This window comes from Mya arenaria, chromosome 8 (assembly GCF_026914265.1).
Source record: "Mya arenaria isolate MELC-2E11 chromosome 8, ASM2691426v1".
NCBI classification, from domain to species: Eukaryota; Metazoa; Mollusca; class Bivalvia; order Myida; family Myidae; genus Mya; species Mya arenaria.
The window spans coordinates 73160272-73232360 of NC_069129.1; the positions used below are offsets into that span (position 1 = coordinate 73160272).

General features: G+C 34.6%; 3 protein-coding genes across 8 annotated transcripts in view; 2 read left to right on the top strand and 1 right to left on the bottom strand.

The window, feature by feature from the left end:
- Positions 1–1571: 1571 nt before the first annotated feature.
- Positions 1572–31105, bottom strand: LOC128243351 (nuclear pore complex protein Nup93-like). Of its 5 annotated transcripts, XM_052961076.1 has the most exons (26): positions 31041–31061; positions 29261–29466; positions 28609–28681; positions 23514–23611; positions 22789–22897; positions 21352–21469; positions 20757–20819; positions 20264–20392; positions 19490–19564; positions 19025–19120; positions 18070–18191; positions 16542–16674; positions 15243–15340; positions 14700–14837; positions 13612–13784; positions 9844–10035; positions 8568–8694; positions 7955–8027; positions 7332–7376; positions 6629–6745; positions 5972–6090; positions 4970–5090; positions 4523–4606; positions 4212–4282; positions 3178–3238; positions 1572–2929 (listed from the first exon to the last, which is right to left on the bottom strand). In XM_052961076.1, exons 4-26 carry the CDS (start codon positions 23581–23583, stop codon positions 2810–2812), a joined length of 2454 nt encoding a protein of 817 aa, XP_052817036.1. In that variant the 5' UTR covers positions 23584–23611; positions 28609–28681; positions 29261–29466; positions 31041–31061; the 3' UTR covers positions 1572–2809. The 5 variants fall into 5 exon arrangements, with proteins under 5 accessions (XP_052817036.1, XP_052817035.1, XP_052817034.1 ...); XM_052961075.1 differs by lacking the exon at positions 29261–29466 and having other exon boundaries at positions 31041–31090; XM_052961074.1 differs by lacking the exons at positions 28609–28681; positions 29261–29466 and having other exon boundaries at positions 31041–31105.
- A 32-nt stretch (positions 31106–31137) lies between these two features.
- Positions 31138–59814, top strand: LOC128243354 (alanine--glyoxylate aminotransferase 2, mitochondrial-like). Its single transcript, XM_052961084.1, has 14 exons — positions 31138–31271; positions 33091–33164; positions 36485–36669; positions 39357–39480; positions 40487–40581; positions 40841–40934; positions 41262–41327; positions 43679–43810; positions 46884–46976; positions 48063–48135; positions 49909–50057; positions 54331–54480; positions 54771–54869; positions 55616–59814. Exons 1-14 carry the CDS (start codon positions 31226–31228, stop codon positions 55706–55708), a joined length of 1473 nt encoding a protein of 490 aa, XP_052817044.1. The 5' UTR covers positions 31138–31225; the 3' UTR covers positions 55709–59814.
- A 9632-nt stretch (positions 59815–69446) lies between these two features.
- The window catches only part of LOC128243353 (uncharacterized), a 14183-nt gene continuing 11540 nt past the window's right edge, over positions 69447–72089 (top strand). The window contains exon 1 of one of the 2 annotated variants that reach the window (XM_052961083.1): positions 69447–70899. In XM_052961083.1, the coding sequence (XP_052817043.1) occupies positions 70003–70899 (897 nt within the window). In that variant the 5' untranslated portion in view covers positions 69447–70002. The remainder of the gene's footprint in view (positions 70900–72089) is intronic. The other variant, XM_052961082.1, reaches the window with a different exon arrangement.

The following is a 72089-nucleotide window of genomic DNA, read 5'->3' on the forward strand; positions in this document are numbered from 1 at the left end:
TGGAAAGAAGTAAACCAATTATTATAAACTTAAATTTTGAAGTAATCACTATTACAGGACAGTTGTGGGCATGTTCAAAACGACTATACACCAGATTGGCACCAAAAAAAGTTTTTTTCTTTAAAGAATCTCAGGACAACTATTTAATAAAATGTTTTTTCTCTTTGATAACTATCATAATTGTAAAAAAAAAATACGAAAATGTAAAAAAAAATGGAGTCGGAGACCGGGTTTGGGCCGGTGTCGGTCTAGTGTTGTATCCACTGTGCTACGAAGGCTTACCCTGAACGGTTGGATTATTTAAGCTATATACCTAACTTTGTAATATCACGTGATAACATCGACTAGCCAATCACGCATAAGGAATGAATTAGGTATACATACCTAGTAATCTTTTTTAATGAAAAAAAAATGTGAAAATAAATTAATTGTAAACTATTTGGAACTTCAGTTAGTTAGTTTCAATGCATTGTACACATCAATACCTAGTTTATGTCAGTTTACGACAATTGCTTAAATTCAAATGACTTTGACTTATAAACCGAACGGCTTTTTACCTAACTGCAGTCAACATTTCATTCAGATAAAGAGTTTTCTTCTTACTTAGTATTTCAGAAAAAAAAGGGAAAATTGTCAGTGTTGGGTAAAAAGATGATCCCATAGATGGCTTAAGGAATATAAAACGGGGCAATATATATGTAATATACCAATTACATTAATCTCACAATTAAAAGACGTGTTGTATGAAAATAATGTTCAAAGAACTTAAAAGCTGTCGCAGCTGTTTCACCATTAAAAATGTATTGGCTTGTTTTCCCCCGCTGAAATGAAGGTTTCGGGAGGGTGAAATCATTTTGGCGTTACCAGTCCGTCTGTCTGCCCCGTCACATGTCTGGAACCATATTGTGCTGATGATTTTTAAGCTTGGTTAGAATGTTCCTCTTCATAATATCTAGACCACATGTACATGTGGGTTAAAAAAGATCTCTAGGTGAAATCTTAGAAACACACTAGAGATATGTTATATGTTCCAATATTTATGAAACTTCATCAGCATGGGTTTTTTTTTTTATGAACACTGACTAGTTTGAAAAAAGGTCGTGTGGTGTAAAAATATAGGTCACTTAGTCTAATCTTTTATTGTTTTTTTTGTCTTAAACCATATCAGAACCATATCTTGTTAAATATTGAAATGATACATCACTATGAATTTTTTTATATAGGATAATGTCTTCAACTGTTTTTATATAGGATGATGTCTTCAACTGTTTTTATATAGGATAATGTCTTCAACTGTTTTTATATAGGATAATATCTTCAACTGTTTCTATATAGGATGATGTCTTCAACTGTTTTTATATAGGATAATGTCTTCAACTGTTTTTATATGTTTTTATATAGGATAATGTCTTCAACTGTTTTTATATATGATGATGTCTTCAACTGTTTTTATATAGGATGATGTCTTCAACTGTTTTTATATAGGATAATGTCTTCAACTGTTTTTATATAGGATAATATCTTCAACTGTTTTTATATATTTTATTTACAATTTCATTGGAGGATATTTATATCGTCACCACTCCAAACTTACTTTCTTATTTTTCTAACCAATCCTTACCTTAACGCCGACGTTACATGTTCCTTCTGAACCATTCAGTTTATAATATAACTGAGTGCAAATAAAATAAGCATACTGTTTCATATCCTTGTGAATTGTTTTATGTCATTTCATAGTTTACTATTAGTGTTTTGTATAAATATATCTAAATAATTTCACCAGTAACAAGTGTTGATATCAAGTGTTCATTGTAGCAAAACAAAGCAGATGGTCTTAATCCAATGGTTGTGATCTTGTCAAAATACCGTATGTTGAATATTATTGATTCTGACTCTATTCTTTCTGAATTTCTTATAGCCACGCTAATATAATAGAGGCCCCAATTTCCTGGTCTTATAATCGGGGAAATGATGAGCAAAAATAATTATTCATATAGTCACATATTTTAAATCAAAATCGGTATCTTAAGAAAAGAAAGTCGGTATTCACACATGATAATAAAGCATGGGTGGATCCAGTATTTTTTGTTAGTGTGGGTCGAAAAAATAATAGTGGTCATCATCTGGTCACACCCATAACCTTTATTTCAGGTTTAAGGGTCATGTGTTATCCATTGGTCAAGCTTTTCACTTTCAAGGTCACTATAACCTCCTGATGTTCTGAAAATCATTAGGGTCATCTACTGGTCATGCCCAACCTTTATGTGAAGTTTGAGGACCAAAGGTCAAGCCATTGTTAGTAATCACAGACAAGCATTGGTCTACCCACATATCAACCAGCCGACAGACAGATGTTCAAAGCAATATACCCTCTTTTTTGAAGAAGGCCATAAACATATTATTTTCATAAATCTTGCTTTTATTTATTTTATCAGACTGACAATGACAATACCACTGGAAACATTATGAACACATGAGTGTGTACAGTAACATCTAAAGAGAATCTCGATACATTACTACACACTCTAAATTACCAAAGAAATTTTAAATTCCCTATAGCACAAGTTTAAGTATTGCATATTTGACATGTCAGATAAAACAAATTCGCAATTTATAAGTCCTGTTGAAGAATCGAGCACTAGCAGGATCAGAATTAGATATTTTGAAAACATGATCACTTTAATATAGTCACATCAGCACTGTTTCATCAAGTCAAGTGTGTTTTTTTGGGACCTATTTGAGTAGCACAATCTACTTCATGAAGTATTGAGTGACACGGTCTATTTCATGAATATTTGAGTGTCAAAGCCTAGTTCATGAGGACTTCCACCTGAACCAGTCTTGTGTAGGTGTCCCCAGGTAGTCGGTATGGTAACATTCCAGCAAACATTATCAACGCCTTAGCTTGGCTTCGTAGGTAGTTCAGGTACTGAAAATATCAAAATCAATTTTTTTTAACAATGTTCAATTAAAGGAAAAAACACAATTATTACAAAGTTACCGTTTGTTTCAAAATTTTGAAACAAGCTTCAATCTACAATGCCATCAATCGAAGAAATATACAAATGAAATGTTCAGCATGTTTTCAACTACAACATAAACTGACAAATATGGAGCAGGTGAAATTTTTATGCCACTTTCCACGTTCACCCATTGACCCTTCGAAAAAACACTTACTGTTTCTTTCCCTCCATCCTCGTTCCTGCCCCGGACCAGCGGGCTCTGGGGAGCGGTGTTTCTGGAAAGTGACAACAGTATTATTCAATTGGAACTCTTTTGAAAGAATTTATTTTCTCAACATGTGTTGGATGTACATGAAAGATCATCATGAGTCATACTTCAATAAAGAACTTGGGTCTACCCAAAAGATTTACACGATAACCAGGAGAATCACTCTTTTATCATACAACTAGTAAAAATATCATGGTCCTTATCTTAAATCCTTGTTTTGATCACTACATATGTACCAAAGGATCACAATATAACTATAACAAATGCATAAAATTCACAGAGTTCTTTTCCCAACAATTCTGTGCTATGACCAGTTCTGCAACGTTTAAATTGTGTGACACTATGGTAATGTGAGTAGCCGCCATGTCCATGATTGGGCTTGCATTCATTGCTAATTAAGGTTTTTATTTGGACTTTTAAGGATACAATTTAATTTGCAAAAATACAAACATTATTATTTTCAAAAACACTTTCTACTCTCTTTGTGACATAATTTACAGCATACATCAACTGCGACAGACATAGTTTTTAACATGCATAGCGGTTGGTTTTCTATCCATGATGTTTCAGGGTAACTTATAGTGACACTCATATTCAAAATCAATATATACAGTGCATAACAAACATAAATTTTGAATCATTAACCTTAAACTACTTACTAAATAATTCATTTATGGAAACTATTTATTACTAACAACAAGATTGTACCTGTGTTTTTAATAGCTGAAAACGCAAAAATTATTCAATGCTAAAAATGCTTAAAGATTTACTGCGATCTACTTTCGTCTCATAAGGTAGAAATACCGTGTTTTCTGCACCTACTTTTAAATCGAACTTTATATCCTTCATAAGAACCATTGATTTCGATATTTACCAGGGTATTCATTCTTTTTGGCATATTAAAACAATTGTATTAATTGTGGTAAATCTTGTTTGTGAGTGCATCTTTAAAAGGTACATAGTTTAATGTAGGAACAAACCTGGCAGCTTTGAATTGGTGATGTAAGACATTCATTGTGGCCAGTAAAACATCAGGCAAGCACCTCCGCACCTGGAACCCATCACAACTCCATCATTATGATGTTACAAAGTTAAATCTGATAATAAATGAATATTTTTTCCCATAATTATCATTAAATTATGGATAACATAAAACGGATAACTACAGTGTCACATAATTTTTTCATATTGTTTTGGTTATGAAATCACTGATATCCTTGCCTCCACTTATCTTCGCTGACAGCTTCACATATATATATTGTACTAGTCGTAATATTGCTTATAGACTTACCTCCTCTGTGTAGTTTCTGAATGTGTTTACTTTGTGCTCTACAGCGTCTGTTGTCAGTGGTAGTAGATGGAGTTGTCGGATTATCTGAAACAGGAATAGGAAAAATTGTTTGTATGTTCAAGAACATGTACATCAAAACAAGCACACTGTAAAGATGCATATCTTATTCAGTTTTCTTACTTGGTCAAGTTATTGTTTAGTCAGGAGAACATGGTGGACTTGTGTATGAGAAAATCTTACTATGTGTCTGCCAAGTGACTACACGAAGACGATCATAATCATAAGTTGTTACCAGCACTAAGTTTATGCTATAAAGGTAAACTTTCATTTCATGTATCAGAAGTACCGGTAAGCCTAATTATTTTAAAATTACATTTGATATTGGAATAATTTCCTTTATCAATATCATGCTCAAGAAAGCTTCATGAATACTAAGACTATACTTACTTCCAGAGCGTCTTCCATCTGGCCAGAATGGTAGAGGTCAAAGAAGGTGACAAGGTCAAGGATGAGGTAAAAACTATTGGAGCTTGACCTTACACTCTCAGCTACCCCTCCACTCCGGTACCTGGGGACAAGGTGAAGGTCATGATTATGTAAGATGATATACATATATATATAATATATAATTACCTCTGAGGTCAAGGTTGAGGTAGAGCATACTCTTACACTCTCAACACGCCTTCCTTGGTACAAGGTCAAAGTCGAATATGTACAAATACCAGGAAATGATGAAGTAACGTGAAAATGATGAGCAAGATAGCAAGAGGAATTGCTGACATATGTCAAGAATTTATATCAAAGAAAACAAACTTTATGCATGGTCTATTGATAATTGAACAAAATTAACTATTTGAATTACGATCAATGACAACGATGTTGATTTCACATTACTATTACACTTTAAGAATTACCAATTCATTTTTAAAGTGACAAGTTACATATTCACTACAACCCATCTCATCTCAGAATAAATAATAAAATCATAATAAAAGTTATATATAAGGATTGATCACATTTTTTCTTGTCTTTATGCTGTATAAACGCAGTGGGGCACGCAAGCAAATTCCATGAAGCTTGCTAGCCCTTCTTGGCCATTTGCTCACTTGCCTTACTGCATTAATACAGCATAAACGCAAGAAAAAATGCATGACCATTACTTTTATTCACATTTTAAAGAAGTATTTATTACGATTAAAAATTAATAGTATCTTCTGTAAATTAGTATTTGTTCTTAAAGAAATGTAATGGACAACATTTGTATAAAAGAAAAGCTGATATTTGTATCGTTGTATATCATTGGTGTATTGACAGCGCGCTTATCCAATAGGAGCGCACTATTGAAATAAAACAACAACCTCATAACTCCTGGAGTATTAAGCAATATAAATGTAAAGCTTGATTGTTAAAATTGACTACGTGAATGTAAATATTAAGCTGTTAACTGACCTTTCAGCAACCCCAACAGCAAGGTTTTTAAGCCTGTCTCTGCTGGACTGGTTACTAGGTGTCTGTGAGACCACCTGACTCAGCAGCTTGTTCAGTAGCTCTAGAACCTTCTCTGGTTTCTAAAACGCATGTAGCAAAATTTACATGCATCCTACATTATATCCTACATACATAAAAGGACTGAGATATGGTCTGGATAAGGCATCAATCCTTTTCTAGGTTTGTTTGCTTTTAATTTCCATCACTGATAATTCAAAGTGAGAAGTAAATCCAGGGGCATGTGATGGAACTTGCTTCATTTGAATATCATTATTTTAAACATTTGGTTCATATTAACATCTTGAAAGGTTTCAAAGTTAAAGTCAACAATAATTTTCTTGCTTGACTTTGACGACAACCACACCATGCTATAAGACTATACTTACACTAGTCTTCGAAACCTAGACGAGATAAAAAATAGCTTTAGTATAACCTTGATCAAGCAACTTGAAAAATAGCCACATATTTATTTGGCTACAGAAAGCATTTATCAAATCACACTGTCAGTGAGTTTGATCAGTTGTACATACATGAAGGCACCTCTGACAAAATGCTTCAAAACAACATTCTAGTAATTTTGCATCATACATGATGTATGTTCAAATTGACTGCACTGACCTTGGCGAGGTCATAGAGTTTGACAGCATCCTCAAATGACCCCTTGTTCTCCGTATCATTGGCAACCTTCTCTATGATTCTCTGAGTCTCAACTTGGAACTTGTCAATTGCACCAGGCTGAAAGGGGTAATAAACACAACTTTAATCATTCATCAAAATTTTATTTTTTATACTAAGCCATAATTCTTATATCACAATGTACTACTACATTTAAATTTCTACAGCCCTGGGTCTGTATTACAGAAACGTCTTAAGAAATTTTTAACATATTTAAACTTAAGTGTAAAATTGGGAAGTGTTATACTTCTTTAAAAACAAGTTCTTTAAAATTTAGTGTCCATATTTTAATGGTAGGATATACAATTAGATAAAATAAAATTACATAAATCAGTAAAAGAATTAGTTGAATTTAAGAAAAAGGTAAAATTTCAACTTAATACGCTTCTGTAATATGGCCCCTGCTTTTTAACATTTAATTTCTGGTCAGCAAACCTTTAACCAGAGCAGGGTCTACAGGGTTCCATTCATTTCCACACACTGTTTACTTCCACATTTTCACTGTCTAAGAGTTTAAGTCAGATAATGACATTCACATTTACATATTCATGTGTAGTTTAAAATTTGATGTACCATTAACAGTAATTTATTCAAACAGTTGACCTACAATAATATATTGGCCTTAGTACCATACTGGCTTTCTTACCTTTCTGGATCCATCCTTTAAAAGCTGACCAAGAAGCATTTCATACTGAAAAGACAAAATAATAATTCAAGTCACTTGTGTTTCACCCATTGTTTTGTTTGTAGGGAGTGAGCTTAATGTGAATATATCTAAATCCTAACAATACCCTGTCTCTGTATGAAAAAGCATAAATGTTTTCATCGACTTATAAGGCAGTACCACGATATTTATTAATAGACCGCTTGCTTTTTTCATATTTAGTTTGTTCTTTTGTCTTTAGTACTTTATAGCTGACAACTCGTAATGTTAATACTTTTTTATTAGTATAGGGACAAGTGTGAGGTTAAGGCCATTTAAACTAGTTCAAGACTTGTGTGCCAGTCAAGTGTTGTTTCATTGACAGGACCAAGGTGGTAATCCCATCATATATGGGTATAAATATTCATATGCATTTGTGGTCTGTTTGTGGAGTGTTGTGCATGTGGTGTTAATATATTTGTGTCTCTAGTTCATTGCTGTATAGACCCTTGCATTATGCCTCTATAAACAGTATTTATTTTTGTATCCACTACAGTCCCAAATATCACAGTAGTTTTAATTGTATTATTGTGATAAAAACAGAAAAATACCATACTTATACCCACCTCCTTGGTTTCCTGCACGAGCTCGCTGACACACGTCATAAACAGATTCTCGTTCTGGCTTGTCCTCAGCTCTCTGTAACAGACATAACATGCATGTACAAGATAGTCTTATTCAGTATAATAGACCAAAAATTCATATCATGTCAAGTTGGTTTAAGTATGAGGGAACCAGGCCAAAAGCAAGGTAAAGTGGTCTAGACATGGTAATTTTCAAAGCCATTAATATCCATCTGAAGGTACTTAGCATTTTGTAATGCAAATATCCAGCAAAAAAAACACACCTAAATGTTAGATAGTCTGAAGTGGAGAGCTCTTGATCCTGAATTCAGGATTAGTACAGTATGTTATCATCCCGGATTAAGATATCATACTGCATTTTATCTGAGACTTGTCCATTTTCTATCACAAATTATTTTTTTGGACTCAGTATGAATTCCAATAATTATCTGCCAAACCCTACATTCAGAAAATCCTTAAAAAACAACCAGGAGAAAAGGTTACTACTTGTATTGCAACTGTCCAAGTGGTTCTATTTGTCTGACCAAAATTTCCATTATTTGTAAAACACTTGTATTAAATTGTGAAGATAAATTGAATGTTCAGGTAGAAATACCTGAGGAAGTAGAAGTACTGCAGAGCCTCCCTGGGGTCTGTCTCCTCAAACTTGCGGGTGTACATCATGATCAGCCGGGCAAAGTTCAGTCTCCGCTGGGGGATTGGGTCACCCGGGTCTTTACTCACTGTTGTTGTTGTTGTGAGTAAATACATTTTGGGTTAGTTCTCAATTCTGTGATATTTATATTATTGCTATGAATTGCACTTTAGTCTATTTGAATGTTTCTATGTTTTGTCATTTATCTTATTCAATGGTCACACATATGTCAAATGAGATAAGTACATTCTAAAAGGTGGCATTTACAAAGTAAGTGAGGTTATAAAAATAAACTTTGTGGAAAATTTGTACATAGTATTAAAAGAAAACTAATAATGCTTGTACACCAAAATCATTAAACAAGACAATGGCTGAATAACAAATGCATTTTGATAATGAATATATTAAAATGAAAAGTAGAATATTTACAATTATTGTCATAAATAAGGACATTTCTACTTAGTTTAAATTTTTCACATGATGCTTCATGAATAATGCCCATGAAGACTTACTTTGTGATAGTAAAGTATGCTGTCTGTCCAACACTCTTCGACCATCTTTAACTTGTGAACTCCACAAAGTTATAAATGTATCAACTGATTATAACAACTTACTTTCATGTTGCTTTTGATGACTATCAGATTCAAATAAAGACTAACATGTACATTCATGTTCTTCATTTGTATTCATTTTACAAATTATATTGCCTTATAATGAAATAGCATCGCGATCTTGAAAAAAGTCATTCCACATGTGTTATATATAAAGTTCTACATATGTAGTGTAAATATAATAAAAAAAAGGGATAATAATTATGTCCTTAATAAAAAAGTTTTAAAATGGCCACGCTTTAAAGCAACTTTTTATGTATCAAGCGCAGTTTTATGATAAAAATAGAATCTCATATTTGTTGTCATTCAAAACAAAATTTATTGAACTCATTTACTATAATTGTAAAAAACTTGCCAGAACTTGTTTTGCTTTTTTAATATCAATTTCAGAAAACTTGTTTCGTATTAAATGGCCAGTCATGTGAGATTCTCTATCTATCGAATTGTTCCTTAATAAGACATTAAACTCAACATGGAAAAAAACACGTGTAAACATAATTTATGTATTAATTTATGTATACCGGTAGCTTTTAACCAACAGAGGAATTTTCATCAAAGCTGTGCCTGTGTGAATGAAGAAGAAAACGTTGAAGATCTACCAGTAACTGAATTAATGATATACTTACATAGCTGAGCCTGTGTGTTTTGCGAGCACTGGAGCAGATTCAGTGAGTACAGCACGATAGCCACGTGCACAGCATGACATCTGAGCCTCTCGATACGTGACATAAACTCTATGGCAGCCTCAAACTGGGCAGTTAACAGGAGCACTTGGAAGTACAGGAATGGCTGCTGGTACCCATTGAAATGGCTCTCACCTAGGGGTGAACCAGGTTTTGTCATAAATATTTGTCAAATTTCTAACAAGTGTCAAATATTTTCATTTCTGATTAAAATTCTTGAAATTATCATGGCTTGCAAAATGACATGCCTTCTTTTTCATACCAGGACAGTAGCATAAACATTGTTCTACTATGTTGCACAATTGAAGACAACCAAAACATGAAAATACACAATGTACTTTCTATTAACCTTAATTAAGTAAAGACCTGAAACAATCTGAAAGCAGATGCAGCAAGGCTATCTCAGAAAAGAAGTGCACTCTCTTAAAGTTTATTTAGAATGAACAAATTAGAGTACTGTGCCACACACAATGTTCATGGCAGATTTATAGTACGCAAGTTTAATATACAGTGGTTTCATTCTGACCAATCTGAGGCCTAGATTCTGCCCTAATTCCAAATGCTAAAACATTCACTTTTTTCCCAATGTTAATTGGATGTTGTGAAAAATTAATATTATTGATATCACAGGGCTTTTTCACCTTCTTTGCTAGGGGCCGAAATCAGGCTACTTCACAATTGGGAAAAATGGCATATTTTCCCAATTTCCAGATATTTTTTTCACAATTCCCAGATATTTTTCTCAAAAAGGTAGATCTTACTTCAAAAATTTACAATAAAAATTTATTCTGTTTGAGCAAATTATTCTTTTTATCTTTTAAGTTGACATAAGAAGAATACTGTATAATTTAAACGTTATTCGAGGACCAATTAGTCCATAAAATTATATTGTTATCAATTCTTTCCCTCAATTTAGAATCAACTCTATGAAGCTTAAAACTAATCTCTCTCCCTCTCTTGTCATTGCCTCATGTTAAAAAAGCAAAGTCAAAGACATGTGGAGTTTCCCATATTGAGGGACGTTTATGCATTTAAATTTCCCAATTTGCAGAAATTCACGCATTTAAATTTCCCAAAATGAAAAGGCTAGGCCTCTTCACAATTTTTGGTGAAAAATCCCTGTATCATTTTTTATAACCTTTTTTTGTATTAAAGAGTTTGTGTATTCATAAAGAACAAACTTAGTATTCAATGTTTTCTGTCTGTTTTAAGGGAAATTGGAATTCCAAATTTTAATAAACAAGAGGGCCATGATGGCCCTGTATCACTCACCTGTAGCTTTGCTAAATAAAGTGAACATTCTGACCTATTATCATAAAGATCCAATGAAAAGTATGGCCCCTAGAGGCCACTCTTTTATTTGTCCCACTGACCTAGTTTTTTACCCCACATGACCGCGAATGACCCAATATCGAACTTGACCTATATTTTTCTAGAGATGATCATTCTGACCAAGTTGAATTGAGTTAAGCCTAAAATTGTGACCTCTATTGTGTTCACAAGGTTTTTCTACTAATTGACCTAGAGACCTAGTTTTTGACCTGGGTTGACCCAATATGAAACTTGACCTAGCTTATGTTAAGATGATCATTCTGACCAAGTTTCATTAAGATAAGGCTAAAATTGTGACCTCTATTTTGTTCACAAGGTTTTTCTAATAATTGACCTAGTGACCTAGTTATTGACTGCGTATGACCCAAAATCGAACTTGACCCAGATTTTATAGAGATGATCATTCTGACCAAGTTGCATTAAGATTAGCCTAAAATTGTGACCTCTATTGTGTTCACAAGGTTTTTGTACTAATTGACCTAGTGACCTAGTTATTGACCGCGGATGACCCAATATCGAACTTGACCTAGATTTTATAGAGATGATCATTCTGACCAAGTTGCATTGAGATTAGGCTAAAATTGTGACCTCTATTGTGTTCACAAGGTTTTTGTACTAATTGACCTAGTGACCTAGTTATTGACCGTGAATGACCCAATATCAAACTTGACCTACATTTTACAGCGATGATCATTCTGACCAATTTGCATTGAGATTAGGCTAAAATTGTGACCTCTATTGTGTTCACAAGGTTTTTCTACTAATTGACCTAGTGACCTAGTTATTGACCGCGGATGACCCAATATCGAACTTGACCTAGATTTTATAGAGATGATCATTCTGACCAAGTTGCATTGAGATTAGGCTAAAATTGTGACCTCTAATGTGTTCACAAGGTATTTCTACTAATTGACCTACTGACCTAGTTTTTGACCCCAGATGACCCAATATCGAACTTGACCTAGATTTCATAGAGATGATCAGTCTGACCAAGTTCATAAAGATTAGGTCAAAATTGTGACCTCTGTTGTGTTCACAAGGTTTTTCTAATAATTGACCTAGTGACCTAGTTATTGACTGCGGATGACCCAATATCGAACTTGACCTAGATTTTATAGAGATGATTATTCTGACCAAGTTGCATTGAGATTAGGCTAAAATTGTGACCTCTATTGTGTTCACAAGGTTTTTCTACTAATTGACCTAGTGACCTAATTATTGACCGCGGATGACCCAATATCTAACTTGACCTAGATTTTATAGAGATGACCATTCTGACCAAGTTGCATTGAGATTAGGCTAAAATTGTGACCTCTATTGTGTTCACAAGGTTTTTCTACTAATTGACCTAGTGACCTAGTTTTTGACCCCAGATGACCCAATATCGAACTTGACCTAGATTTTATAGAGATGATCAGTCTGACCAAGTTTCATAAAGATTAGGTCAAAATTGTGACCTCTATTGTGTTCACAAGCAATTGTGAACGGACGGACGGACGGACGACGGACGAAGAGTGATCACAAAAGCTCACCTTGTCACTACGTGACAGGTGAGCTAAAAATGAAAATGATGCATTTTCCCAAATCTATAAGGCGCTCGCTCCATTCCAAATATGGTGTGGGTAAAAACCCTGATATAGTGAAAAGCCTTTTCTTTAAATCTTTCAGAGAGAGGAGTCACTGAGCAGACATAAGGCTGACCGTTGACCCCTTTAGCTTTCATGGTGGGTAGCCTTAAAATGAGCTATGCAAGTGGGCCCAACTTGTGAACATTTGTGCCAAGTGTTTTCAAATTCATTGATTGAAGACATATCAAGCAGACATGAAAAATGAGTATCTGACCTTTTTCCCCTACGTGCAACTTCATCTTGAAGGTACAATGATGTAACATGTAGTTGCACGTCATCTCAATGTTGTGAACATTTGTGCCAAGATATTTAAAAGTACTCAATTGTAAGAGTTAATGAGGGACATGAAATGGAGAAAGACAGAGGGAAAGACAAAACTGCAACTACTTGTATGAAAAATTAACATTAAAGTCCCAGAATGTCTTGGGGTCAAATAATTAGAGAAAAAATAATGCGTATATATGATAGAGTCTCAGATAATGTCTAACGAAACCCTGAGGTCCACACAATGCTTTATTAAAGAGAAATGTATGAGAATGTCACTAACTGAACTACTCACTAGCTACATACAAGGGCACTCAATTTAGAATATAATTTCGGTTCTGTTGCATGTTTGTTATTGAGATAAATGCATTTTTATCATCCTGGGGGTTAAACAATGTCAAAAAGGTTAAAAGAAGTCATTTGGATATACAAAAACTTTGATATGTCTACATAACTGAATAATAATGGGACTTGAACCCAAACCTACCGTAGTCCTCATACAGCATAGTCTGTAGTTTCTGGAGTGTGAGTGTGTCGGCCTTGTCCTCCCCGTCAGCCTGTATCTGGCAGAGTTTCAGCCACAGGTAGTCGTCAATCTTGTCAGCAATGTCAGTGTGATCTTCCTGGTAGTCACACTGCCCGATGATGCAGAATACCGCTCTGAAATGGGGCAAAATGTAGAAGTAAGATGGACTTGTGTGGATAACAGGGATACATATTAACCAGCGAAGGTAACAATAGTGCCACACAGCGAATGCAGACAGTCATCTGCGGTTGTTTATCCAGCTGAACAATGTGCAAAACTGTATGAATATCATAAACATTTTTCTGTCAAGGCTTAGGTTACGGTTGCTGCTGACAATGTCACCAAGGATATCACAATTTTATTGCTTGATAAATAGACAAGAATTAGACTTAACATAGACTGGTGCATGAAAGTGTCACATTTAATCAGCTTACAATATGAAATATATAAACTTAATGTACATGTGAATACTTCAAGATTATAATTGTGTGGTAAAAACATAATTGCGGGATTTAAATTGCAGTGAATTGTCTTTACACTAGTATCACTTGTACAAGAAAGAATGCATTGGTCATCATTTTGTTAATTTGCATCATATTTGAGAGTGTTTCCCTTGTTTTCCTCTGTCTGTTAACTTCCATATCGGAATGGTAACAAGTAGGTAGGCGGAGCTTAAATGTTCAATAACTACCATGCGGCTCAATAACAACATGATTTACTTATACTGCACACAAGTAATGAAACATTGTCCTTGACAATATGAAACAAAACAGTTTCGTCTCCCACTACCCTCCTGATTGAAGTTATACACTTGTGCTGAATAACTCAACTATGGGTGCTTTATCCCTTTACACTGAATAACTCAGATTATGGATGCAGTACCCATTTCTTTAGAGACACATAAACTCTTCAGCATACTCCAAATTCCAATAATTCTGAAGTAACAATAACCTTATTATCTCATTTTCTGAAATGTTGAATGAAATGTTTCGCTGGAGAGTTAAAATTCATTTTCAATCATTTGAGCATCAGTTCTGAAGCCAAATTACCTTTTAAATGGGTCTGGGCACTGTTTAACGACACGCCTGTACTGTAGCTGTATTTTGGTCTCACTACTGGGGCTGAGTCGGTGACCTGGGTTGGTGAGATACTCCTGCAGAAAGGTGGGGAAGTCCCCAAGCTGGTGCCTGCAGATAGATGGATATTACAGTGTAGACAATACATTCATGCTAATGATAAGTAATAGTGTGTGATACATCTAAATAAGCCCTATATAATGACATGCATGACCCTTTTTTAAAACACAGGGCTACTATATAATATATGTAACATTTCATACATCCTAAAGCTTTCGACCTGATACCATGTCTAGACAGCCATAATTTGTTGGTGTTTCCGGTACTTAATTTAATGTATATAATGAACCATCAGATTGCTGATTTCTATTGGTTAGAAAATATATTATTAGTATTAATTAACAATTAAACCAGATGAATAGCTTATTTGCTAATGTATTGCCATTTTGACTTCCATGGCTGTTCTAAGAACAACTAAATGGTGAAATAAATATATCAAGAAATCACATCACTTACCCAGCCTTTGTGACAACAGACTGAGCGGCCTTGAGGTCACCACAGCGAAGACAGTAGAAGATCATGGCCCAGGTTGGATGGCCTTCCACAGTTCCATCCTGTAACACAACAAGGCTATTAACACATGTATGAACTCACTAAACAATACTTTATAGTTTAAACTTATTTATTTTACAACTATTGTAAAACAAGTTATTACAACATTATATTAATCACTCTTGTTGGCAAAATTTTACCCGAGAGTGTGATCATGTGTTGTGGTGGAAACCAAAGTACCCAGAGAAACCCACTTGTCCGGCGTGGTGACCACAAACCAAACTTATGTGCGCCCAGGCCGGAAATCAAACCTGGGTCACCTAGGTTAGAAGTGAGTGTGCTTACCACTGTGCTACCAGGATAACCAATAAATAGTTCTTCAAGGGTTAGCGATCATGTCATGTTTCATTTGAGACATTATCACTTTTAAGTTTTACATTTTAAATTGAAATGAAATTTGCATACATAAATTTAATAATTTTTGGTAAAATACAAAAACTGCATTTTGAAGTTTTAGTTCAGGGGTCCTTTGAAATGAGTATACAACTTTTAACTTCTAGGCATCATTTAAAACTTCTTCACTGAAAATAAAATAGTTCACTGAAGTGCTTGTCAGGGTACTGTATACTTCTAAAAGGTCCCCTGGGTATCATGGCCAGCATATAATGAGGTAACTGTCAACCAAGTTACATGCACCAGGAACATTATGCAGATATTGAGGTAACTGTAGAGCAGGTTACATGTGCCAAGAATGTAATGCAAATATTGAGGTAACTGTAGACCAGGTTACATGTGCCAAGAATGTAATGCAAATATTGAGGTAACTTCTGACCAGGCAATACATGTGCCAAGAATGTAATGCAAATATTGAGGTAACTTCTGACCAGGCAATACATGTGCAAAGAATGTTATGCAAATATTGAGGTAACTTCTGACCAGGCAATACATGTGCCAAGAATGTAATGCAAATATTGAGGTAACTTCTGACCAGGCAATACATGTGCCAAGAATGTAATGCAAATATTGAGGTAACTTCTGACCAGGTTACATGTGCAAAGAATGTTATGCAAATATTGAGGTAACTTCTGACCAGGCATTACATGTGCCAAAAATGTTATGCAAATATTGAGGTAACTTCTGACCAGGCAATACATGTGCCAAGAATGTTATGTACAAATTTTCAGTCTTCTGGGCAGTGCTGCTTGCCTAATGTTGAGGTAACTACAGTTCAGGTTAAACATGCCAGGAATGTTTTGTACTAACCTCCAGTCCCCTGGGAAGTGTGGCTTGTCGTATGTTGAGGTAACTGCGGACCAGGTTACATGTGCCAGGAATGCCCCCCAGCTGGGCCTGCTGCAGATTACCGGAAATCTGACCTGTGATAAACTTCTTGTATCTGGAAAAATGAAACTTTAGCACTGAGATACAACTAGTATTTCAAAAAAATTATTCTAGATTTGACATTTTGAACTAGTTTTTTTACTCTACTCTGCAGGTGTGTTCCAATTTAAGAAGTAGTTGGAACTTGATCAATGGGAACATTTTTACCAAGTTTGAACATAATTAAACAATCCCTACAAAGATATGGTTCTGATGATATTGTTGAAGACAAAAAAATATCTAAGATTTGACCCTGTGACCTACTTTTTGACAACACATAAATAGTTTCAAAATAAGCACAAAGTTCATCTGACAAAAACAATAACGTTCATGATAAATAATAAAATTTCATAGTTATTGGACCAAATATAATATCCTTAGTGTGTTCCAAAGATTTGACCTAGTTTTTTACCCATATTTACAAGCGGTCCAGATTTTATGAAGGGGGCATTCTGACCACTTTTGAACATCATCTGACCATTCTGTAGCACAATATGGATCCAGACAGAAAAAAAATGTGACGGACGGACGGACAACACCAAAGCAATATCCCCCTCCAGGAACCTTCAATTCAACAAATACTGTACAAAAGCCCACAAAAATATCAATACAAGTAGTTTACTGTTTTGCGTCATAAATGCTTTGTCAGAACGCAATATTTTGCTTTGAATGAAGACTTTAAACAAAGATAACTTAAGTATTTCTTCACCATTTTAAATGAAACATAGCTCAGTCTATGCCGCTTAAAGATCCCCGCCTTCGGTGTTTTACCAGAGTTTGATTGAGAATTTAGTTTCTGAAAACATTTCTTCAAATCTTTTCACAAAACCGCCTGATTGAGCACTGTCCACACATGAGTTCAAACAGGTTTGTTGAGGTGATTGAGGAAACTAATCACCTAATCAATTTCTGGTCATGAAACAACGGCAGGTCTATAAAATATTAAGTGGTATAGACTGCCCTTTGTTGAATGCAGCATTCAAGTGACAAACACATCTTTGGCAGCCAAACTGAAGACACAACTATGACTGGAATGAATTAAGATGAAGACATATCCTCAATACTGAAAAATTGTAATGTAATTCTTGGCTGGAAAGAGTGGAAGCCAGGTGTGTTAAATACTCTTGTAGTAAAAAATGATCGAACCCCACCTCAACACTACTGTCCTCACATATAGACATTTGAACCAACATCAAGCAATACTGGGAAGTCTAAGTAAGCTGCAGGAATATGTATCTAAAGATGAGTTCCATGGTCATATTGAAAAAAGCTTGAAAAATGCTGGCCACTGCTAGGAAGTTGACCAGGACATTGGAAATCATGGACTATATCATTGAGATGGAAAAGTGAGTTAAATGACAAAAAAAGAAATATGTCATAAAGTAATTGCCAAATATAGTTTGGAACTTACGACTGTTCCAGATGTGCCCGTGCATTGCGAACAAATGCCTTCTGAGTTTGGGCGTTCTGTCTGCCCGTACACGAGGGAATGTCCACCATCGCCTTCACCATCTCCCATAGGTCCTCAACATGCTGCAATTGGAAATGGCCAACAATGTTATCACTGTAAACAGTGCTGAAATCTTACTTTTTGTAATTTTATGCATGAATATTTTAAGAAATGGCTTTTGTAAATACTTGTTCCAATATTGTACCTATTAAACACTGTATTTCCAGGTAACCAGCTCATTCTTATGTTTTGATAAGTTCTATATGTTTGTTATTCATGTCAAACCCCGTTGTCTGGCAGACATTTGATTGGTTCCAGGTTTTCATTTCAGTGAATCAAGGTGCACAACTCCACAGATGTATACGTCAGTTTTGACACATTAATGTTATTTCATTGGAATCATGTTTAGAATCATGTGTAGAATCATGTTTATAATCATGAGTAGAATCATGTGTAGATTCATGTTGGAACCATGTTTAGAATCATGTGTAGAATCATGTTTAGAATACTGTGTAGAATAATGTTGGAACCATGTGTAGAATCATGTTTGGAATCATATTAAGAAACATGTGTAGATTCATGTTGGAACCATGTGTAGAATCATGTTTGGAATCATGTTTATAATCATGTGTAGAATCCTGTTTGGAATCATGTCTAGAGAAAAATGTGTAGAATCATGTTTGGAATCATGTGTAGAATCCTGATTAGAATCCTGTGTAGGATCATGGGTAGCAAATCTTCTGTTATTGCATCGTCTGTCTTTGAATGACAGCTAAGGTTGAGGGCAAAAGAACAAGAATGACAATGTTCAGCCCAAATGCTATCACCTCGACCAACTTTTCTTCCAACAGCAGCCAATCTTGAAATAACAACAGCCTAGCTAAGGAGCTTCACCTCCCCAGAAACCAGTGTTTACCTTGTTGTCTGAAGTGTTAGCCACCTGCAGGAACATGTCAACCAGGCTGGGCTTCACGTATGCTGAATTGATCACCTGCTCATTATACTCATACACCTGGAGAAAGAGAAGAACATCCTATAACAATACTCTGTGTTTTTTAATATATACAATATTAAGAATATGTTCACAAAAAGCAACTGCTTTCCAAATTTTTAAGAGTATAACTGAACAAATTGTGGGCAGAGTAATGTTCCTTACTATACATCTGTTAAAACCTGTATGAAGTATCATGGGAATATCTTCTTCCAGGAATTATAATGTGATTATCGTGTATATTTTATAATTAAGTTAGATCCATATAACTCTCTATAGTTTTAGAGGGGACTTGCTTTACAACTGTTAACAAATGTACAAAGTTACATCCATCAATGAAAATGTAATTCCTTCAAACAGATCTATGACAACCTCAGCCCGGTATCTCACCTGTCTTGAGTAAGCCATCTCCATGTTATCGAGAGCACTGCGGCCTTGTAGGGACACTGAGTCTATTAAGAAACTCTGAAATGGAGAGGTACTCCTTCATATTTCGCAATCAACTTAATAATTATAAGCAAAGTTATGATAGTTCTATACATGTTCAAAATAAATAATACAGTAAAAACTACAGGGACAAGCCGGTAGTCCAAATTTCAAGCATTAAACCTGTTAAGAAGCACATGTAAAGACCATAACAATCTGAACAAGAGACACACATGTTCAAACACAACAAACACACAACATAAACATATAATGGCTTGATCGAAAAATGATGAGGTAACGGCCTTTGTGTGGTCATTCAAACACAAGATTACTGAAACACAAGTTTACTGGGGGCTTAAACCAATTTATATGCGCATTTAACAAAACAAGAGCAACACAACCAGGTGCCAATGTTTGTTTTACAGTTGACGAAGGGGCTTTACTCAAGGTGTGTGTAAGCCAGTGATGGCAGGTGTTACAAAGATGCAAATCAATTTAACGGTTTTAGAGCTATGGCAAACATTGAAGATTTTGCACAACAGCAACATTCACCTTAGTCCCACAGCTGTTGACCAAATCACCATGGCTGTAACATTACCTCAACTTTTTTCTCTGAAAACAATACAATCAAGCAAGGACCCAAGAAGGTCATTTACAGGGAAGATACAAGCATGGTATGTAAACACTAGACGTCAGTTCACTTAAAGATAAAACCACTGAAAACTGTCAAATCCTAACCTCTGTTTCCGGCTGGAAGTCGATGGTGTCCTGACCAGACCCCAGGAGAGCATTCAGGATCTTCTGTTTCTCACGCTCCCATTCATTCTCCATGCACTCCCAGTGTCGCCGCTCTGTCTCAGCCAATGTCTGGAGACACACACACGTTATATGGATCTTAATGATAAAACTTATATAACAATGAACAAAATTAAATATTACAAAATGATATATTGCTGAAAAAATCAGACCTTTTTCGCTTATGCAAGTACATGCTTTGTTTGAAATGATAGTTTGAATTGCATCTTCATAGGATAATTACTGAGATATTTTAGATATGTTTTCAGATCATATACAGATCATATACAACTAGAGTATTCATTTTCATAAGTCCAATAATTATATGTCAAAAAGATTTCTTTTAAATGATATTTTCATCCAATTCTTTAGTAGAATCCATTAAAATTTCTTCCCAAACAGATTTTTGGTAATTATGTTAGCGAAGTGAAGATACATTTTGTCTGGTCTGTTCAATGACTGCCAGTAAAGCGTTTTCTCTTTCGTTCTTCAGAAATCCCTGAAAATGGCAATCACATGTACAGGTTTATATAATGCATATTATGACTACGTCAAGTGTCACTTTGTTTTTATATTCACAATTTTCTGAAAATGGATCAGGTTGTCAATTTTAAGCCTAGTGAAACATTCAATTAAATAATGTCTTCTGATAATATTAAACTTAATTGCATCAGAATTTTTTTAATTTTATGATGTCTTCTGGCCTCGATTTCTCGAAACTTCTTAAGTCCCTTATAACAGGATTATAAGCTAAGCTCACTATTTTTAGTTTACAATAAATTGCGTCTTTAAGAGTTTTTATACTTTGGATAGGACTTATCATTATAAAAAAAACACTTTAAAACCATTTTCATTTATCAAGATTCAATTTAAGTATGTATTTTGGCTAATTGAAATAAGCTACTTAAGCCTGTTAAGCTTAAGAAGTTTCGAGGAATTGGGGCCAGATGATTAATTAATTGCACAGAAGTTATAAACCTTGGCAAATTTGGCCTAAACCACAGAAAGTATTACAGCATCTACGCTAATACCTGTATATCTGTATCCCTGACAGGCTCCAGGGGTTCAAATGTCTTGGCCGCACTGAGACCCTCAAGCTTCTGCGAGATTTTGGGAACATCATAGCCTTTTGACCCCAGCAGGATTGACCTGGAGTTTTATGTGAACAACTCAAAAGCAGGCAATGTTGTGGCTCAACAAGAAAATTTCTACATTAGATTTTTTTTTTTAATAAGCTTTACCATAGGAGCAACAGCTGTCACAGAGACTCTTTCACTGCTTTTAATCAGAATTTCTTAGTTGAATAGTAAAGGGCCATCATTTGCATTACATGCCTGATAATTGTCTGACTTGACATTAAATGATTTTTAGGTTGTATGATTGAAATCCATTGCATAAAGTCTTGATGCAATACATCAAGTAGTTGCTGAGATATTAGCTTATGTGTGCTTACATGTAAAATCTTAACCAGAATTTCTAAAATGAATAATAAAGGGCCATAATTTGCATTATATGCATGATATGAGTTATCTACATCAATTTATTAAGAAGGTTTTATAAATGGGAACATACATATTCTGACCAAACTTGGTTTTGATTGGACAAATGTTTCTAAAGTGATTGAATGGACAAGACTGATTTAAGGTACTTTATATAATTAAAGAGGCGAAAAACTCTTGAGGGACTTGAGCAATATGGTTGACTATCAAAGTTGTCCAAGATATAATGCCCATACACATTCTGACCAAAGTTTTTACTGACCAGACAAGACTGATTTTAGGTAACTTCTATAATCAAAGGGCGATAACTCTCTAGCAACTTGATCAAAACTGCTGGTTATCAAATACTCTCGAGATATTATGCCCAAGCACATTCCATCCAAATATGGAATATAATTTGACAAAGGCCTTTAAAGCTATTTAAATTCGAAAAAGAGAGATTACTCTCTCATGACTAAAACAATTTTGCTCATCATCGAGATATTATGATGATACACATTCTGACCAAATTTGATGTTGATTGGACAAATGCTTCTAAATTCATTGATCGGACAAGGCAAATTTTAGGTTTTTTCTACAATTAAAGGGTGATCACTCTCGAGCAATATGGTTCGTTATCAAACTTGTTCAAGATATTATGCTCATTGCATACTGACCAAATTTGGTGATATTTGGAAAAAACTTCTAAGAGATATTGATCTGACTACATACTGGAAGCGGCCCGCATGCCTGTCCACCCATTGGCTGCAGGTGAAACTATAATACGTCCAGATCTATGTACAGAAACATACTGGAAGCCGCCCGCATGCCTGTCCACCCATTGGCTGCAGGTGAAACTATAATACGTCCAGATCTATGTACAGAAACATACTGGAAGCCGCCCGCATGCCTGTCCACCCATTGGCTGCAGGTGAAACTATAATACGTCCAGATATATGTACAGAAAGTACAAAGGGGAGACCAACTTACGCCTTCACATCTGTGTTGTCCTGACTGATTGGTCCGACCTTGGCTAGGAGACGCTGCCCCGCCTCCAATATCTGGTTCAGGTTACGCTCCACTCGTGGCAGGTCCGTCCCTACACATGCAAGAAGAAATATTAATGTATAGAATGAAATTCACCAGAATTTGTCCTCGCTTTGTCGATTTTGTTGCAAATAGCGATAACCAGCCGGAAACCGTATTAAAATTACTTGCATTGTTGATTATAATAATAGTGACTACATTTCACAATGTCAACATGTACATGTACTGTTACTACATATTTTAAACTGTATGTTTGGAAGTAAAATAAAAACATTTAGAAAAAAACTTCTTTCTTTTTTTAGTTTATTAACAAAACATATCCATCAAGTTATTTTAAAATCCTCTATTGAAGGCACATGTTAATGTTCAATGATATACGTATGCACCTTGTGAACACACTTTTCTGTAAAGTTGTCTCCTTTCTCCCTAAATTGAGCTAATGAAGAAGTGATGAAGAATTCACTTCTACCTAAAATTTGACCCTAGGATGAGCACTGAGCCATGGTATTCTCTTAATACTGAAATTTTAAATTAAAAAAAAAAGTTCACACCTTCATAACTTTACAAAATATGTGACCACCATTAAATGCATGTCATGTCATCATAATTCACTGTTCGGTAGGACTTTTGTGAACTTGGATATTAACTTCTGTTATAATCATGGTTACCTGTATCCATGTCGGCAGTAAGCTGCATGGCCTGCTGTTGGAGATCGGAGAAGTCGCTTGGGTCATCCATGTTGATATTTTACACAAAATAAAGGATTCTGAAAAACACCAATGGTCAAACATCATCGTAACATAAATAATAAGCTCTTTTAGTCTCAACAGGAGTTAAGTTTATTCAGTTTTAACCACTTAAAATTATCTTTTTACCTTATTACTAATAGCGTAGTTGGGATTTAAAATCACCATTTTTCTTTTTTATTGATCATCACATTCTATCTTGGACAACATTTTTGGTTTCCTACCAAAAGACAGAAAACAATTAGTTCTTTCTCCAGTATTAGGCCAAAAAAAAAAATATGTCTGGTTCAGGAAACGTTGTCCCAAAAAATTAGGAGGGTAGGCATTTTTTCCATTTTTTTTTTTTTTTTTTTTTTTTTTTTGGACGTATGTTGTCTATGTGTAGACGATGCACAGAGCAATCAGATCACTTTGTAACTCCCAGCATGTGGTATTGTGATGTGTGCTTGTTTAAATGCAGTCATTTAACCACATAATAACAGAGCATTTCAACCCTGTATTATCTGTAAGGACCACAATGGAAATAAGGTTTTATTTTAACTCTTTTTTGTGTTATCCTTGACATAAATGTTATATATGTTTATACATGTTTAAATTTGTATTTGTCATGTTATATGCAATTTTTATGTCGAATAAATCTATCTAATCTATCTAACCATGTATCATCTTTGTTTATTCACATTATTTTCCTTTTCTATGCTTGCTGTTTATGTACCCTATGCCTTTTAGTCACCCTCTGTAAAATGCTAACCTGCACAAAGAGTTCACAATAGAGATTCATGTACAACCTATTATTTTATAAAAATTCCATATTTTAAAGATTTCTGTCGACAATTTTGTTTAAAATATCTTGTAAAGATAAGTCACTTTAATATACATCTCTTTTGTGAATTCTGTCATTGTAACAAATGCACATTGTGAGTGGTGTTGCACAAAATCATATAAGGCATTAGCTAGGCAACCTTAGTGCACTGAGGACCTAGGGGTCCAGGTTAGAAGAGCAACAAAAGTATTATCCAATACTTTGTGAGTTTAATATTATTAATTGACTGTTGATATATTTCCCAAACACAATTATTAAAGTACAAAATGCGTACATTCAATGACATGGCAATTTTTTCACTGATATATATTTAATGACATTCACTGAAAATCTTCTGATACTTTTACTTAAAGGGGCTGGTACTTTTTACTTTATATAAGTTTTCAAGCTTTCATGACCTGCCGCTCTGCTCCATGTTCACATATTTGGAGTTTTATGGCCATCAAAGTGGCTGGTGAACACGCCATGGGCGCCGCCATTGTTGTGCGCTCTATTAACCCAAAGATCGATATAAACGCGCTCTATTAACCCAAAGAGCAATAACTACAGAAAAGAAAATTTTCAATACGCAGTATAGCGGTTTTCGGCCGCGATTTCGAAAAAAAAGTTTAGGGTCGGCGGGTAAAAAATAGGGTCGGTCGGGTTTCCTGAACCAGACATATTTTTTTTTTTGGCCTTACCTCAGATTTACATCAACCTCAAAATGGTCAAAACTGAAGAGAGTCTTAAGTGTTTGCATCTGAACGTTTACAAATGAACCATTTCCAGGTTTGATATAATCACATAAAACCAATTTTCAGTGATTGATAAAGAAAATACTGTACACATTATACCCTTCCCCAGCTGGCATTTTGAGAGGTATCTTAGGAATACATAGGTAAACGCTGGTGAAATTTCAATTGTGCTCGTCAGCTTTTTCGAGACTGTCATTGTGGCTACAAAATGAATTGTAATTTACTTATCAACCATTTTATGTGCCCATCCGGGCATCGTTATTTTCTTTGTCATCATTGTAGCTTTTGTTTTAAAACAACCCAAACAAGTTCTTTAAACTGTACACAGTCTGAGAAAGTTTAATATTGGTTCATAAATAGAATAATTCACTGAACATTTATAGTTTTTATTGTAATTAAATATAAACAGTTTAATTCTCACTTATTAGGCCTTAATGCCAACTTCATGACTCATGCACCGTATCAGGTATATCATAAAATGGGGACCAAAATATATTGTCAAATGTATTGCCATGAAAAAGACACAAACTAATATATGTCTGATGAAAATGCTAATTAAGGCACACTTTGTTTGCCAATGCCTGAAATAAGGGACTTTTTAAGACATTGCCTACCAATAAATTCTAGAGCCACTCAGTTGTTGCCAACACCACTAGAAAGAATTGCCAGTTTATATGCATGTAATATAAAATGTTGATCGAGGTCCCAAGTGTGCAAATGCATAACAAATTATTTATTTGTGTTAGGGTGTTGAATCAATTACGAAATCAAACACAGCATCTTAAATTACGTAATAGATTTTTATGATTGACATTGTAGTGGGTGGAGCCAAATGGTAATGCTTTTTGTCATCCAGGTTGTCTGGCATTGAATCAACATGAATGTATTTCTCATCAATGGGTTTTAAAGTTTGACACCTGTTTGCTGACAATTTGACAATTGCACTGAAATTCCCACCCATTAAACAGGGATAATTCTATGTCAGATTTTCAATGAGAGAATTGCTCCCATTTGTCCAAAATTGGTGAGAGAATTTTAATTTCAGTGAGATTTTTATAATACATGGATAACGCAGTGATAAAACAAAGCATAACAGTAACTTGTTTCATGAATATCACTATATTAACAAATTTACAATATATAGATATAATATATATACACTTGACAATGTTTGACTAAAAGAAAACTCTTGTTAACAGTTCAGACAGCATGAACATTCATACTCATTATACTTATTATGATCATTCTTTTTGCATTATATTTTGTTGCAAAATATTGAATAATAATGTCTTTAGTACAATAAAAAATAAACATTTAAATTTCAGATTGACCTATCATATTTAGTATAGAAATGATTGTCTATTGATATAGAATTGACTCAGATACCTTACAATATCATAACTTGATATTATAAACATTATATATTATATTTTGTATTTTTGTCATCATATCTGCAACTTGCATAACTTCAGTAATTTCTAAAGTCAACACTAAATTCTTACTTTTGACTGTTGCCACTATATTTTAGCACCTTTTTTGTTCTATGGTTTTGCTAATCATAAGAATTAGGCTTAAAAACCTATGCAAGCCAGACAAGTTGTTATAAGCATATATTAGATCAAAGAAACAAAGCTGAGTAAAACTCTTTAAGATGACAATGTCAGTTGTTGGTATCTCAGCCTCAAATTTAGTATTTAAACCCATGACTTCCCAGTCCAGGTTGTCGGTCCGCCCGGTTAGCTCAGTCGGTAGAGCTTTGGACTGTTAATCGAACAACACGGGTTCGATTCCCGGGCGGACCAGGTCACTTCTGTTGTGATTGGTTATGAAATCCTTTCTACGACCATTCGCACTGTACCACTGCCCCTGGCATATACAGAAGCTGGCAGTTCCTTGCAGTAGTGAAGGCACCTAGTACTGGTTCACCGCCCAGGATAGGTGTGCGGTGGTTGAACTGTCACTCTGGGCCCTTCAATGTGCTCACGCCGGGACCCAGAGTATAAACTACTAACACCACCACCACCAGTCCAGGTTGTCATTTAAGCTTGGACAATAAACATCGGAAGTCTGATTTGGGTACTTGTCATCTTATTCACAGGTATGTGGTTTTACTCTGTTATTAGATTGTTATTATATTTTTGACTTAAAAGCTTGGAATCAAAATAAGTTCTTTAAATAGGCTAAAATAAGTTATGTATATTGTTGTTATAATTATGTTGCAAATACACACTGTTGACTTTATAATTCACTTGTACTTTAAATTAGTCATACAAGTTGTTTCTCTATTTTCATATTTATTGGTACCTTTCACATTGCTATGCGTTGTTATTATCAATATTCCCCAAATATTGTTAATATTCTTAATTGCCATATATTCATGCATTTACATAATTATGCTTATGCTTTAATATTTAGTTTATTATAATTGGTCATTTAACCTTGGACAATAAACATCGGAAGTCTGATTTGGGTACTTGTCATCTTATTCACAGGGACGCCCCCCTCTAGCAATCTTCGCTGTGCCGTCTTCGGGCAGTAAGTAGTCCGACATCGAAATAAGCGTCATAAAATACTTGAGCAAAAAATAGGATTTAGCAATTTTTGACTTTTTTTGTGAGATGAAAGCTTTCTATTGTTGTTTTCATCTAAACCTGGCATTTTATTTTGGCCCAGAGGCTTTTTTCAAGGAACAACGTTTTCTGATAAGACATTTTGACGCTTCCGATATTGTAGACGCATTTAAAATGCAGTGGTAACCCGCGTAAACCAGGAATTATTCCGAGTCGCAAAAATGCTTGAACACATTAGACTTAGTGCATGGATGATATCTATCAAAACATTTGATAAGACAAATGCATTCAATGTAGGGGAGGCAATACATGAGTAATTCAATAAATATAAACAGGAAGCTATCTGCAACTAGGATGCTTTATTTTGTAAAACAACAAAAGGGAAAAGGCAAAAAATACACAAAATGCAATCAAGCGGGAGAATATCTCGCAATTATGTGATTTGGATGCGATTTGAGCGATTTTTATGCAAATCGCGGAAATCACTTATTAGAATTATCCCTGAGTAAAGGTTGATGTTAAGAACAGATTAAAGATATCTATTTTGTAATGTTACAACATGTGTAGGTATGTTTAAATCCAATCTAAGGCTTTTTAAATGTTTAAAACGCAGGATCTTCAGAAAGGCTTTAACCCCTCTCAACCCTCACAAGGGTCAATATACCTTTCACCTGCAAGGGGGCCTAATGCGGACCCCCAATGGAAAAGTGGCAGCAACTTTTAAAACCGAGGGCAGAGTGAACTGGTTTTCCAAGCTCATTTCATGTAGTTAGGGCGTGCATCGAACCGTATGGTATTTTCTGAACAGCCAGTAGGCGCAAAAAAGTGGTAAAAATGGTAGTTGGTTAATCACACTAGAGTAAAATGAGATCATATGGTATTCGACTGACCGAATCAATGCATTGCCAAGCGCCTTTAATCTCTACACCGCTCATGCTCTGACATCTCAGTGTACCGTTTGATCTGCAGCCGACATACATGAAACATTTCAATACATGTGCTAAGAAGTTAAACTTTCACAGGTGTATGTTTGAATAATTGCAGTTGATGGTCTTGAATTAGGTAATTTAAATAACCACTGATTATTGTGGCCAAATTAATGTAAATATTTATGAAATGCGTATTAAAACCTGCCATCAGCCTGTATAATATATGCAAAGCCTAATCGTAAGAAAAAAAGTAAGTTTTATTTCGGACATGGAAAAAATAATACCGCAAACAATGTTCAAAATAATTGCATTATATTGTCAGCGAAATATGTCTCCTTTGGTCTTCCACGTCTCCGGACCGATTACAAGCATCTGCCATTAGAACATCCCTGCCAATTAGAAGCTATCGAGTGTTCGAAGCGAAACAATTTATTTACAAACACTGAGCAGAAGTAATCTGAGACAATGACTCTAGTGTTTTAGCCAGGAATTAAAAAGGGCAGGGTGGGCCAAAAAAGGGCAGGGTGGTCCAAAATAGGGGCATGGTGCTTTCGTAAATGGGAAAACAATGCGCACAATATTAGCTTTGTATTGTTGTAAAACAACCATTTACCTTATCAAAGTACATGCATGTTCATGCACACATTGCAGTAATACCCCTACAGAATACTCTTAATTCTTCTTTCTTGTTCATTTTGACTTCAGACACTTTCTATACCATCTCAGGTTGTTGTCACCAGGGCTCTCACAAGTCACAAGGCTGATTTTTTGGAGAGATGTCACTTCTCCCACCAGTCAAATTAGGGAGAGGTGGGGAGACTTTAAGGAGAAGAGATACTTATCATAAAACCTGAGTTAAATATTGTGCCATGCCACAAAACTAATTAAATTCACATTTACTTTGATTGCTTTTACTAGATGGAATGTTAAAAAAAGTGTTCTTTTTGGCCTATCAAAAGTGTACTTGTCTATAGTCTCCTTTTTACAATGTATAATTTACCTCCAAAAATTGTCTAAAATAAAAACAGACATTTAAAAAAATACCATTTGAAACAATCAGAATGGCCTTATATATGAGCTGTTAAAAACATTTAAGTGCAGGGGGCTAATCTTGTTTTGGTACGATCAGAATAGGGTACGAATGTCACATTCAGCTTTGCTGTTGTTTACTTGTCTTTGGTTAAATCAATTTCAATATGCTGACATTTTAAAACAAAATGACATTTAAAATCTATATCCTTCATGAAAAACTCACTAATACTTAATAATAGAACTTAAAAATCGAGAAATAAACTCCGAAAAATGTTATGATAAAATGGCGGTGACTCGCCGAATCTTCTACTTTTAAACATCGTACAAATGAGGAAAATACTGTAAGTAAACGCTATATAAAGCAAATAAGAAAGTTTTGAGATTACAAAACAAATTTTCATTATGAACATTCAACATAAAAACTATCAAATATTGGTCATAAAGTCAAATATTTGATTTTCTTAGTGCCACCGTCTGTTTTTCAATGACCGTCTGCTTCAAACGAAACAATGTTCTAAAAAGTGTGCCTTGTTTTTACACTGCAAGTATCAATTGTTAACTAATGCTTGACAACATTCTTCATCATTTCTTTGCTTTTTCTATCGCAATTTAACAAACTTTTTATCATTTGACCAGTGTCTCCTATGATTGGTTAACATGGGACGTTTCGATAATTGGATGATAGACACCCAATTAGGAGATTAACGATTATAAGTGGCTAAATTAATTAAATTGTAACAACATCGGCATCAAAGATCGACATTTAGAGGTACATCTTCGATGTCTCAGACAAGGAATAAATGTCATAATGGACAGCAATTAGCACCCTGATTATAAGCGTGAATTATCGTTAATCAGACCCGCGGTGATGACGGTCGTGTGCCATAGCACGCACTGATCTGTGACAGATTAGGAAACGGCAACATTGACCAATGAAATACTTTTAGGGCGTAACTTTGTGATAAACAACGATCTGAAAGGCCAGAAGGGCACAAGGGGGCGGGAAAAATATGACAGGGCGTGTAAAAAGGGGCAACGGGGCGGGGTCAAAAAAGGGCAGGGCGGGTTTCTGGCATGTACCTACAGAGGGAGGGATTCTAGTTGCACTGAGTGGGAGCCTTATCATGAAATCTAGTACAAATAACAAATCCTACTCCCAGATAAAAATCCGTAGTCATGATCAGTGATGATATTGGCATGGGTTATGATTTATCACTAAACGCTCATTTTCAAAATATTACTAAGTTTGTCATTGTCATCTTCTTTAAATACAGTGAAAAACATAATCTGTATAAAAGTTTCTCTCTTGTTAAAGAACATTTAATTTGCTTTTTTAGAAGAAAATATAAACAGAAACTTACTAAATGCGCCGGTTTTGTTAAAAATAGTCAGTGTAAAAAAGCGCTTGCTCTTCTGCATTCATGATCTTGTAGGCGCTTAACTGGCTCTCGACATAAACATAACGAGAGGGAACCATCTGTCAGTTGCAGAGAGAAATTCGGTTAGTTTGTCATATTGTACATTGGATTTCGGAGACTTTACGGCAATGAAGAGAGGAGCATTGCTTACAAAGAGGATTCTACAGTATGCTGGTATGTAACTTTGTACTTAGTTTGTGATGACATTGTATTATCCACAGAATTTACAAATGAGTATTGTGAACAAGACTATTCAAGTCGCACAGTACATGACGCTCAAATCAATTGAAAGTTAAAATGTTAGTGTTCGATGGTTTGCATTTATGAAAATAAATTAGCTGGAGAAGCAATTATTGATCTCCTAAAACAATTTTATTTGAAAAAAAATAGAAAAATCTGTAACATAAAAAACTAATAACTGGATTAATATTTCTTTTTCCTTTAAAGCTGCACTCTCACAGATTGAAGGTTTTGACACTTTTTTTTTATTTTTTGTCTTGGAACAAGCCATTTTTTGCAAAAATCCATGGAAACCAGTCATATAACACTGCTGACAAAAAATTAGATTGCAGATTTTTATATTTAAGTTAGAAAAATGATGTTTTATGTATTTTTCTTAAACTGTTAGGTTTAGTCCAAATAATTGTACGTTGACAGATTTTTTTTTAGATTTTTGATATGGCAAATCCTTCACAACGTTAGGGATTGGAAGAATCCCGTATAACACGTCTATTATTTTAGACTACTGTTAGGTTAAGCCATAAAACATTAATTTTTGAACGGAAATATGAAAATCTACGATCTGATTTTTTGTCAGCAATCATATATCACTGGTTTGCTGATATCTACGCAAAAATATTCACTTTCCAAGACAAAAAAATAAAAAATTGTAAAAATGGTAAATCTGTGAGAGTGCAGCTTTAAAATTGATAAAGTAAGTGTAAAGATGATCTGATGATCTGTTTTGGTTTATAAAATCATATTCAGGGAAATGATTAGGCTAATTGAAATATTAAAAGTAAACATGTTAAACAGAAACTGGGACAAATAATTTAAGTTATATATACATTTTAAAGGTACTCCTTCATGTTTTTGGATAAAAAAAATAGTTTTCCCGGACATGCATCTTGAATACGCTTATTTAATCATTATTTTACTCTAGGATATCGAAATTGCAGAAAAAATACAATTCAAGTATAAAAAAAAGTATTTTGGATTTAGCTGGGAGTAAGATTTTCCCAGGTTTTAGTGGGGAGCTAACCCATGTTGGTCATTTAGTCAAGATAAAAAGAGAACCACTGGGCTTCCAGAATTTATTCAAAGGTAAAGGATATTTTGACCTTTTAAACAATATATTACATAATAATGTCAACCAACCAATTATGTGCTTCATTGGATTCCAATGAAACATTGGCCCTTAATATCCTTTTCTCTTGCAAAATATTCGACCCGATCATGCTCTCTTTGAGCAATATAAGTGCTAACACAATAGTAGATATTCATGTTGCGCTGAAGAAATGACTGATTTGCTTATTGATTATTTGGTTATCGTAAATATTTAACCATTTTTTAGCTTCACCTGTGTCTGTTAATCTCCTTGGTTTCCAATGTAGATCAATATCGATCTGTTTTTCTAAGTGATCAATGTAAGTGATCACTCATCTATGATGCTATCAAATACAATACTTCTCTGATAATTATTATACCATGGGCATGTCAGTCAACAGTAAATCACTTATTGGCTGTCTATCTACCTTATGTACCGGTAACCTACCATTTTGTTGTTAATGTTTAACATGTGTGCATGTCAGACACTAGTCTTTTTTTTACATTCATACATGCTTGCTGTATTGATCATTCAAATTTTGAATGAACTCACTAAAAGATATCTTTTATTACTATGATATTGAAGTCCTGATAAAAAGTATATATATAATATATATATAGTAATATTATGTATTAAAAAGTTTGAATCAAGCCTTGGTCCTTTCAGGGAGACAGCAGCACAAATGTGGATGCAGTGTCTCCACAATGCCACCATGTGACTTCAAGCCAGACCCATATACTGTATGTATTGCTTTTCAATGTTTTTGACAAGTATAGCGGCTGAGTTCAGTCATTTCCTATTTTCTAGTTAAAAAAATGCACCAAATGGCAGGAAAAAATATGCCAAGTGCTGGGCCGAAATACGCCATGTTGTGGGGGTTTCATTTCGCCAAGAGGTGCAAAAAAAATTACACAGGTTCATTGTCATCTAATATTTTTGCTTCATCACCCTCATCAATTGACAGATTTTCACTGCATCACTAATAGGAGTGTTGACGTATTGTCATATTTGAAATATGAAATGGCTGAAATCAGCCATCATAGAAAAGTTAATTGACTCCTCTATAAGAATTGAAAAGTGTCATATCAATATATTTATACAAATAAATATGAATGCCTCGTAATGTTTTTTTGATAATAATTTTTCTCATGGCTTCAAAACTCATTTGATAGAATATATGATTAATGCATGGTTTAATCTGCCTTATGAAATGCTATTCATATTAGACATATTATGACTTTTTTATTATAATTATGTCTCTGCAGATTGAATGATTGGTACTGTACCCATAATGCGAGTCAAAACTTAATATTAAACTAGCTTGTGGTATTAGTGCATAGCATTGTAATATTTCTGAAAGATAGTTATAGCATGGTGCAGCTCTGTCTACCTGTAAATGTTCTGAAATGGGGAGTTAATGTATAAACAAAAACAAAGGAAACAAGATGGTACAAGCACACTGACAGGCAGTATTCATGTGTATACAGCATACTGTTATCACTGGTGATATTTACTCTACATAAGAAGGATATGCCCTAGATAAATAAAAGTAGATCAAGTTTACCATTTCCTTTCAGATTTTGACCTTATTTTATAAGGAGTTGATTTTATCTTTGAACACCAAGATAAAATGAAATAAATAACATGTTTATCAGTTTCAAAGCTTTTGACATTGGAGTAACCCTGTTTATCAACTTGTTCACAAACATGACCGATTTTATTTAGAAATCAGCAGTATTAAACACTGAATAAATTTTGCTGTGGTATTAGATAACTATGATGTAGAGGACTTGATCCATGCTTATTAATATTGCACACTAATTAAATTGTAATATCATATTGTATGGTCATAAATTATATTGTATTCTAAAGTAGAATTAACAGTCCCATCTTTCTTGTGATTATGTGTCCAAGATTTGGCACAATTCCCTACCCTTAATAACATATTTATATGGCAGATTTCACAAAAAAGGCAATTATTTGGCCCATTTGCTTTCATTTATTGTTATTGCATGTCAACGTCATATATACAGCAATTGCCTTTCCCAACCCAATAAGAACACCTAATAGAAGTGATTTGTATTAAAATAATGAAAATATTGTGTTAAATAAGGTAAAAAAATGTAAAAATATGCCGATATTTAGGACAAAAAAGACAGAAAATCTTCCCGGTACCAATATACCACTTTTTTGAGGATGCTTTTCAGTAACATCTGGTAAGTATTTTATTCTTGTCTGTTGAATAATGTTTGCAAGAAATGTTAATTAAAAAAATAATATATCTAAAATGATTGCATTTCGTTCGTATTATACTTAAATTTTCGGTAATTGCGCATGGTGATAACGTTACGGTAATCTGTCCTCGAATTGTTGTGTAACATTAGCAGACATGATCCACTGCTAACTGTTTTAAGCCTAAACACACCTTTATTAAATCACTGAAAACAAAGACTACGTGTCGGATAAAAACAGTATTGCATGTAACAAGAAATTGGTCATTCCCGATCATAAAGTTTTTTAGGTCTAAAAATGTGTTAATGTTACTCAAAATCGATTCTGTCCCATTTTAGCATGACGATAGCACCTTTTCTATTCGTGAATAATTTACACCGACTGAGGGTTAACATCCGGGTAGCGATTACTTTTATATTGGACTGGTTCACAGTTGACATTGAAATGATAAAAATAGTGGTGAATACCGTTGATAAAAACTTAATCCAAGTTTGGCTCATTCTGTCCTTTGATGTAACGTTAACATTATGTCACGCTAGCATTAAGACAAGCGCTTAATAAAGCAAGAAAATCGTTGAAATTTGATGACTTTCCCAGAGTCAATTATTCGAACATAACAATGTCGTCTGTAAACTATCGTTTGTAAGTATTCATTCATTAGGTACGTAGTTTATATTGAATTCATACCGCTTTTGTGTTTGATATCGTTATTTATTGGACAGAATTAAGAATTTTTGTGATTATCAATTGACCGTGTTTATCAATCATTTATATAGTTTGTTTTATACTGTATCAAGCTCAAACAGTCTGTGGTAGGTCTGTATTTTAATTTGTTGTGAAACATTCTGTCCAACTGCTAATGTGACATACTGCTAATGTTACTCATTCTGTTTTGTGGTAACACTAGCACATACTGCAATTAGCAATTTATAATATATATGTTTAATATCAAAGGTAATGATAATTGCACCATACTAGAGACATTTATATTACCACAACAAAACATTTATGTTTATAGCTTATCTGATCTGATATAAAAAGAAAACCTATGTTTGCAGAAAGCATTTTCTGTCTTGTTGTCCAATTAGGGTTTGTTTCAATAATTTTTTTTGAGAAAAACGAAACAATCTTTATTTTTTGTCTGTACAATCTGTTTTATAGATAAATGAACCATTTAGTGCAAGACAAAATACTTCTTTGGATCAAAATATTAAAAAAAAACAAGTTTTTACCGGCAATATTGTAACACTAGCACAAATGGTATGGTGATACAAAATTATTTTTTTTATAAAAATGCATGAATAAATCATTGCAAATGTTCTAAAATATGATAGATAAGAAATTGCTGTAAAAGATTATGTTGAAATCACAAATCTGCAATAAATTTAAAAAACAATATTCGCCGGGAACTTTTTGGTCACCAAAACGTGAAATCTGCCATATATAATACACCAGTCAATTGCAACCACAGCCCCCCCAGGTCCAGGGATATACCTGGGAAAGACGGGGAAATGGGCTGTTTTTTTTACCTTCCAAGTGGCCCAGCAGTGCCAGGTGAATGCGATGGTTTTGTCTTTGCGCGAAAAATAGCGGGGAATGCGGAGGTGGGGATTTTACCAGCAGTTCGTCTCCACAGGGCGGGGACTGTACCCGGGCTTGGCTAGACCGAAAGTCAAAGTCCTTGCTATTTCCCAGACCTGGCGGGCCGTGGTCACAATTGACTTGTGCATAATCCTGTTACTATTCTTCAAATAGTCCTGTTTAGTGTTAATGAAGAGAAAAAAAATCGAATTCAAACAGAAAATAACCTATTCATTTTATCCATCAGGGAATCTCATTTGAAGATGCAGTTAAAGTGAGGAAAAACAATCTATCGCCGGCGTTGTTCACATACTACCGGTCTCCACTGATGATCCACCAGGGCTACATGCAGTGGTTGTTCGATCACACAGGGCGACGCTACCTTGACCTCTTCGGGGGCATTGTCACTGTCAGCGTGGGTCACTGCCATCCGTATGTACAGTTGAAGTTTAATGGACTGTGGAGTTAATGTTTTCAAACACGCGTAATGCTTCAAGATGATGAATTTTTAGCTTCTCTTGTTTGTTAAACAGATGTACTGTCATAGCCTTTGTGTCATGTTTGGTGACTGTTTTGCTGTGAATTTAAGCCATAACTCAAAAAACTTTCAAATTATTAACGTTAAACTAAGTTTGCATGTTTCAAATTTCAGCAATGTTTAGCAAAGCCCTTAACTCCGACTTAAATGATTGTAGAGTAATTCCCCAAGTTCAACTTAGAAATTCTGACTAGCATTGCTCCACTTAAGTGCTCGACCTTTTAATTATCTGGTTATGGAATTCAAGATAAGCTATTTTCAACCATCTGCATAATGATGGCTGCTCATAACTGGCATATGACAGAAAAAATATCATGTCTTTTATACATTTTATACATTCATAATAGTTCATTGCCAAGTAACAGCCCGGAGCTGACTCATTGTTAAGAAGACTGAAAATAGTGTTCATTGCAAAATGCTGCATACATGCCTTTCTATTAGCCATTTTAATAAAATAGCATGCATCAGCTTTTAAACAGCTTACTTTATAAATTCAATAAACTACTTCATGGAAAATCAGCAGTTTGTTTTGTGACTTAATCATAATTTGGCATCTGTAAAATGCTTAATCTGGGACCAATAATGTAATCTTACTCCCAGATCTGGGACCAATAATACAATCTTACTCCCAGGCTTAATGGATTGTTTGTTGTTAGCACTTTTAAGTGATTAAAGTAAATTTGTCTGGTGATCCCATCGACGAGGGAATGAGTCTGAATACTTATAAATGTTATGGAATCACCTCTGTACTTTAGCCATATCAAAATGATTCCATATTTAGCATCATCTGTTAGGCAGGTTTCAAAAATGTACTACTACATGTAATGTAACTTTATTGCAATCAATTCTTCTGGTACAGAAATAACCCTTCTTAAGTTTTTTTGAAACTTTTTAAAGCTGCACTCTCACAGATTGAACGCTTTGACAACGATTATATTTTTTGTCTTGGAAGGAGCCAATTTATTCGAAAATGATATAAGACTGCTGACAAAAATTCAAATCACAGATTTTCATACGGTATATAAGTTCAAAAATTGATGTTTTATGCATTTTGCTTAAACCGTTAGTAATGGTTTGTAAGACATAAAACATTAATTTTCGAACAGAAATATGAAAATCTGAGATCTGATCTTTTGTCAGCAGTCATATACCAATAGTTTGCAGATATTTACGCAAAAATTGGTTCATCCCAAGACAAAAAATAAAAAAGTTGTCAAAACGGTAAATCTGAGAGAGTGCAGCTCAGCTTAACAGGCTTACCGGTAAGTTGATTATTTCAATAAGCCAATATATATATTTAACAGCTTTATTTTGATGAAAAAAAGTTTATTATTATAATTATTATGATGTAATTTTGACAAAACACTCTAAAGAACTTATTTACAAAATATTGTTTTATCTTTGACATGTGAATAAAATGCAATATGCATATTTTATTATTTATTATATTATAATCTGTTTCTAGACCGTTATACATTATTCAACAAACATCTTAATGAAAACAGTCTAGAAACAGATTATAATATAATAAATAATAAAATATGCATATTGCATTTTATTCACATGTCAAAGATAAAACACTATTTTGTAAATCAGTTCTTTTGAGTGTTTTGTCAAAGTTACATCATAAAATGCAATATGCATATTTTATTATTTTTTGTGCAAGTACCATTAATTCCACATTTCACCAAACACTCAGTGAGTTTGATGGAAACTTGAAACAACGTTTGACAATCAGGTTACTAAGTTAAACAAGTCAGGGTAACTCTAGATTTTATAATTGCCCTTGTTCGACTAAGCAATTCTGGTCAAAGATTTGTCTACAAGTGTCATGAAGTCCATCTAACTAAGTTACTAGTATTCAATTCCCTTATTAAAAGACAATTCAGCTGATGGATATATTATATATTGTATGGTTATATGTGATATCAGGGTATGAATAAAAATACTTTATTAAACATTTAATTGAATAAAATATTGAAGGGACTTGCTCATATTTTTGGACCAAAAATTAGTTTTCCGAAAAATGGCTCTGAAAACACTTATTTTACTATTTGATACAAGAATTGCTAAACAAAATACAATTTTGTATAAAAGTATATTATGGTTTTAGTTGGGAGCATCCCACACTGGTACAGTCAAGATTGAAATAGATAACTAAAGCACTTACCTTACGGCCACAAAAAATAATGCAACATGAGATGGATATTTTAATCTTGATCAAAGATATTAGTAACATCCTGTGAAAATGTCATCAATCAATCACACAATAATGCTTTGGCGAATCACTGTGATTTTTTTTCTTCAAAATTGTGATATTTAAAGACAATATTAAAGCAAATATCAGCATTTGTTGAATGGTTCCAGCTGTCAGTATCTAAGTCATAAATGACCAAATGATTTGCCACACTTAATTCCATAAATCTTTATTTTTTCCCTTAAAAAGTGCATTTTAAAAACCAAGAAAGTCTGAGAGTCCCTTTAAAGTTATCAAACTACTTAAGTTCATTTTGTTATAGTCAACCTACAGTGCAAAAATTACTTGTACTCTTTGATTAAATCATGACCTTATTATTTTCAGAAAAGTGAATGCAGCTGCTGAGAGGCAATTGAAGAAGCTATGGCACACAACCAACATCTACATGCACCCAAAAATTCATGAGTATGCGCAAAAACTGGCCTCCAAACTGCCAGAAAACCTTAAGGTATAACTCATAGGCCTAAGTTACTTAGCGTTATAAAAAAAGTTCTGTTCTATATTGGTGAAGAATTATGATTTGGGTTCATGATCAATAACAAGTGCATGGTTCAAAATCTCTGAATTTAAAAATAAGACTTTATATTGATTTTGATACAATTTATTGTATGAGACTCACACGTCAGTTATAATTCTTAATTATGTTTTTACCTCGTCAGTCCTGCAAACAATAAAATCAAGATATTGTGATACCCGTTGTATTATCCTTTGCTGTCTGTAACATCATGATAAAGCTTTAACCTCGGCCTTTAAAATCATAGATCATTCAATGATATTCAAAAATAACTAAAATGAAACTTGATACACATATTGCTAGAGATGTTGCGTGCATGTGAAGAAAGGCATGTATGCTTTGGATTTATTGATTGTTGAGTTACGCCCTTTATTGACAGAAAACCATCAGACAAACACTACAGATTTTAATCGTTGAGATCTGCCCTTTATCAACTGAAAAACCATCAGACAAACACAACGGATAATAATTGTTAAGATCTGCACCTTATCAACTGAAAAACCATCAGACAAACACAACGGATAATAATTGTTAAGATCTGCGCCTTATCAACTGAAAAAACATCAGACAAACACTACAGATTATAATTGTTGAGTTCTGCCCCTTATTGGCAGGAAAACCATCTGACAAACAATTTGGCTATAATTGTTGAGATTTGCCCCTTATCAACTTTAGAACCATCAGACAAAAACTACAGATTATAGTTATAGAGATCTGCCACTTATCAACTAAAAACCATCAGACAAACACTACGGATTATAATTGTTGAGATCTGCCCCTCCACACTCCAGCTTTAATTACTGTTGAGTTCTGCCCCTTTTCAACTGAAAAACCATCAGACGGACACTCCAGCTTTAATAAGATCCCTTATCAGTTGTCAAAAAATATCATTAATAAAATTTCTAAAATCTTCAGTGACCAACATTTAATGCCACTTTAGGTTGTGTACTTTGTGAACAGTGGGTCCGAGGCAAACGACCTGGCCGTGCACATGGCGCGAATGCACACTGGAACGTATGAAGTCGTCTCTCTCAGGTATCAAAACACTTCTATAGAGGAAGATTTAACAGTGGATTTGAAAAACTGAATAGTTATAAAATGACCAATGGATTCTTACTAGTTCATTTTCTTTCAATTTCTATGATTGATTCTTGTAATGAGTAATCAAAATGTCTGTCTTGTTAAATGTCCAAAAATTTGAAATCTTTTTTGCACATATCTTACTTCATTGAATAAATGTAGACATACTTACATTATGTCAAAAAAGGCCTCATTTGTTATTTCTGTTCTTTAGAAATGCATACCATGGAGCTAGCCCACATCTGATGGGCCTGACGGCCATCAGTACGTGGAGGTTCAATGTCCCTTCAGGGTTTGGTATACATCAAGTGAGTGGGATATCAAGTCAGGTCTATTCAACTGTTTATGGCATGATCAAAGGCCACTTTTAAACAACATAATTTACATTGAAACCTACAATTGAGGCATTGAGGTAATGTGTCTATCACATGCATTTTGTGAATTGTTATAAGAAGAATGTATATTTTTGTTTCCAAAGTAAATGTACATAGCAAATTTTAAAATGATAATTTCACAGTTTTGCTTGCAATTACCATCAAACTTGCACTATCCTTTTTGATATTTTTTAAAGACCTTTTTTCATAAAATATTTTATTTTCTTACATTTTTTGTATGTTTTCATTGTGACTTTACAGACGATGAATGCTGACCCATTCAGAGGGCCCTGGGGTGGCAAAAACTGTCGGGATTCGCCAAGTCAGGTATCGGCATACAAGTGTGGTTAAGGTTTCATATTTATATGGGCATGTAGGGCTATGACTGTTGGCATTTAGCTCAATGGCAGCGGGCATTCAGCTCAATGGCTGTGGGCATTTAGCTCAATGGCTGTGGGCAACTAGCTCAATGGCTGTGGGCATTTAGTTCAATGGTCAATGGTTGTTGGCATTTAGCTCAATGGCTGTGGGCATTTAGCTCAATGGCTGTGGGCATTAAGCTAAATGGCTGTGGGCATTTAGCTCAATGGCTGTGGGCATTTAGCTCAATGGCTGTGGGCATTTAGCTCAATGGCTGTGGGCACCTAGCTCAATGGCTGTGGGCATTTAGCTTAATGGCTGTGGTCATTTAGCTCAATGGCTGTGGGCATTTAGCTCAATGGCTGTGGGCACCTAGCTCAATGGCTGTGGGCATTTAACTAAATGGCTGTGGTCATTTAGCTCAATGGCTGTGGGCATTTAGCTCAATGATTGTGGGCATTTAGCTCAATGGCTGTGGGCACCTAGCTCAATGGCTGTGGGCATTTAGCTCAATGGCTGTAAGCACCTAGCTCAATGGCTGTGGGCATTTTATGATTTAGCTCAATGGCTGTGGGCATTTAGTTCAATGGCTGTGGGCACCTAGCTCAATGGCTGTGAGCATTTAGCTCAATGGCTGTGGGTATTTAGCTCAATGACTGTGGTCATTATAATAGAGTCCGCCCGGTTAGCTCAGTCGGTAGAGCGTTGGACTGTTAATCAGACAACCAGGGTTCGATTCCCGGGCGGACCAGGTCACTTCTGTTGTGATTGGTTATGAAATCCTTTCTACGACCATTCGCACTGTACCACTGCCCCTGGCATGTACAGAAGTTGTCAGTTCCTTGCAGAAGTGAAGGCACCTAGTACTGGTCACCGCCCAGGATAGGTGTGCGGTGGTTGAACTGTCACTCTGGGACACTTCAATGTGCTCACGCCGGGACCCGGAGTATAAACTACAAACACCACCACACCCATTATAATAGAGTATTTATTGCAACGATGGTATATGGGCACTGTATCAGGGAAGTGTAAAGGGCTTAGTGTCATTGGCAAATGATAATACCACTGGATGTATTACTAGCAAATCCTAGTATAATCTGGATACATTGATTTTGGAGGCATACCTTGTTACCAACTGTGAAAAACTGATAAGATTTGTTTTCCACATACAATGCTCAAGTTTCATATATGACTGTTTTATGACTAGTCATGTAAATGTTACGACCTACAAATATGTAAATGTTCTTGACATTTTCAATGTTGAAATCATGTAGTGGCATAACTTAACCATCCAGTTTACCATTTAGTTTGCTGTATGTGCCTTATCAATGGGTATTTAAAGATGAGGGTTCATTTATGAGACAGTTGAATTGGGCCCATTTAAACATAGGCAAACTGAGATAAATTAAACTGCAAAACCTAGCTTTTATCTAGAGTTTGAATGGGAATAATTCCTTGATAGTAAATATATACATGGGAATTTTGGCATGAAGACTCAATACCTCAGCTGTGTTTCCAAAGTTTTCGCCTCAAAGCTGCACTCTCACAGATTGAACGTTTTGACAACTTTTTTATTTTTTTGTCTTGGAACGAGCCAATTTTTGCGAAAAAACCATGGAAACCAGTTATATAAGACTGCTGACAAAAAATCAGATCACAGATTTTTATATATAAGTTCAAAAATTGATGTTTTATACAATTTTCTTAAACCGTTAGTAACGGTTTAAGCCATAAAACATTAATTTTCGAACGGAAATATGAAAATCTACGAACTGATTTTCTTTGCAGATATTTACGCAAAAATTTGCTCTTTCCAAGACAAAAAATAAAAAAAGTTGTTAAAATGGTCAATCTGTGAGAGTGCAGCTTTAAGGTTGTAAGATAAACATTGATTACTACAGTCACTGGATCAAATTGGCCTGACAAGAAGTCACCTGGATTTGAAGATTCATACCTGTTAAACAAATAAAATGTTGAAAATGCTCTGGACAAATAAATGCACATTGACCTTAGGGCCCAATTTCTCTGAAGTTCTGAAGTCCAATAAGCTTAAGTGGCCTATTCATTTAGCCAAATTTTCTTATTAATCTCGACTTTTCCCTAACAAGATAATTTTCCTTTGAAGTCCAAATACTCTTGAAAATGAATACATTACACAAAATATACCAAAACAAAAAATGAGCTTAACTTAATCATGTTATTTGGGACTATTTGGATGTTTGAGAAATTGGGCCAGTCACTTGAATTTTTGTGTGTATTAATAATCAAAGGCAGTCATTTTCCACTATAACTTTATGTGACTTACTGTCGTGTTACAGACAATCCGGGACTGTGACTGTGCAGCGGGCGAGTGTAAGGCTGGGGACATGTACTATGAACAACTGGAAGACGTCCTCCGCTTCTCCATGCCTAAGGGACGGTGCGGAGCATTCTTTGCAGAATCTATACAGGTGAATGAGATGCTGTTGCATCATGAACATGTAAATAGTCATGTTGTGGTTGGGTGTAATCTACGAACAACTTATCATCCAGCCCACAATATCCAAGGTTTGACTTGGAGAATTTGTTCGCGAAGACCATTCATATGCGTGAACACATGAATTCCTTATCCCAATTCCTTAAAAATAATATGAAGACTTCTCAGTCTACCACATAGTAGCTTGCCATGGTTTTAAATAATATTTAAATTGATTTATTACAGTGCCAGAATCAACTATATGCAGGCCGCATGGGCACCGCTTACATAATTTTAACAAAAGATTTTCATAAAAATCATTATCACCATACAGTTGCCAAATTTGAAAAGTTGTCGCCCCTTTTGTCGCAAATGGCAACAATGGCGATCGCCAGTGGAAAGTCTGAATATTTTAAGTAAGATTTCACATTCAATCAAGTCATCCTGACTGGATGTTTGTCACAAAATGTTTGGCAAAAAAAAAAAGAAAAGCTGTACACAATTGTTTTATGGAAAAATGATAGAAAACTTGAAATAAAACATGTTTTAAGGTGTTAATTAGTAAAAAGGCAAGAAATCAGAATTTAAGATATTTTATTTTAACATTTACAATCGATGCAAATAGTTAACTCAGTTGAGTAAGTACATGAGAATTCTCTTGAGACTAGGGCTTATTGTTGAAATATGGCTCTAACGTGTACACGCTTAGAATGTTGGTCTGACTTCTTGCAGATTTATGTTACCAGGGTACAAATGACGACTGTGTGGAATCATGGTGTTTTTTTTGTAGTGTTACTGATGTGAAGGAGCATGCAACTACAGTATATACAGTTATCAAGTATTGGCTTAAGATGATAATTATATCATTTCTACATATATGTCATAATACTAATCATACAATGAATCAAAGTAACTAAACAATATGAGCACTAAGGTAACTATAACAATGTAACATTCTGGCTGCAGTTTTGTAACATCCTCTTGCCACAGTATTATTATATCTTCTAAAAATGCATTCATCCATTCAAGTTGGCACTTAGAATAAGGATGTGTTGTTGGGAAGTTTGATTATAAAGTGCCCTCTATTAATTTATACAAGTACTTGATTTACCACTCTCTTTCTTCAAACACATATTTAACAGTCATGTTCACAGCATACATTACACTTCATTTACAAGGTCACTGTTTTTTTATTCTCGTTTTACAAACATGACCCTTGATAAATCGCCTGAAAATCTGGAAAAAATTTTAAAATGTAGCTTTTTTATTTCCTCTGCTGTATTTGGTATCAACTCACATGATAAATTGACGGGAATTCATCAGGGAAAAACAAAAGACATCCAGACTCAAAGGATATTTAATTTGGGTTCCAATTTTAATTCTAAAAATGGAAATGACATGTCAAAGATGAAAGAATAGTCGTCATCTCTGTCATTAATTGTAGCACCTTCACATCGTTTAAAGCCAAACATTTTCAGAACATAAGTTGTTTATTTCTGCAACAATGACCTATAGTTCATCAGTGCTCTTCAACTGCTTATGTAAAAAGAATCACATGGTTCTCATTTAAAGAATAACCTGAATATTTACGTCAACATTTAATGACATATTGCAAATTTGTGAAATCTGTCAACAATGCCTTGCGACTTGAAACTTGAGCAGTTAATCAATAAAGTTTCTGTCTGCAGGTCAAGAGCATGAACAATAGAGATATCAGTGACTGTCAGAAGTATTTCCAAAGGGTTTAAAATGGTCGGAGTGGCTTCAAAAGCTCATTTCACTGTGACAAAGAATACCATTATGTTAAGGCAACATTCATTGAACACAATTTTGATATATATTGACAGCATTGTGAGCCTCTAGTCTCTATTCATGTATTCCCTGTTTTTTGTAATTGCTGATATGGTTTGTGGATTTCTGCTAACCTGCCAGAGCATAAAATATCCATGAGGTTTTGTTTTTATAATTGTTAAAAGTAATGTCAGGAGAGGCTTTAAAATGTGTTATAGAAAGCTTAATTCCAGGAGCTTCCAAGGACCTCTGGTCCCTGGGGCCCTAGCAAAATTTTAGTATTATTCATGTGATTTAAAAGATGAAAAGGTTCAATATTTCACTGAAATAAACCCTGACTTTACAATAGGTGAGGATTTATAGATGAGTATCTTCCACCCTCATTTCAAATAAAAGACAAATGTGAATAAAAAAATAATGCCACTGTTTTCTCTGATTTTACCCATTTCTTTTGAAATATTCTTACATAAACACCACAGTTCCACAGAAAAAGTAAAGTGCAATATAAAGGCAACGCCTACTTTAATTTTAAGTCTATAAGAAACATGTATTTTTGTTTTCTCATGTCATTGGAAAGGCCTTGTAAAATGTCTGTATGTGGTGTACATGGACTATGATGGCATATTTATCTTAAAGATAACATGGTGAATTGAACAGGTTGTTACATTTATACAGAATGATGTGCATTAAAGATAAAAAAGTCATACAGTAGACTCGGGATATAACAAACTTCTCGGGACGTTTCAGGTGTGTTTTGCAATATCCTGTGTGTGTTTTATCCAAATAACTGACTTATTCCGTATTTCTGGAGTGTGTATAGCAAACTTATATATAACAAACAAGGCTTGAAAGAACATGTCGCATGTTCAACTATTGAAACCATATTTCATGGCATTATTTTGTTCTTTAAATAAACTTCTTGGTTTTAAACTTTGCAATTATAGTTCGTCTTTTTTTATTTATTTACCTTTGCATGCTTTCATTTTTGCCTCCTTTTAGGGACTTGCAATATTTTTTATTCTGTGCCCAAAATAGTATTGATAACAATGACTTTCGTTAAATAAATGCCCTATTAGTTCTTTTTTCAAACGTTAATTTTTTGTTAAAGGATAAAGCTTATTTTCTCCCCTGTTTAGAATAGTTATACAACAGAACGTTATTCCGGCAAAGTTTCTCGGCAATCAAATCACAAAATAGATGTTATAATGGAAAACTAGTTATGATATACATTAAAATTGAATGGTCTACCTTAAATATAAACATTGTCTGCTACATAGGGTGTTGGTGGAACTGTTCAGTACCCCAAGAACTTCCTGAAGAGAGCATTTGCCAAGGTGCGGGAGTCCGGTGGGATCTGCATATCGGATGAGGTTAGAGCTGGTGTTTTTATGACATGTTTAAGATCCGCTGTTTGTAAAATGTACTTCAATCTCAGACGTATTCGCTATTGCAGTTATTGAATAAAAATCACTCTAACATTATTTAATTAAGTATGAATGGTTGTGCCAAGAGTTATAAAAAAAATTCATGTATTTGATTAAACTTGTCAAATATGACAGACACATAATTCATTTATGTAATAGTTATCCTACCAACATGTCCCTGCATATGGTTATTCAGGGAGTCTTGTTATTCTTTGCAGTATTTTGAACTAGCAATTTGAAGTTAAAATGCAGACAAAAGTCTGTCAGTCCATCGGTCTCCTTGTCCACATTTTCATGGTTTTTAGCTTGATTTTTTTAAGAAAAAAAGCTTTTCTACTTGCTCTAGAGTCAGTAGCCTGTTAAAGTTTTAAGTCATATCTCTTTAACTAATTTTATTCAATTTACTTGAGGCTTCACACAGTTGTTCAAGGCTATAATAGTTTATTAAGTAAGACAGCTCTTTATGATTCTTAATCGAAATGGGCTGTAATAGACTTAAAAAATGGGGTTTAAAGTTTGTTGGCATGCTGGGACTTTTGATCATATGTCATAATTGTTATATAAAATATTATATAAATATTTCACCTTAGTGTTCAAGGACATAAGACTTTATATGAGTTACTGTAACTCCATATCATTTACAATACAAGTTGTATGCCATGTTTTTGCCGCGCTTGACATAAAGTGTTTAAGCAAATTAATTTACTTTTCATTAGAAATTGAAATGTAAGTGAATGAAACTTAAAGCATCCATACATGGCAATTTGATCCTCTGTATAGTATAAACATCACAAGTCTGTCACGCATTTGACCAAATTGCTGCCCTGGATACGAAAAAAAATGTTATAAATAGAATAAGTGAAAAAGTGCACCCCTTGTTAAATATTCTGGAAACGAAAGGAGATAAACAGCAAACTATTATAGAATATATATGTAGACCATCCAGATTCTTATAATGCACAGTTTCTTTTGCATTTAGATAAAGAGTTATTTTAAACCCTTATTAAATCTTTGTTCATGCACATTATTCAGGTCCAGACGGGCTTCGGTAGAACTGGCACCCACTACTGGGGATTTGAGGGTCACGACGTCATCCCAGATATTGGTAATATACAGTATATATTATACCTTACATAAATGTGTCCCTTCTTTGTGTATTTAAAGTTGATCGGACCACATATCAATGTATTTTAATAAAAATCCAGTTTTTATGACATTAGCAGTCCATATCATGTTTTGGGACCGTCCGGATGTCACCAAAAATATAATATTGACCACTGATGTCATTAAACTGGTGAGTGCTGCTTGCAATTTTCACGACAACATTTCTGCCCAAGTAAATATTATTAGATTTGTTCAATAAAAAACATCAAAGGCACTTTAGAATTATTAGATGGTAAAAAAATGTTCAGTATAATATAAGAAATATAACACACCGCTTCGGGCTATATGGCGTTCTAAGGACTGGCCAGTCAGCCCCCGAAGGACCACTTCGAGCCATATGGCGTTCTAAGGACTGGCCAGTCAGCCCCCGAAGGTGAATGGACCTTGGCTAATGCCTTGGTCTATATACCACCTTCAGGGGCTGACTGGCCGGTCCTTATAATGTCATATGACCCTTAGTGGTTTGTAATATTTCTTAAATAGATTACAGTAATGATATGTTAATGTCAAATATACATTAATATCAAATATACAAATGATATGTTAATGTCAAATATAGGCATGTTCTTCACTTAGTAACTGTATAAATGAACTTATTAGAATTCAGTGCATGGCATTTCATTTTTGCAGTGTTTAGATGCATAAATTAAATCCTTAAATTACAACCAGCTTTATTTATGTTACCACATGCCTGTGAGATAAGAATTGTTATGATTATATTCATCTACCATTACTGAGACCAGGAACATCCATATGTAGCAATATCAGCGCTCTGTGTACATGTCCTCGAGGTGACAGTGAAGAACCATTACAGTAGAAGGTTGCCCTCAGAAAACACTTTTTTCTTTACCACATTTACGTGACATTTAGAAACGAGGCTGTTATTTGTTATGATATAGCTCAGCACAGGGGTGCTAGATTTCAGTAATTTTAGATTTCAATTTTGCACTGACTTTATAATTCTGTGATTTTGGTAACGTTTTGATATTATGCTGTTAATCTGAATAGTGAGAAAGTAAGCCATACATGGAAGGATTGATCGCATTTTTTTGCATTTATGCTGTATGAACACAGTACGGCACGCGAGCAAATTCAATGAAGCACGCTTGCACTCCTTAGTCATATGCTTGCTTGCCCTATTGCGTTCATATTACAGCATAAACATATGAATAAATTGATCAATACTTCTCTTTATATTTATAAAAAATATTCATTGCAATTAAAAAAAAGCAGAATCTTCTGCAATTTAGTATAGAAGTGTAACCGACAACATACGTTTGTATAAAAGAATAGCTGATTTTTGTAACGTCATATATCATTTGTTAAATGACATCGTGCTAATCCAATCGGAGCGTAATATTGAAGTAAACAATGACGTCATTTTACCTTTGCATTTTCCCTTTGCATGTTATACGATATAAACGTCAAGTTATATCTATAGAAAGGACTTGGGGAATGTAAATATTTGTTGATAAGGTGATGATTAGAGAACACAAGAGAAGGTTCCATCAGGTTGTTTAAAGTGTTCTCTTAAATAAAGCTTAAATCCATCATCTGAACCTGTGGGGCAATTTAGTTTGTTATAATTTTATCACAGAATTAAAAAAATGTAGAGGTTTAGAAATTAAACTCTTAAAGGAAACAGTGATATCTATATTAATAATAATTGATAATGGAACAGTTTGAATTCTGAGTTTGAATGAAAATGTTCCAGTTGTGATGGCAAAAGGCATGGGAAATGGGTTCCCTCTTGGTGCCGTAGTAACCACGCCTGAGATTGCAGCTGGAATGGGCAAGGCTCTACACTTCAACACATATGGAGGCAATCCCGTTGCCTCTGCTGTTGGATCAGCTGTGATAGATGTAGGTGATTTATTGAGAAATATTTTTTTGTCGTATTAAACTTATTATTTTTAGCTATTCTGACCAAGGCTAGAAGCGTTTATGCGATGGTGCCGTGTAGGCGCCTGGGCATCCATCAGTCTGTACTTCTGGAACAAGTGCTTGTGAGCACAATACAGACTTCAGTTTTGATTGAATCTCTATAAAAGTTGTAGGGTAGTTATAATTTTATATCCATGACAGCTCGGTTCCACCATGACTGTAAAATGGCATTTGAAATTATCAACAACAAAAAATGCTACTTTTAGCCAAAACTAGAATTACAGAGAGACAACCTGTTTTTTAAATTGTGCAGTTGGTTTGATGTGTTACTCTCCCTTGCCCTTGTTAAGAAGAGATCAAAATTACAGTTTTAGAGGGTGTTTTAAAGCTTTACTTGTCAAAAACAGGTAGAGCTTATGCAATGGTACAATGTCCGTCGTTAGTGCATCCGTCTGAACACAATTGCATGTTTTGTATACTTATATAGGGAAATGTTTGAAAATCTTCTTGTCTGAAAAGCCCAGTCCCTCGATGTTTTGTATAAGGCATCATATTGTGGCCCTTGGGGTCAAAATTGGCCTTGTCCCAGGGGACACAAGTTTCCTAGAGACATATAAAAAATTTTTATCAAAATCTTCTTGTTTCAAACCACACGGCTCATACCTTTGATATTTGTTATGTAGCATATGATGGCTCTCTACCAACTTGCAAGACTGTTGAAGTTGTTCCCCTGGGGTAAAATCTGGTCCCATCCCTTAAGACCATGTCTGCAGTTTTGGAAACAAATATTTATATTGTGCTTGAATGACCTTGACTGTGACCTTTCGTGACTGCTATGACTGGCTTTCAATACTTTTATGAGTAATGCCCATTGGTCAACTGAAAAAAACAGTTTGATCTCGGCTTGTGTTATGTTTAATTATAATATCTAATTGAACTAAGAGAAGAAATATGTTTTGTAGTAAACATACTTGGTGCAGCGTCACAGCCACAGAGTACTCTCTACGTGTCCAACTAGACTCTTAACTTTGAACATATTAAAACACTGATTCCAAGTCCATACTTGTATTTACATTTACACTTTCAACATATCTATTTACAAAATGTGAGATACAAGAAAGCAGACAAAGTCCGCTCCCCCCAACAATATTACTAATTACATGTGAGTCCATATCAGTCGGACCCTGACTGTCTAATACACAGAATGAATCAGCATAAATACTCTGAATATAGGTCAATACTGCCATAAACACAATTCATTATAGTATATATTTTGACAGACACTTTAACTAACCTACGCTTAAATAAAGCTTTTATAGCTATTAAACGACATATTCCGTATAAAAATAGCAATTCTTTATACAAATGTTTACAATGAACTGTCAAAAATCCTATACTCTAACATTTTATGTTCTTATTAATTGTTTTGAATAGTCACATTCCATTAGACAACCATATGCTGTTGACAATTACACGCCCAAGATGTGCGCTTGTTAATATTGTATTACCCATTCAAGTTCTGAATAAACATCGGTACTAATGTTACCATTAAATGTTACATTGAATATATGTATTGTTAAATCAATGTTAGTTTAATGAAATAAATTAATCTATATTCTTTAAAAGAGACTCTCTTGCTTTAAAGTGACACTCTTATTCAAAATCAATACATACACATGTATAACAAACATACATTTTGATTGATAAACCTTTAACTACTTACAAAATAATGCCTTTATGGAAACTTTTAATTAATGACTATAAGATTGTAATCGTAAATTTAATAGCTGAAAACGATGAAATATTAAATGATTGGTGAATGCTTAAAGATTTACTGCGATCTTCTATTGTCTCATCAGGTTTAAATACCGTACTGTTAGCTGCACATTTTTTTCAAAATAAATATGGTATGCTTCATTAGAACCATTAATCTCAACATTTATTCATCCTGTTTTGGTATATTAAAAAAATGTATTAATTGTCGTAAATCTTATTTGGGAGAAAGCGTGCATCTTTAACCATTTATACTCGAGACTTGAGTCACATTATGCGGCACTTGGTAAAATGGACATCGTAGTTTCCAACTTTCACATGACTGAAAATAGCATAATGGAAGCCATGGTGTGAAATGTGTGTTAGGTAATGTGAGCTTTGAAGGTAATTATGTCTCCCCCTCTCTGGGGGAGACATATTGTTTTTGCCCTGTCCGTCAGTCCGGTAGTCCGGTAGTCCGGTAGTCCGTCAGTCCGTCAGTCCGTCAGTCCGTCAGTCCGTCCGTACGTCACACTTCGTTTCCGATCGATAACTGGAAAACCGCATGACCTAGGATCACCAAACTTGGTAGGGAGGTTGGTCATGAGGTGTAGAAGATCCCTATTGTTTTTGGGGTCACTAGGTCAAAGGTCAAGGTCGCGGCGACCCCCAATGTAAAAAACATTTCCGCTCAATATCTTGACAATGGTTTGACCTAGGTTCACCAAACTTGGTAGGGAGGTTGGTCATGAGGTGTAGAAGATCCCTATTGTTTTTGGGGTCACTAGGTCAAAGGTCAAGGTCGCGGCGACCCCCAATGTAAAAAACATTTCCGCTCAATATCTTGAGAATGGTTTGACCTAGGTTCACCAAACTTGGTAGGGAGGTTGGTCGTGAGGTGTAGAGGATCCCTATTGTTTTTGGGGTCACTAGGTCAAAGGTCAAGGTCGCGGCGACCCCCAATGTAAAAAACATTTCCGCTCAATATCTTGAGAATGGTTTGACCTAGGTTCACCAAACTTGGTAGGGAGGTTGGTCGTGAGGTGTAGAGGATCCCTATTGTTTTTGGGGTCACTAGGTCAAAGGTCAAGGTCGCGGCGACCCCCAATGTAAAAAACATTTCCGCTCAATATCTTGAGAATGGTTTGACCTAGGTTCACCAAACTTGGTAGGGAGGTTGGTCGTGAGGTGTAGAGGATCCCTATTGTTTTTGGGGTCACTAGGTCAAAGGTCAAGGTCGCGCCGACCCCCAATATAAAAAACATTTCTGCTCAAAATCTTGAGAACGGTTTGACCTAGGTTCACCAAACTTGGTAGGGAGGTTGGTCATGAGGTGTAGAAGATCCCTATTGTTTTTGGGGTCACTAGGTCAAAGGTCAAGGTCGCGGCGACCCCCAATGTAAAAAACATTTCCGCTCAATATCTTGAGAATGGTTTGACCTAGGTTCACCAAACTTGGTAGGGAGGTTGATCATGAGGTTTAGAAAACTCCTATATTTTGGGGGGTCACAAGGTCAAAGGTCAACGTCGCTGTGACCTCTAATGTAAAAAAATATTTCCGTGCAATATCAGGAGAATGCTTTGATCTAGGTTCACCAAACTTTGAAGTGAGGTTGGTCATGATGTCTAGTTGATTTTGCAATCAGTTGGTCAAAGGTCAAGGTCACTGACCTTGAGGTGAAGAACCGGTTTCTGCTCAATAACTCAAGAACGTTTACACCCAGGAACTTCATACTTGGTATGCCAGTTAGTCATGACTAGTTGATGGCCCCTATTGATTTTGGGATCCATCATTGATTATTTCTCACCTACGACCACACAATGGGGGAGACATGCGCTTTTTCGAAAAAGCAATCTCTAGTTTACATCTCATTTTTGAGTAAAATAATTTTGCTATGATGCCAAATTTACGGTAACTGACAAAGTTAAAAAATAGAGATCTATGGCTGTTTTCATAAAGCGTCTTAGTAAAGAAATTCAACTAAGCCAAAAAATGTTTTTATTGTAAGTTGAATATAATGAAAACTAAAATTGTTTACACCAAAAATATGAATATCAATATGAATATAAGCAAGAAAAAGATTCAGATCATGGAGGCAAACAAATATATTTGATAATAAATTGAGAGATTTAATAAAAAAATGTTGAAAGTTGAAGTCGACCATTTTCAATGAGTTGCTTTATGATTACAGCCAAGGCCCCAATTTCTTGAAATTTCTTAAGTCCCTTAAAACAGGATTTAGCTAAGCTCGCTATTTTTTCTTGTTCTCTAATATGCGTTATATAAACTTCTTTAAGAGTTTTTTAGGAACTACATAGAAAATATCTGTATGATAATCACAATAAAACCATTTTTCATTTAACAAAATCCATTTCCAGTATGTATTTTAGCTAATTGAAATAAGCTACTTAAGCCTGTTTAGCTTAAAAGGTTTTGAGACATTGAGGCCAGACCAGTTTCTGCTTGTCTCGTTTCAATCAAATGTTCATTCCCCCACAGGTGATAGAGGAGGAAGGTATGCAGCAGAACAGCCATGAGGTTGGCACATACATGATCCAGGAGTTTGAGAAACTGCGAGACCAGGTTGAAATTGTTGGAGATGTGAGGGGGAAGGGCCTCATGATCGGGGTTGAAATGGTCACAGATAAGGTATGTATGAAGTAAGGAACTAACATTTTTAAAATAGCAAGGACTTCTTAACAGTGTACATGTTTCTTCATTTGAATTATAATTATAACTATCTTTGCCTATATATATATATATAGATATAACTATCTATTATATGCTCCAAAGACGAGGTTTGGAGCTATCTTGTTGGTTTCTCTTTCTGTCTGTTAATTATTCCTGTTGGAAATTTAGCTTTGTTAGACATTGAGACAATGTACAGTTACATGGCATACCAGTACACGTTAACAATGATCCAATGTTTTATCATGCAGGCGTCCCGTGCACCATTGGGTGGGGACAAGATGGGCGACATCTGGGAACACACAAAGGACCTCGGAATTCTTATGGGCAAGGGTGGTTTCTTTGGAAACGTAAGAATCATAGATTACAATGATTGTATGTTAAGCTGCAAATTGTGTTTTAAAAAAGATCATATTACTTAGAATCTTTGCAGCAGTTAATTGTTACCGGTATCTTTTTGTGGATTTTGGTCAGTAGGTAAAAGGTCAAGTTGAGGTTTACTAGAGGAACAGTTTTTGATCAATAACTTACGAATGATATGTTGTAAAGTCTTCAAGCTTTGTTTGCGATTTGAATATGGTCAGTAGATGTCCCATACTAATTTTGGGGTGAAAAGGTGAGGTTGTTGTCATCTTAATGTTAAGAAATGGTTTAAATCAAATTTAGAGGGAATATTTATCATGAACAATAAATTACCCCTATTGATTTTGAGCTCATTAGGTCAAAGGCCAAGGTCATTGTGAACCATTTTACATTAAAATTGTTTTTAAGTTGGGTTTGACAAATTTGGGTGCTCTTGAAAAGCAACACATCGTATGATCCTTGTGCTTATTACCTTTAGACTCTATTGTTTGGGATTTTACAATGAAATGCCAAAGAAATAGGGATACCTTTGCATTTTGAATTTTTTTGTCTGTATCTGAAAAGTATAAAGCTGACGTATTGTTATAGCTTTGGTAGTGTTCTTGTTGTTGTTGCTTTAGCCTCATGCAATATCTTTCATGTATGGTGTAATGTAAAGACGGAGAATTCATATGAAACATGTTGCAACTATTTAAAATGAGAATGGACATGAAAGCATTTATTGTTTGGCCAGGTGTTCCGTATAAAGCCCCCGATGTGCATCACGAAGGCGGATGCCGACTTCACCATTGCTGTGTTCAAAGAGGCTCTGGAGAAATGTACCTGAACTGGAATCTTTGATTTTATTGTGCCTTTAAATATCTAACACACATAGGCTTATTTTTTTCACTATGCTTCAGAAATATTTTGCAAGAATATGAAATTATGAAAATAATATCCAAAGTACAAAATATCCTATAAGCCAACACATTTTATTTTTCTAAGTGAAAGGATACTTATTCATTTATAGTAAATAAAATTTCAATAAGAATATTTTTGCTGCATTAAATTACTGGCATGTACAGGTTAGATAACATTTTTTAATATAGTTCCACATACCCGGTACATATACCATTTTGCAGGTCAAGGTTTAAACTGACATTATCATAGGCTTAGCATCTTGTGGTTTTAAGACATTAAAATGAAACTTTGTTCAAATGTTGCCACACAGAATAGGCACATGTATAGCAAGGGTCTTAACTCTGGCTTAAATAATTTTTAAGTTGTTACCCTTTTTTCATTTTAAACAACAGATTAGTATTTTCATTCCTTTTGCTTTTTTACATTTTTATTAATCTTTATTAGGAGCATTGAAATGGTATGAAATTGAACTTTATCATACATAGGGCATTTACTAATCTTGCTCATGAAATGTACATTACTGAAGTCAGCACAAGTTTCATTTTTATTTTATTTGACAATCGTCAAAGTTTACTGTATGTTATCAGTGAAATTTAATTGCTAAGTACCAAATCACATTAAAATCAGATCTCCTATACACGCTTCATGACGTGAAGAAATGAAGTGAACATCATGATATGATTTTAATGAGATTGCGAGGTACCATGCCTAATTATTTTTCATGTATGTTTTTGTTGCTACATATATGCAGAAGGAAAGCAAATAGACTTGTTATGTACCTATCTATACATATAACTGCTTGTTAGCCTTGATTATATAGACTAGTCAGATGCATGTGATACTATGCAGATTGATTGATTGATCATTGATTTGAAAGTGGTTTTTCGAGTTATAACTGTTATTAAGGTGAAACAAATCATGGGAAGCCCCAATACTTTATTCTATTCACACCACATACATGTATGTAGAGTGTTATAGTGCGTCTGACGATGGGTTAAACTAGGAGTAGATGCTTATACATACTTTTAGAATACTTGTATAATGATATTACATTTATATGGTATTATAATACTTGTATTGTAGGAAGCTTTTAGGCATTAAATCTTATTGGCATTTTTTGGCATTTTATTCTAGATTTCCGTAGATAGAAATCCCATAATCTGCATTTATTTAGCACTTCAAAATTGTCTTTTTTTACAATATTTAGTATTAATTGCATCCAAGGCATACACATTTAACAAATCTTATGATTGTTTATACCAAAAGTATTTATTTTTTCCACATTTGAAATAATAATTAAAAGCACAATTGAATTGTTTTCCCTTACAGCCAATTTTGATTGATCACAAGTTAACGAAACCAATTAAACGTTCAGATTTAGTGTTCACTTCATGTTTTCTCTTATGCTGTTTGTGACTGTGTCATAAGTGTTGCCATGGAAACGTGTTCATCAAATATTTGCCATTAAGCTGTTACAATTAAGCTGTTACAATTTGCTTAACAAATTATTTGTTATAAATAAATATAACATTTTGAACTCTCACCAAGGAAAAACTTTGACAAGCATCTGAAGAACTTTAAAAACATGCATAATGGGTGCTTGTATGTGCAGTTGAGCTTGGAACCTACAGATATCATATATACAATGAGGTTCTGTTGGAGCCGTTGAGTTTTAACCATGAACTTGTAGAGGTTTATTTTTTATTACTTAAAACTTTTTTCCGATTAAGAAAACAAAATATTATGTTAATTCACAATAATCCAAAAACACTTTCAAATAAATTATTTCATACATGTACTCTGTGTAAAGATTATGTTGATAAATCAAAATAAGTGGTTACTGACCACACCTGTCAGGTTTACATATCAGTTTATGAACAAGTGGAATATATAAAAACACTAATAACCTCTCATTGATGTTTTGAAACACCACATGAGACCAATGTACTGGTGAGCAGAAATGGAGATGTTGAAGGGACTCCGTTGTTTATTTTACTATATTTATAACAACCAAGCGATGCCTTTTCATAAATATCCTCCTTCATATAAGATCCTCTCAGCAATGCTCTTTACCGTTTAAGGAAAGTAACCAAAGGGTGCCGCTATATAGATATGTACTTTTTTGGTTCCACTGCATTTTTTTAAGCTGTTTATTTCAAGTATTCTCAAATGCCTATAGAAATGTTTTCCCACAAAACTAGAGTTGAAAATACATGCATTGTATAACATGTTACCATTTATTGTATATTGATGTATTTTTACCATTTATTGTATATTGATGTATTTTTACCAACTGAATGGTCTTCTACAATGTGGATGGTTATGTTTTCATGAATTTCACAGTCAATTGCTTATTTTTGCCATAATTGATACTTGTTGATTGCTAATACTTGCTCAACTGAGACTGACCCATTCATATAATTATACACAGATTTTTTTTAAACTAAATTGATTTTAATATTATATTGTGTGTGTGTTATTGTCATTAGCAATATGCTCAACTTATATGATATAAAAATGGAGATTTACATTCCTTGCATACATTTGAATTAAAAAAAATCTGCCTGTTTTATGTAGCAAATTTTTGTCTGTTTTTAAATACTTTCAGAGTAAAACATATTTCTGAAGAATAATTTCTTAACATTTCACTACAACAGGTCTGAGCGGAGTTGAACAATTATAATAATACATATTCGACCAACCATCATGAATCAATAATGTATACATGTTCTTTTCTACACATCTATAGCATACATGATCTAACAAGCACTTGCTTTGCTTTTAAGTATTATTATTCACAATATAACTGTTTCTTTTATGATTTACTTTCTTAAAATCTTTCATATCATTCATATTGAATGGTTTGTCATGATAATCTATATATATATATATATACCCGGTAATTATTTAATCATTGTATTTTTCTATAATTGCTTATTCAGTATATACCTTGTTATATTTGCACAGATTTGATACTGTACTTTTTACAGAATCTAAGGTTTGTTAATCGAACGTGTATTATAAATACACCTATTTGTTTAACTGGCGTAAGAAATACACTTGTCATTGCTAGCAGATGTATTGGTGCTAGATATGTATAGAAATTTTAAGACTAGTCTTGAATATGGGAGTTAAATTATACCCCAAAGTTTACGATTTTTCTTTTGTAGACTGCGACTCTCCGTGCACCCACACCATATTCAGACTGGTAGATACGCTAGAAATCATGTTGTTCGAAACCAAAGATATTGTCTTTGTTGTAATTCGAATGATATTGAAGATGAATTTCACTTTATCTGTGTGTGTCAAGCTTTTAATGATTATAGAAAAAAATATATTAAGAAATGCTATTATACAAGACCGTCTGTTTTTAAATATTTACAACTGTTGCAATCAAATGATAAAATAGAGCTTATTAAACTATGTCTGTTTGTTAAAGATTCGCTTAAAGTAAGATCCACGATAATTAATGTTAGAACTTAATATTGTAACATTTGTTCATCCTCTGATTTAGATAGATGATTTATTTATTTTTGTATTTATATATACTTATTAGTATAACATTGTTTGTTATTATGCATACACGTTGACATTGTACAAATCGAAATCAACTGTCTGTCTGTCTGTCTGTCTGTCTGTCTGTCTGTCTGTCTGTCTGTCTGTCTGTCTGTCTGTCTGTCTGTCTGTCTGTCTGTCTGTCTGTCTGTTGTTCAATGTGTATCCTGACCCACACCCCTCCAGACCATATATTGTCAAGGCGCGTACATAGGCCCGTATGGGGAATTCCATTCAAATATCTTAGTCATATATTCAATTTTCCTAAATCTGTATGAATGTCACATTTACTTCTTTTGCCTCAACTCCGTCTTCATTTTTAATTGCCTAATTTCGATTCACTCAAATATGTAGCAAAATTATAAAACTAGGACGCTAAGATAATTTTAGTTTATAACTAAAATCTACTAAGATCTTCAGCGCATCTTTTGATGGCTCGCATCAATACCGTTAACCGATTAAACTGATTAAAACCGATTCTTGTACTTGACGTAATCACTATCATATTATTGCGTTGCCTCATATTATAATTTCAGGAACCAAAAACTGAATAATGGTGAATGGCTTTTACCTTTCATGTTCATAAATTATGGCTTGACCCATAGAATTTGGATAGAAAGTGACTTATTCCAGCTTTGTGTGCAGGCGGGCAGAAGGGCAACATTGAGTATATTGTCCGATCAATAATTTTAGAAGTCTTTTTTCCAATTATAACCAAATTTGGCCAGAATGTGTATGTGCATGATATATTTGGTTCGTTAACCAGGCATATATCATTTAAGAGTTATCGCTCTTTAGTTTTAAAAATATACCTAACATCGGTCTTGTCCGATCAATAATTATTGCTTTGCACAAGTGGTTCATTTGGTAGACCAAAGCTTTTCCGAGTGATAACTTTTAAAAGCGTGGACCCATGGTTCTCAAACTTGATTTAGAAGTTGGGCGTGACCAGAAGATGGCGCCTATTGATTTTAAGGTAATCAGCTCATTGCTTAAGGTCACTGTGACCTTGAATGCAGTAAGCTTGTATAAGTGATAGCAGTACTAGACAATGCCTTGACCTATAGTCCTCAAACTTGACTTGGAGACTGAGCATGAGCAATAGATAAACCCTATTGCTTTTGAGGTCACCAGATCACGGTCACAGTGGTCTTGAATGCGAAAAGCTTGTCTGTGTGATAACTCGACAATGCCACGAACTATGGTCCGCAAACTTGACTCTCGAGGTTGGTCGTGACCAGAAGATGAAGCATATCGATTTTGAGGTCATCTGGTCAAAGGTCAAGTTGACAGAAACTTTGAATGCGAAAAGCTTGTCCAAGTGATAAGTCGCCAACGCCTAGACCTATGGTCCTAAAACATGACATGGAGACTGGGCGATTCCCTCTGTTGATGTGAGGTCAATAGGGAAAAGGTCAAAGTGGCATTGAATGCGAAAAATCATGTCCGACTGATAACTTGACAATGCCTGCACCAACGGCCCTAAAACTTGACATGAATGTTTTTGCGTGACCGTTAAATGACCCCTATTGATTTTGAGGTCATCAGGTCAAAGGTGAAGATAACATTGACTTTGAATGTGAAAGTTTGACAATGTCTGAATGATGATTTGTCAATGCTTACACACTTGGCCCTAAAGATTGACATGAATGCTTTGCGTGACCACTAAATGAGCCCTATTGATGTTCAGGTCAAAGGTCAAGGTAACAGTGATTTTGAATCTGAAAAGCTTGTCTGAGTGAAAATTTGGCAATGCTTGCACACATGGCCCTCATCTTTGACATGAAAGTTATTCGTGACCAGTAGATGTACCTTATTCATTTTGAGGTCACAAGGTCAAAGGACAATGTCATAGTGACTTTGAATGCGAAAGGCTTGTCTGAGTGGTAACCTGACAATGCATGCACGCATGATCCTCAAACGTGACATGAAGATTGTGGGTGTGACCAATAGATGGCGCTATTAATTTTCAGATCATCGAGTCAATGGTTAAGGCCAAAGTGACACAAAAGCTTGTCCGAGTGCTAACTAGACAATACATAGACATAATTATGGTCCTCAAACTTGACATGGATGTTGGATGTGACCAGTAGATGACCCTTATTCATTTTTTATCATTTTGTGCAAAGGTCAAGGTCATAATGACATTGAGTGCCAAAATATCGTTCGAGTGGTAACTTGACAATGCCTGCACCGACGGTCCTTAAATTTGACTTGGGGGTTTGGCGAGACCAGTAGATGACCTATATTGATGTTGGGATCATTAGGTTTAAACGTTATGGTCATAATGACCTTAAATGTGAAAATCTTGTCCGAGTGGTAACTCGACAATGACTGCACCGACGGTCCTCAAACCTGACGTGGAGGTTGGGCGTGACCAGTAGATGACACCTATTGAGTTTGAAGACATCAGGTCAAATCAACTGGCATTTCGGTCCATGCGTATTTTATTCAATTATTAAAATATTCCTGACAAAATGGCACTCAGGGGTTGACCGGCTGTCTTTGACACACTGTTTAGAAGCCTAGTGTTTCAGAAGCTTATGTCCATTCAACACGAAATTTGGTCAAAATGTGTATGGATATATTATTTCGGACAATTAAATTTACCAGCCGTATCGCTGGATTAATTTGAGCGTTATCGCCCTTTCATTATAGAAATTACATAAATTTGTTCTTTTTCCGATTAAAGACTTAAAAAGCCTTTGTCCAATCATCACCGAATCTGGTAAGAATGTACATGGGAAAAGTGTCTTGGACAAGTTCGTTAACCAGCCATATCGCTTGAGTCACTTAATTGTTAGCATGCTCTAATTATAGTCTTATCCGATCAATAACTTTAGAAGCCTTTGTCAAATAATCACCAAATTTGGTCAGAATCAGTTTCGATAACCAGCCGTATCCGCTAAATCACTCCAGAGTTATGAACCACGAATTGGCAGAAACTGTATTTACAGTGTCCGCTCTGTAAATATGACTTAACGCACAACCACTTATCACCAAACTTGTTGTCCCGAAATTAAGGCGGGCGTATTTTGTGACAGTTGGAACTCTTATTTAGACATATATGTAGCATTATAATGAAACTATGACACTATAGTACTAAGGCAACTTCCTTTTACCACTCAAATCTGTTGGCCCTTTCTTGAAAGGGCACGCATCCTCGTTCAAGATGACCGGTCAGACTTGGTTCAAGATGGCCGGTCAGACTTGGTTCAAGATGGCCGGTCAGACTTGGTTCAAGATGACCGGTCAGACTTGGTTCAAGATGGCCGGTCAGACTTGGTTCAAGGTGACCGGTCAGATTTGGTTCAAGATGACCGGTCAGACTTGGTTCAAGATGGCATGTCAGACTTGGTTCAAGATGGCCGGTCAGACTTGGTTCAAGATGGCCGGTCAGACTTGGTTCAAGATGGCCGGTCAGACTTGGTTTAGCTCATATAGTCAACGAGTCGTTTCCAAGAGCTCCTGGTCATTTGTTGGTTCAGGCATCATTTATTTAGGCCGAATAACGCAAAAGCGAAACGATAGACAATACAAGACAATGCAACTTTCAGAGAAAGCCAAAATGAACACCGTTCGATTTGGACGAACCTAGTATAATATATGACAATTCTTGAATGGTCAAATAGTTGAATGTACATGACTGAGGTAAAAGATACTTATATAAGTGAATATTTCGGCTGATTGTTTTTACTAAATATTTGAATCCATGCCAAATGTCATTTTTAAACCTGAAACAATGGACTGAAATGGTAATCGAATGACAATGTCATATTGAATTGAAAGGTTTTTAAATACATAGATCCTTTGTTCTATCTGAAGTATATAAACAGTAAACAACGCTTATTTTTGTGACCGTGAGCAGACCATATTGCCTTCCGAACTATTTGTGCTAGAAGTAAGACAACAGGCTTACTGGAATCGTAGACATTGTAAGTACTCGTTTTATTATTTTATTTATTCATTGTGTTGTCTTATTTTGACGAACCCTGCTCATATGTGCACAAACATGTGTCTTTATATGCACGAGTTCTCGAGCAGAGTGATAATCTTTTTAATTGCATACACTTTAAACAGAATAAATTAGTTCATCGTTTCAGTTCAAACACAAAACGTCAAATGGCCAAGAAAAAACGAAAGCAAAACATTGTTAGTAAAACACCCGGTTGTTAATGTCATTTCTAGGGCTTGCACGCGAACAGAGTGTATTATGTCTTTAATCGGAAAGTTCATTCATAACAAACTACATATTTTTATGAATTCAGTAATCCGTATTTATCAAACGTTAGTATCATATTCCATTCCTAAATTCTATGAACCAACATTTTCACTATTATAAATGACGTTAAATCGAACTTACTCCATTTAAATATTAAAAAAAAAAGTTATTGGCATTTGAATGTCATTTAAGTTTCATGAGCGCCCGTACCCGCCCGAAATAGGGTTATAGGGCTTAAAAGGAGCACGGTGTATGACAATCTTTTTTTATCCCACCCGATATCATCAGTTCACTAATCGAATAGAAAATAAATTTGACGCTTGTGAACACAATTGATATACATGTATAGGAAATTGCTAATTGAATACAAAAACATGTTATCGATGTTCTTCGGAGTCATTGCAAATCAATGTATGATTTTTATAAGGTGTTGTCCTCCAAAATCACCCTTCTCACAGAACGCTATAGCTGGTATGATTCGACCATAAATCTGGGAAATACACCAGCTTAATTGTTGATTAGCGTTTCGAGTTATTTTAACGCGTTTGTTTTATTTTAAATTAAAGCCATGAAAGTTTCTTTAAAAACTTATTGCCATTTCAGTTACGCATAAACCAAATGACCTCAATATCATTGAAATAACGAATTATTTTAAATATAAAGTCTTTTTGAAAGACGATCTCTCGGTAGGTAACATGACACTGGACTGAGTAACGATTTGTAGATACTAATTCAATTGAAGACGCCATGTACTACTGTGTACAAGGAATAACTATATCTAGTTTTTAATTACTTTAATAATTTAAATAGTGTAACAATCATCCATGGAGCGTGGCAATGAAATGCTCTGCGAGAGACGGGAATCCAGGCCCCAATACCACAAAAATACTTCAAAGTCAAATCTCAATCTCCGTCTGAATTCATTTTATCACATAACATCATATGTTATTGTTAAAGATTTCTGTGGTTACACATTTTAAAACGGCATTTTATCATGACTTGTGTTGATGAACCCTTTGGCCAAGATTCCAAAGGAAAACTATTCTAAAGCCAAAATGTACTTGAGAACACATCATTGCCTTTTAACAATTAACTCAAGTATATTTTTGCTCTAATATTAGTTTTCTTTTAAATATTGTCAACATTTTATTATCAACACATTCTATGCGAAAATACAGTTTTAAAAAATATGAAAACATGCAAGATTTTGAATCATACCTCTCCTGTATGTGGTAAATGGAGATTAGATTGATACTGAGGTTTGACCGGAGTATTTTTGTGATATTGGGGCCTGGCGATTCTAGAAGAAATAAAGCGTTTTCTTGTTTTGTCACTGTGCGAATTTGGAAATGAAAACGTTGCAATTTCGTAATGGAACGCTGTGAATAACAAAACATCAGTTTAAATGCATTTCCTTTGGTTTCTTACACTGTCATTTTACTTCAATTTGACATTTTCAGACTAACGTTAGTTAGTATAGGCCATTGTTTGGAAGTCTATATGGAAATTAACCGTACTCATACACGTTTGGTAAATTGTTGTACTGCGTAATACTGTTTCCCCATCATGCGACAACTTCAAAATATATCTTGCAAAGTTTTTCTTCGTGATTTGTTACTGACTGACTGACGTAATGCAACACAAGTGTAATAATTCAAACATTTATATCGAAAAACACTTTTTATGTCCTATTTTTTATTAATGAATGTTGAAGGTTGATATACCGTAAACAGTTTTGACCCCCAATACACTCCTGTATTTCATCGAGTGTTATTAAGTGAAAACGTCAATATTTCTTTACAATCCACGCAATCTGTGTCTGTTGTGTTTGGTGTCTCTTCCATGATTGTCCGTTAAGCTTTGAAACTTGCGTCTTTCAAAAAATATCCCAGTACAGTTTGTTAATGTATAGGATGTTTGGAATGTCCCTGTGCATTCCATAATTTTATTGAAAGGTCCATGTTAAACAACTACTTTAAACGTCCATCTAGTATACTAAATAATCAAACATTCCGGGGTTTTTTCAGATCTGACTGTTGCCAACCCGTGCAAGAGGAGCCATGTATGTGAGTACATTTCAGCCACAAGTGTAACTGAATTTAATTCAATTTCAAAGCCCGCAGTAGGTATTCTGCGGCCAGTTGTAATCTTCTTGATTAAGTTGTCAACAGGTTATCCTTCGGTTATTAATTTGATTCATAAATAGTCATTAATAGTCATTATTGGGTAATTATTGAGAAATCAATCATTTTTTCGGCAAACTTTGACCAAACAAGAGATATAAATAGTTATTTACAATTAGATTGGCTGCTGATATTTTAAAATTAAATCTCTTTTAAATGCAATTCAGCTTGGTTCAAATAAAAAAAAAGATAAATGCAAAATATACAAAAGAACATATTATATTTTCCATTGTTAGCACAACTACCGGACGGAGCAGGACAACTATGGTCATTTCGCCCACCACGCCATGGCCAACAGGGACCCCTATGTAAGTACGATTGGCTGTACACTTATACATTTATATCCTAAAATGAGCAGTGTTTGTTGAAGGTCTATGAATTTTGGCACAGTGTAAACCAATATATTTTAATAATAAGATTTGCACAATCATAATACATTGTACTACTAATGTCTTTGATGACGAGCATGAAATGGGAGATGTATTTTTCGATGAATCTGCTCTTGAGAACCCCCATATTTCTGAGCCAGAATTTAATTACAAGCTTATCAAACAGGGATTACCGTATGACTTAGTCTTATTGAATTAAATTTTGAAAAGTAATTTCAAAATAGCTTTAAAAGCTTGTTCGCGAAGAGTTGTTTCCTAGATATTTAAGCTTATTTTAGTCTCGTTTTGGCTTAGACATTATAAAATAATTCCATATAATTACTTCAACCCCCCCACCCCCTCCCTTTCAAAATACATTGACCTTTGCCTTGTTGGCATTTAAGACTAATTTCCAAGTTTGGCAATTACCCCTTAGTCTATTGAGTCTATTTTGTAAAACAAATGAATCAAAATGTTTAGAAAATCGGTAAGATTTCTGCGCATTTATTAGCAACATAATTATTGTCAATTTTATTGAGTCAAAACTATTGTCAAACGTATGATTATTCTTTTACAATGAACACTCTTATCGTTTATATAACTAAATTTAAACAAAAACTGATTTGAAGTGGAGTTTATTTTTTTAACATCCTCACAGTAAAGAAACATCATTAAGAGATTTCGAGAAAAAAAGGCTTTAAACTGGCTTTTTATACTTTTATTAAAAGAGTCGTCATTGAAAGACCCGCTACAGAATAAAACCTTTCTATTACGTGCAATTGTTTGTTTCCATAGTTACAATACACATTGTCTACACTATTGTACAATATGATTGTACATTTTGTGGGCAGGAATGTGAATGAACACGTCAATGATATTGTTACAGAAGTATTTTGTGTCGCATTCCTTTGTGAATGGCACTTGTAACTGCACTTATTATCACTTGTAACTGCACTTATTATCGTTAAGTGTTATAAGTATTATAGCGAAATCGTGCAGCATAAAATACATAAAACTATCGTTTAAGCTGTTTTCAATAAAAGAAATATCATTCCTTTCGGACAAAACCATTTAATGTTTATTTATTATTATTTTGTTCATAATTACCTCGAAAATAACTTCCATGACTCCTTCCGGTAATCTCTGTTGTTTTATTGCATAGCAACCTGCTAATGTTTTGTCAAGTCCTGATTGAGGTGACCTTTAATACTCACTCGATGCATGCAACAGAATAGATGTGGTTCTAGTTCATATACCTAATCCTACACGTGCTGCCTATCTGTTTGTACATTTTAAATAACATATTTGGCTGAATTATTGTATAACTAAGCTCGGAAATATATATTAATTAATATATTCATCATGCTTTGTTTTATGTTTCGGTGATTTGATTATTCCATTTTACAGATTAAACTATTACAAACATATATTTTGTTAAATCGCTCAAAGATAAATTAACGAAATCGCTTGACAGCTTTACTAATTATATCACAAAAAAACATTTGCGACACAGAACAGAACAGAACAGAACAGAATGTTTATTTAACTTAAGCATATACAGCTCATCGTTATATACACAGAATGCAAAAATGAAAAATAGCATGCATGTGATAAATAAGTAATGAATGTAACAAATAAGTAATACATATGGATATTTTGGCAACTAGTTATGTATACATCTCTTAATCTATTTCTAAACATGGGGACAAATGAATTTATATTCAGGGAATAACCACACATCCGCATAACCCGCCGACTGAAGTATACTTCTTACTTTAGAGACCCAGTTTATAGTCTGTGGATTATCATCAAGATCCCTGTATTGATCCTTTAATATTGCCCTGAGGATACAATTATCTTTTTTCTCTTTGTATAGTTTTTAAAAGGAAATACTTAATAACGCGAATATGTCTCTCAATATATAGCGGAAATCTGCCTAGCTCTCCATAAAGTGACAATGAATTTGTGGAGCGCTTGACATTCAGTACCCACTTGCAAAATTTCCTATGTACTCTATCTATCACCTCTGGCTGAATATAGCCCCACAATTCTGAATTATAGTTAAGAATTGACAAAACAAATGCATCAAACAAGTTGAAAATTATACCAATAGGTACCTGGTTACGTTTGATTAAAGCCTTAAGCGAGTTCATAGACTGTAATGCCTTGCCAGCCAGTGTATTAGCCGCCTGCATGAAAGATCCACCATAGGAAAATACTACACCGAGATAGTTGAAGGAATTGACAGTTTCAACAGCTTGATCGTTGTACGTCCATATACCATTTCTAGCTAACCGACCACCTTTTCTAAACACCACAATTTTAGTCTTTTCCACATTGACCGTCAGATTCCATTTACAACAATAGGTACATAAATTATTCAATGATTCCTGCAGGCCTTCTTTAGTTTCCGACAAAATAGCTGCATCGTCTGCGAATAACAATAAATAAACCGAAATCTCATCAACTGTCAGACCTGCATTTAAGCCTTGTTGTAAATGTAGCTCAATATCATTGAGAAAGAGAAAAGCAAATCGGGGAGGTTATGTATAGAAAGAAAGGCATTAAAGGGCCCTGAAAACAATATTAATATCATATTTGAACCGAAGAACCGATCTTGATTATTATTATTATTTTCTTATATTTACATTAGCCAAGTCATTAAAATAAATATAACTTGTTGTTCATATTGTTAAACAAGCAAGGGGGGTACGATTTCATTGTTTATTTTTATATCGCGCTATGATTGGATCAGTGCGATGTCATTTAACCATTGAAATACGACGTTACTTCATGGAATTCGCTCGCTTGCCCTACTGCGTTCATAGAACATAAACGCATGAAAATATATGATTCTCAAATTGAAATTATTGTAAAAAAAGAACATAAATGATGATGAGCAATGTGAAAATTTTAACATAACTAATACAAGTATCGTTATGACAAAACAAGTGTGAATCCCAATTTGACTTTTATTCAAAGAACAAAAGTTGTTCATCATTGATTAAGTACAATTGCTAACAAATACACGTTATAATCGATGTTGGATTTTGATCTGTACTCGCCCATCTCGTGAGATATGTATCAGAAGTATGTATTTCTCGATCACAGAGATAGCATGTGATGAATTTGATTTAATTCACATGCATATGGGACTTCATTAAAATCGTCTTTTCATCTCTTTCACAAGCGGGATGAAATGGTTTCAAAGACACTCTTTATGTAAGCCAACATCAATTTTACTAACATGAATGACTTCGCCTTAACCCCACACAAATATATTTCTTTGCAATGAGAAGATTAAATGGAAAATTAATTGATAGTTCTGTTGAAAAAACATATTCGAAAATGATTTTTGTCCTGCATAGAAACGCCAGAATAAAACTGTCTCCGCGAGATCTGCTGTTCATTATCTAAGGCATTTTTCACATCCGGTTCATGATTTTCTGGTAAAAGTGAAACAAAACCAGAATCCGGATACCAAAAATGGGACATTTATTTTCTGGTTGAATAAATGGATTTCGAAAATCTAGGATATAGGAAAAAACGGTAATTTACTCAATTTTACTTTTTTGTGCATGGCCTTGTCGTTAATTGCGCCTTAGGTATTGGAATCGGCGGTGTATTGTCACACGATATAAAAGAATACTATAATACCATTAGTATTATTGACTGAATAAGAAACTCTAATATTAATAATAGAGCGACCTTAAGCTGGAAGGATTGATAATCGTTTTCATAAATCAAGGCTACGAAACTACTCTCTTCAAACGGCACTATACAGTATACTCACCTTTTAAGCAACTCAGTAATCTAACAATCCACAAATTACAAGTGAGAGTTAAGTAAACTCTTGTGACACTGTTTATACATAGACGGGACGACAGCAGCTATGGCAAATAAAAACATCGGCGAATCTCAAAACAAAGTGTACACCAACTTTGTCAATGATAAACCCTGGGTCAACCCTGAAGTTCCACCCAAAGCTTCCCATGTTCCCTCCTACCCTGGGACAAATGCAGGAGCTCTGTTTGGCTTTGATGTAAAGCGCAAGAGCTTAAACAATACCCCGATTAAGCCGCCAGTAAAAGAAAGTTATAAGGACAATACCGCAACGCAAAACGCCAATACTTATCCGATTAACAAAGACGATAGTGGCGGAATAAATAACGCTTCCAATCATCAAGATAATAAGACTCAAGCAATAAGGATAGACAGTGGCGCATGTACTGCATTAGAGCGAGGATTACATAATATACAGTCTAAGGTTGATGCTGTGGATAAAAAGGCGGAGGATTTGGATGATAGCTACAAGACTGTTCCGGTGAAATTTGGAGAAGTACAATCCAAAATGGCGTACAAATCTAGCCAGGTCGAGGAGTTAGATAGGCGAAATAAGGTTCATTCAGCAAAGATTCACGAATTAGAAAGGGCACTGAAAAATGTCAAGATGGAGAATGAGACCATAAGAGGTCGGGCGGGGCCCGGAGGGAGCATGGGCCCAATAGCGGAGGACGGATACCAAAACGGGTATGGGTCACCGCGAGGATACCAGCCTGATCCCTACCAAGATCGCGACCAACCGCCACAGCCGGCTAAGATTCAAGATCGTGAGCCGATGCATAAGCCAGACTACAAGAACGACCAGTATGGCCATGCCCACCATGGCGGAGGCGGTCCCGGGGAGGAACCGTACTGGGGATTTAATAGATACTACGACCCTCAGTTCTTGACTGCCTACAGAAGAGAACACGTCCCATATCAGACCAAACAAGACGAAAGGGAACAGGTATGTTCACAATACAAGAATGAATAACATTGCGTTATAGAGGAGTCATGCGGTATATTATGTTCTTATTTTGTGATCAGTATATTGTGGTACTATAGTTCTCTTTGCAAACGTCATTCCTTTCATTCCAATTTTGAGATGTGGCTTTTGATATTCTGTTGAAGAAGCATTGCTTAAGCGAGGTTCTTCTTTGGTTGTGATTGTAAGGCTATTCCCATTTTAATCATTGAAAGGTTTGTTCCGTTCTGGTGTCTTCGTCTCATCTTTTTAAGTTACAATGGAATTTTACGGAGAGAATTTGCAATATGTGTTGTTTTCTTTTTACAAATCGTCAACAACGGAATACATATGAGCATCATTGTATATAATCATCATTGGTAATCTAAAGACATACCATCTAATTTATTCAACACAAATATAACATATCAACAAGAGATGAGATTCATGCCTTTGAAATAAAACTAATACAAATACGAGCCCTGCTGGTTTACATTGGAACATCAAACATAGAAAAGGCCTGTCTCTATGTACTGAGTGATTAGTTCTGCGCCCTTATAAGTCTTTCATACCTCAATTCATATTAATATCCGGATTAATGAAGAATTGCATATGGATTTCTTATTCATAAACAAACTTTTCATTTGCAGATCGATAAGCGATTAAATCCAATGATGAAGTACATGTGAAAACACCTCTAGCTGTTAAAGAGATAAATACTCAAAACATTTCAACCGAGGCATACCCTAAGAAAATCAATCACCAATCACCTATTTTCTTTCGGTTTAAATGGATGTACAGAAAGTAACCAAATATTATTAACTATTTTAATTACTTATACACATATTTTCAAACACCTATACAGAAAAACTGTTATGTATAGAAATACCACGGTGAGAAACTTAATGTCAATGGCGACGTTACTCGTTACTGTTTGTTATTACAGATTTAGTTCTTCCACTTAATTTGAATAGTATAATTAGCCAGATTAACTTCTGTATTAACTTCAAACCCTGAAAGGGTTCATATTATCATAGAACATGTTATACGGACCAAAATGAGTAACGTAACAGAAAAAAGGATGATCGAGATAATCAAAATTATAGCACACTTCTTTCAAATATGTTTTTTTAAAAGCTACGAATACAAGTTTGTAAGAAATTTAGGACAAGATTGTATTTCCCAACTCAATC

Excerpts from the sequence above, each read along its gene's own strand:
- LOC128243354 (XM_052961084.1), top strand. The coding sequence starts at position 31,226 with ATGAAGAGAGGAGCATTGCTTACAAAGAGGATTCTACAGTATGCTG. Across the intron at positions 48,136-49,908 it reads CGACGTCATCCCAGATATTG|TTGTGATGGCAAAAGGCATG; the intron begins GTAATATACAGT and ends AAAATGTTCCAG. Across the intron at positions 54,870-55,615 it reads AGGGTGGTTTCTTTGGAAAC|GTGTTCCGTATAAAGCCCCC; the intron begins GTAAGAATCATA and ends TTGTTTGGCCAG.
- LOC128243351 (XM_052961074.1), bottom strand. The coding sequence starts at position 23,583 with ATGGATGACCCAAGCGACTTCTCCGATCTCCAACAGCAGGCCATGCAG. Across the intron at positions 20,393-20,756 it reads TTGAACAGACCAGACAAAAT|ACATTGGCTGAGACAGAGCG; the intron begins GTATCTTCACTT and ends GTGTGTCTCCAG. Across the intron at positions 2,930-3,177 it reads AGGATGGAGGGAAAGAAACA|TACCTGAACTACCTACGAAG; the intron begins GTAAGTGTTTTT and ends TGATATTTTCAG.